At 41.2% G+C, this 72089-nt stretch overlaps 1 protein-coding gene across 1 annotated transcript; it reads right to left on the reverse strand.

The window, feature by feature from the left end:
* Positions 1 to 32568: 32568 nt before the first annotated feature.
* LOC132403452 (C-type lectin-like) lies at positions 32569 to 45584 on the reverse strand. Its single transcript, XM_059986856.1, has 5 exons — positions 45518 to 45584; positions 42693 to 42859; positions 39567 to 39707; positions 33914 to 34025; positions 32569 to 32705 (listed from the first exon to the last, which is right to left on the reverse strand). The coding sequence occupies exons 1-5, from the start codon at positions 45570 to 45572 to the stop codon at positions 32635 to 32637; spliced, it is 546 nt and encodes a 181-aa protein (XP_059842839.1). The 5' UTR covers positions 45573 to 45584; the 3' UTR covers positions 32569 to 32634.
* Between the last annotated feature and the right edge of the window lie 26505 nt (positions 45585 to 72089).

Consider the following 72089-nt stretch of genomic DNA (forward strand, 5'->3'; position numbering starts at 1 on the left):
GCAGTCACTACTTGACGAGGAAGGTTTCACTTCAGGACTTTATTCTATCAAACTGCTTGCAATTTGTTCCACAATCTCCATTCGATCAATCTGTGGAATACACTCAGAAACACAGTGACATGATACTGGCCTTGAGATTCCTCCTTGATGAAAGTTTCTCTTACAATCTTAACTGAACTAGCAGAGTCAGGGAGATGCCAGGCTGTGGGAAAATCTATGGCAGTAGACTACATTTGGCAGCAGGTTGCTCATCATCCACTGGGTGTCATGGATGCACCGTGTTGATCTGCCAGATCTGTTCTCAGTCCATCCTATAGAGCAGAATTATGCTCCATAACACAACAGGTGTTGTCCTTGGTGTGAAGACAGGACTTTGCCTCTACAAGAACTGGATGGTGGCCACTCCTGCTAACGCTGCCATGGATGCACGTATCTGCCATTCGGTAGGGTGGTGAGGACAAAGTCACACAGAGTTCTCCCTATGTTGGAGTTGTCACCACCTGTGATGGACACCACTGGCGGCTGTTTCCTTTCAGCCTCAGCTCAGTCATCGCTGGTGTTTCTGGTCTGTTGTTGATAATGAATATTGAAGCCCCCTCCCAGAGGGCATTCCATTCCCTCTTAGTGCTTCTTTTCTCTTTTACAATCTCGTCAAACTTTGAGGGAGGAGAATAGTTAATCATCAGGAGCAGAGGAACAACGGGAAATAACCAAATACAGCAACGGTATACAAATAATAATCTAACTGATAAGATTGTATCCAGGGAAGGAACAAAGTGTTATCACCATTGCACAGGAAAATGTTATGTAAATCAGTGATTACTACATTTCCAGTGTAACTGAAGTATCAGCTGCAATAATCCTTTTAACTCAGGAGGTGCTTTTCATCTGATTTTACTGTATATTTCCCATTCAAAACATTGGTCTATTAAAGATGCTTACTTGGACCTGTGAAAATGAGATGCAAGCCCAAAAGACTATAAGACAAAGGAACAGAATTAGGCCATTTAACTCATTAAGTTTGCTCCACCATTCCATCATGTCTGATTTATTATCCACCTCAACCTCTTTCTTGTGCCTTTTTTCAGTAACCTGGAGAAAATCCAGGAATCTGAGATGAAGAGGGACTTGAGAGTTCTTGTGCAGAACACCCTCAAGGTTCATTCGCAGGTTGAGTTGGTGGTGAGGAAGGCAAATGGCATGTTAGCATTCATTTCAAGAGCTCTGGAATATAAGAGCAAGGATGTGATGCTGAAGCTTTATAAGGTACTGGTGAGGCCTCACCTTGAGTATTGTGAACAGTTTTGAGCCCTTCATCTTAGAAAACATGTGCTGGCATTGGAGAAGTTCCAGATGAGATTCACAACGATGATTCCAGGAATGAAAGGGTTATCATACGAGGAATGTTTGATGAATCTGGGTCTGTACTCACTGGAATTCAGAAGTATGAAGGGGATCTCACTGAAACATTTTGAATGTTGAAAAACCTGGACAGAGTAGATGTGGAAAGGATGTTTCCCATAGTGGGAGAGGTAAGGGCAAGAGGGCTCATCCTCAGGATAGAGGGGCCACCTTTCAAAACAGAAATGCCACAAAATTTCATTAGCCAAAGGATGGTGAATTAGTGGAATTTGTTGCCACATGCAGCTGTGGAGGCCAGGGCATTGGGTCTATTTAAGGCTGAGGTCTCTGAGCTTCTTGTCAAGTCTGGAGGGAATTATGGTGTTGAATGCTGAACTGTAGTCCAAGAACAGCATTCTCACATAAGCATCCCTCTTCTCCAGATGTATAAGGACGGTGGCTATTGCATCATCTGTCAATCAGTTGTGTTGGTAGGTGAATTGTAGGGGGTCTAGTGTGGGTGGTAGCATGCTGCAGATGTAATCCTTGACCAGACTCTCAAAGCATTTGCTTATTATTGAGGTGAGTGTGACAGGATGCTAGTTATTCAGATATGTTACCTTGGTCTTTTTAGGTACCGGAACAATGGTGGATGTTTTGAAGCAGGAGGGCACTCTACACTGGGAGAGGGAGATATTAACAATGTCTATAAACACGTCTGCAGTTTTGCTGCACACGTCCTGAGTACCCATCCTGGGATGCTGTCCCATTCCACAGCCTTGTGACTGTCCAGTTGTTGGAAACACCTGCATACTTCAGCCTCAGAGATGACCAAGTTGCAGGTCACTTCTGCTGCTCTCCTCAAGGGCTCAGTGCTGGCAACATTGAACCAAGCATAAAAAAAGTTTTAGCACACCTGGGAGAAAGGCAGCAATGTTGGAAGCACCACTCTTCTTAGCTTTGAAGTCTGCAATGGAGTGCAGATTTTGCCATAACTGCCTGTGTTGTTGGTGGAGAGTTGTGTCTGGATCTTGTCCCTGTATTGTCATTTCACTGCCTCGATGACTTTGCATAGATCGTAGCTGCATTTCTTCAGTTCCTGTTGGTTACAGACAACATTAGCTCTGTCTCAAGCATTAAGTTCAGCATGCATGGAGCTGTTCTTCCAGGGTTTCTAGTTTGGATAAACTCTGACTGATATTTGGGAGACAATGTCCTCAATGTGCTTCTGAATGAAGCTTATGACCCCTTCCGTGATCTCAGAGACATACTCATCGTGAAGATCATGTAAAAAGTCGAAGTCCTGTAGCATGGAGACAGAATTGGTCGGACCAACAGAGGACCTATCTAATCTATCCAGGCCTTTTGGGCTCAAAAAATTTCTTTGAGATCCCCATTCATCCTCTAGACTCTATTAAGTGCAGGTCCAGGGGAATCAAATATTTCTCTTCTGTTAATCATTTCATTCCTGGGATTATTCTTGTGTACTTTGTTTTGACCCACTGTAGGGTCTACCCACAACCTTGGACACATGGCTGGGTTATAGTTCACCAAGTTGCTCTTCTTACTCCACTGAAACATTGTTGCATTTGAAGATTCAAGATTCAAAAACTTTATTGTCATTCTAACCGTACATCAGCTCTGCAGGGCAGAATGAGACAGCGTTTCCCAGGAGCAGTGCAATCATAACATAACAAATGCAACACTAAATAATAAACTTAACAATAAATAGTAAAACACAACAGCCACATGTCAGTTAAAATCAAGTTCTAAGTGTCCAGTGCAAGTTAAAAGTGTCCAAAGCAGAGTCAGGTAGAGCAGCGATTTAGCAGTCTGACTGCCTGTGGGAGGAAGCTGTTTAGTAGCCTTGTGGTTTTAGTTTTAATGTTCCTGTAATGTTTACCTGATGGCAGAAGAACAAACAGTTCATGGAGAGGGTGTGAGGGGTGTTAAATGAAGTACCGTGTCTTCTGGAGGCATCGACTCTGAAAGAGGTCTTGGTCAGAAGTAGGGAGACCCCAATAACCTTCTCTGCTCCCCTAACCACCCTCTGCAAGGCTTTCTTGTCAGCAGCACTGCAGCTGGAGTACCAGGTTGTGATGCAAAAGGTCAGCACACTCTCAACCACGCCTCTGTAGAATGTAGTTAAGATGTTAGTGGGGAGTGATGCTTGTTAAAGCTTCCTCAAAAAGTGCAATCTCTGCTGGGCACATTTCACAATCCCAGTGGTGTTCCTGGACCAGGTGAGATTGTCCGAGATCTGCACCCCTAGGAACTTGATGTTTTCCACTCTCTCCACAGTGGAGCCACTGATGCTGAGGGGTATGTGCTCAAGCTGAGACCGTCTGAAATCGACGATCATCTCCTTGGTTTTGGTGACATTAAGCATCAAGTTGTAGTCACTGCACCAGCTCTCTAGGTGTTTGACCTCCTCCCTGTACATTGTTTCATCATTTTTGCTGATGAGCCCCACCGCTGTGGTATCAGCAGCAAATTTAATGATCATTGATAATGATTAATGAAAATGTTGTTTGCAGGTAGAACAATGGAAATATCTCAGACAAGGTGAAATCAGAGGAGATTTCTGGAGATAATTATGAAAGAAAGAGATGTGTCTAGGTTCGGAGAGTTGGGAGGAAGATGGTTTGTGTGTCTGTGGGTAGTGAATGAATTTGGGTTACTTGCACAGAGTTGGTACAGACTTCACAGGGTGAATATCATCCTTTATAGCTGCAACCATTCTGTGAGTCTGCGACCAACATGAGTAGAACTGAGGAATCAGAAAGCCACAATCACCCAGACAGATTGGACTTCAGGTCCCCAAACACACTACAGTTTTGGGAGTTGGTCAGAATGGAATTTGGATGTGGTAAGACATTGAGTAAAGTGGTGTCTGTCCCAGTGTATCGATCCCATTCCAGTACAGTCTTTCAGTCCACTGAGAAACCTCAGTACGGTGGTGATGAAGGTGAATGTAAATATTTCAAAGTAAGTGTTTTACAAAATGTATTTGTCCAACAATCTTTACACAGTGTTCCATTGTAGATTTTTTTTCTGAAAAGAGTTGACTGATCGAAAGCTGAGACAGTTTAATAAAGCCAAGACTATTAAACACAAAATGTGTTAATTTCCATCTTCTGACGTGATATTGCTGATAAAGCCGGAAATTGCTAATCTCAAAGTATTGAAACATAACTGTTTACCTCCGAGGACAATTGATGAAGGTACAAGCATTTAGAGAAGTATGGAGTCACTCAGAGGTCAGAGGGTCAATGATCGATGTGTTCCATCTAAAAGGTGTTCACTCGAGAGCTGGGTGTTTACTTGCAGGCTGACCGATCCACTTCCTGAGATGTCCCATAATGTAATAATGGGAATTTGTACAGTCTGATCAATGAAGTGCTCTAAGACACAACTTTTAAAAAATTCTCAACTACATGTACAAGAGAAATTTTCCTTTCCAAATCTTAAAATGTTAATTGTACGCTAGTGCTAGATTCTCCACAGTGAGCAAATAGCATTTCATTTTCCATCCCTCAGTTCCTCTCAGAATCCAGCACTCTCAATGAGGTCATTTTCAGCTTTTTGTTCTAAATTCTAGTGAGTTTATTCAATGTCCCTCATTATCTCTTCAATGGACACTTCACTCATTCCAAACATCTGCTTGATGGATCAAAGCTGCACTGATCCAAGGCAGTATTTCCTGCCTTAGGAATGGTCCAAAACAACCCCTGATCAGGAGTCTCACTGTAACATTCCAGAATATCATCAAGACTTCTTTGAATTTGTTCTCCAAAGTTCTTACAATAGCAGACAATGTATTATTTCATTGTACCTGCAGATTAACATTGAGCATCAAATTCAGAATCAGCCCAATCTCTTGTCTTCCCCTTGTTAGAGGGATTTTGGGATTTACCACATTTAGAAGATTACTTTGGCTATCACTCTTCAGATTGGAATTGCCGAAAGAATTTAGTACAGTTCTGAACAGTAGTTTCACAGACCAGGCAGACCAGGATACAGACACTTGTCCGATCATCTACATGTGCATGAGTCCTATCAACGTTCCTTTGCATGGATGTGACAGCAATTAACACTTGTTTTGGGTGTGATAGTGAGAAGATTGTAAATATTGATTTGTCTGACTTCTCCTGAATTTTCTTTGCTCTTTAGCGCATAAAATGTGTGTAGTGCTGGGCATTGGCAGACTTTTCAACCAAAAGGGTCTCCATCTGATGCCTGCTATACCTTGTTTTGTTGAATAAAGAAGCTATTTTGTACCTTTGAGCCTCAGATTTCACGATCATAATTTCCCAACACTGATCTCCATCTCACAGTTCTTTACCCATTCTCCTAATCTGTCTAAGTCCTTCCATAGCCTTTATACTTCCTCAGAACTATCTGCCACTCCACATATCTGCATGTCCTCTGCAAACTTTGCAACAAAGCCATCATCTAAATCATTGATATATAGCATAAAAAGAATTTGTCCCAGTACAGACCCTGGTGGAACACCAGGAGTAAATGGGTGCCAAACAGAAAAGGCTCCCTTTATTCCCACTCTTTGTCTTCTGCAAATCAGCCACTGCTTTATCCAAGCTAGGATCTTTCCTGTAATGCCATGGGCTCATAGCTTGCTAACCACCCTCATGTGTCCACCTTAACAAAGACCTTCTGAAAATCTAAGTACACAACATCCACCGATTATCCTTCATCTATCCTGCTTGTTATTTCTTCAAAGAATTCCAACAAATTTTGCCAGGCAAAATTTTTCCTTTAGGAAGCCATAGTGACCACATCATATATTCTCATGTGCCCCCAAGTAGCCTGAAACCACATGCTCAACAATCAACTCCAACATCTTCCCAACCACTGAGGTCAAACTAATTGGCCTATGATTTCCTTTCTTCTGCCTCTCTCTCTTCTTGAAGAGTGTAGTGATATTTGCAGTTTTATAATAATCTGGAACCATTCCAGAATCTAGTGATTCTCAAAAAAAGATTATTACTAATGCCTCCACAATCTCTTGAGTCACCTGGGGTAAACCCATCTGGTCCAGGTGACTAATCTACATTCAGACCTTTCTGTTTCCTAAGAAGTTTCTCCCTAGTCATGGTAAGTTCACACACTTCATGATTCCTGACACCAGGAACTTCCACAGTGAAGACGATGCAAAGTATATATTCAGTTCATCCGCCATTTCATTGTCCCCCATTACAATCTCTCCGGCATCATTTTCCAGCAGTCTGATATCCACTCTTGCCTCTCTTTTACACTTTATGTATCTGCAGAAACTTTTGGTATCTTCTTTAATATTACTGGTTAGCTTACCTTTGTATTCCATCCTGACCTTCTTTATGACTTTAGTTGTCTCCTGTTGGTATTTAAAAGCTTCCCAATCCTCTAACTTTCTACCAATTTTTGCTCTATTATATACCCTTTCTTTGGCTTTTATGTTGGCTTTGACTTCTCTTGTTAGTCATGTTTGTGTCATTTTGCCTTTAGAATACTTTTTTCTCTCTGGGATTTATATATCCTGTGCCTTCTGATTTGCTTCCAAAAATTCCAGCCATTGCTGCTCTGCTGTCACCCTGTCGGTGTTCTTTCCCAATCAGTTCTGTTCCACTGCTCTCTCATGCTTCTGTAATTCCCTATACTCCACTGTAATACTGATACTTCTGATTTAACTTCTCCTTCTCAAATATCTGGGTGAATTTGATCACGTTATGATCACTTGCACCTAAGGGTTTTCTTTATTCCTTAAGCTAACTAATCAATTCTAGTTCATTGCACAACTCCCAATCTAGAATAGCTGATCCACTAGTGGGCTCAACCACGAGCTGCTCCAAGAAGCCATCTCATGGGCATTCTAGAAAGTCCCCCTCTTGGAATCCAGCACCAACCTGATTTTCCCAACCTGCTTGCGTATTGAAATCCTCCATGACTATTGTAACATTGCCCTTTTGCCATGCATTTTCTGTCTCCCTTTTAAATGTGTAGACCATATCCTTAGTTTGGGTGTCTGTATATAACTCCCATCATGGCCTTTTACCCTTGCCAGTTCCTTCATTTTATCCACAACGATTCAACACTTTTGACACCTCTTTCTAATGATCTGATTTCATTTTTCACCACCACAGCAATGCCACCCCCTCTGCTTTCTTGCTGGTCCTTTTGATACAATGTGCATCCTTGGACATTATGATCCCATCTGTAATCTTCTTTCATCCATGATTCAGCAATGTCTACAACATCATACATGCTGATCTGTAACTGTGCTACAAGTTCATTTACCTTGTGATGTGACCTAAACCTGAGATTTAAGAAAACATTGACATATGATAATGTTGTTGCTAGAAATGTTCTCCCTGTAATGATGCGCACATTTGTTATCCATGAGAAGACAATGGTCGTTACTGAACCAGTCACCTCGGGTCCTGGACTAATGGTCCAGGGAACAAAGTTTGAACCCATCACAACAGCAGAGAAGTAAATAGTCTGTAATGAAGAGCAGCTGTCAGCAATGACGACATCAAACATCCCAACAGCTTCCATAATATCCTTCAGTAAATAACATGTACAGAACTCATTCTGAATATCAACCATTGAACTCCACTTCATGGAGTACATTTCCTTTTTGACTTCCTCTTACAACCTTTTCCCTTTTCAGTATTGATGTTACGATCACTATTACCTAGAAGCTCCCCTCAATGATACCCCTGTAGGGTAATGTAATTGGTGGAAGTGTACATAATTAACAACCAAATGTGATTTGGGGTTCACATTATGCGGCTGGTCTTACATGATGATGTAATTACATGAAGTTTGGTTACTGCGCTTTGTGTTCAGGTTTTGGAGAACATTAATTGAATTGTTAGTTTTTTCTAAACATAAAATGCCTCACTTCATTTTATTTGTGAAAACCTACATTGGTGACTGCGACGCTATTGGACAATTCCTGAACATGTCGGCCAATGCAGCTGTTTTGAATTTGCTGGAGTTTTGGGAGAAAAACTCTGTCAGTTTTTTATACAAGCCGAGGCCCCCGCTTGGCGAGAAATCTCCAACAACATCAAATATTTCTACGTGGTAGTGGCACTCAGCAATTCCATGGCTGCGAGAATGGTGAGTCTACTTGAACACCCACCTGAACATGATAAATACCAATCGCTGAAAACTTACCTTTTACCAATTATTGGGCTAACGGAGTCTGAGCACGTCGAATAGTTGCTCTCCTTGCCCAGTCGCAGTGATGCTAAGTCATTGGAGTGAATAGACCACATGCCGTCTCTCCTGGGAAATCACCATCCTTCCTTTATTTTAAAGAACTCTTCATGTAGCAAATGCCTGATCACGCTTGCATAGTCCTTGCTAATGCAACCTTGAAGGGGTCAAGGGAGGCTTGTTAAAATGGTGGAGAGTCTACACTCAGCCATGCAGAGGTGCGTAATTCCTCCTCCTTTCCTTGCCTCAATAAAACCGGTCAGCAAGGCCTCCAAACAGACAGGTCCTGTCTGTGTTTTTACCACGCTCACTTTGGTATGAATACTTGGACATTCTGACAGCCGTGCAGCTTCAGCAGTGCCACCGCATCGGGACATCAGAGATCTGTAAACACAATGGGCTCCAGCTGCCAGGGACATCTATCATTCATTACTGACACCCTTTCAGGGTGACGCTTCTTGTGTGACGTGGGTGTTCAAGTGAGTGTGCTGCCTGCATCGCCTATTGACGAAACCTTGCTGGAGGCAGCCAACAGTAGCAGGATCCAGACTTATGGGATGCAATGGGTCAATGGGCAACATTACTCATGGGACCATCCTGGCTGAAGTGGCTAGGCCTCTGCTCAGTACAAATTTCCTGTGAGCCCTGTTGGACTGTTGGTGAATCTTGAGAGCTCCCAGCATGTGGATGTCAAGGATTTCGGGTCATTATCTTGTTCCTCCAGTAAGTTCCCCATAACTACTTTGTCAAGCACATGTATCACCACATGTGAGTTTACTAGACTGTTGGTTGAATTCCCAAATCTCACTAAGCCCACTTATCCACTGCAATCACAAAATATGGGATCGAGCGCCACATTTCCACAATTGCTCATCAGTCCAAGTGCATAGATTGGACCCAGTAAAGCTGGCAACTGCAAAGGCTGAAATTTCCAACAAGGAAAGACTTGATATTGTACGTCTGTTGAGTAGCCCTTGGCTTTCTCACAGTCATAGGCCTGCAGTTGGCTGACATTAAGTTCACAGAAACTGGGGTTTCTCTCCTGTGCAAAGTCTCAACTCTTGGAAAGTTGCAAGCATTTGGCTTTTGTGAGTAGAAGGAATCAGAATCTACCTTGTGTGCATTAAGGCTATTGACTTCAAGTGGGATACAAAAAATTGCTAGCAAATGTAGGTGAAAAGACCAAAGCCCACCCGGATGAATGGAAGGCCAAAAAGATATGAAAACAAAGACTTCATCAATAGACAATAGACAATAGACAATAGGTGCAGAAGTAGACCATTCGGCCCCTCGAGTCTGCACCGCCATTCTGAGATCATGGCTGATCATTCACTATCAATACCCAGTCCCTGCATTGTCCCCATATCCCTTGATTCCCCTATCCATCAGATATCTATCTAGCTCCTTCTTGAAAGCATCCAGAGAATTTACCCTCTATTTACCCTGTACCCTGTATCCAGATGATGTTGTGGATGTGGAAGCCAAAAGGAGAGATCAGATTATAAAGGGAGCAATAAAAGGATTAATAAAAGAATACTCCAGTGAATTAAATGCACCTTCCCAAGATCAAGATGATAAACTAGAAGAAGAAAACGGAGGGAAGAGATGGAGAAAACAAATGTGATTGAGAAAGAGAGAAGGAATGTGAGAAAGAAAAAAGAAGGGATTGAGGTAGATCCAGAGAGAGAAAAGGAGAAGAACATTGTCTAGAACTCTCAGAACCAGTTCCTGTACCTTCAGAATCAACACCTAAAACCACCATGGAGGAGCCCCAGAAAATGAGAGTCTTTTTCAGCCACACATCTCACCTGTTAAACAGAATGATCCCCCTTGTTGGGAAAGATGTTATCCCACAAGAGTAAGAAATCTTCTACCGCATTTAAATATTTAAGTTAGAATGAGACAATTTAAAATTTAGTTAGCTGTGGATATCTGTATATAATGGTTGTGTTGTGTAATAAACTGTGTGTGTGTGTATATATATTATATTGTGTATAATAGTTCAGTTGCATTCTATTTAGTTGTAATTTGTAACTAAGCAGGAAGGAGTGTTGTGTATTTGATATTTCAATAATATTTAGTAATCTTGTACATATTGGTTGATTAATCTTTCTTGTTCATTTTAAAAGTTATTCTTGGGTTATATGTAAAATATATTAATTACAAATTTCATCATGCTACCATTTGCTACCATTTGGAGTTTAATGCTGAGAAGTGTGAGGTTCTACATTTTGGCAGGCATAATCCAAATAGAACATACAGGGTAAATGGTAGGGCATTGAGGAATGCAGAGGAACAGAGAGATCTAGGAATAACAGTGCATAGTTCCCTGAAGGTGGAGTCTCGTGTAGATAGGGTGGTGAAGAAGGCTTTTGGAACGCTGGCCTTTATAAATCAAAGCATTGAGTACAGAAGTTGGGATGTAATGTTAAAATTGTACAAGGCATTGGTAAGGCCAAATTTAGAATATTGTGTGCAGTTCTGGTCACCGAATTATAGGAAAGATATCAATAAATTAGAGAGAGTGCAGAAATGATTTACTAGGATGTTACCTGGGTTTCAGCACTTAAGTTACAGAGAAAGGTTGAACAAGTTAGGTCTCTATTCATTGGAGCGTAGAAGGTTGAGGGGGGATTTGATTGAGGTATTTAAAATTTTGAGAGGGATAGATAGAGTTGACGTGAATAGGCTGTTTCCATTGAGAGTAGGGGAGATTCAAACGAGAGGACATGATTTGAGAGTTAGGGGGCAGAAGTTTAAGGGAAACACGAGGGGGGATTTCTTTACTCAAAGAGTGATAGCTGTGTGGAATAAGCTTCCTGTAGAAGTAGTAGAGGCCAGTTCAGTTGTGTCATTTAAGGTAAAATTGGATAGGTATATGGACAGGAAAAGAGTGGAGGGTTATGGGCTGAGTGTGGGTAGGTGGGACTAGGTGAGATTAAGAGTTTGGCACGGACTAGGAGGGCCGAGGTGGCCTGTTTCCGTGCTGTGATTGTTATATGGTTATATGATACAGGTACACCTTGTTTAAAGTAAACACGAGCTACCCCATGTTTCAGATTCCCATGAATTTCTTTGAATTAGTGTAATGTTTTGAAGTTACAAAACTTAACAGATGACACAATTATTTCAGTACAACAGTTAGTAACGGTTATGTTCATGTTTGATGAATGGTTATGAACTCCGTACTCTAATTTCATGAAGTTTAAGCCAAAGGGGAGAGGTGCAGTTTATTGAGTTGTGCTGGTTTATCAGCAGTTAACCAGCAGGGGGCATCTGGAGGAGCAAAACAACTGAGAACAGTACAGCTGCTCAGCATAATGCCAAATTAAAATAATTGTTACCACCAATTTATATCCCTCCATTCCCTGTTTATCCACTTTCCTCAAATAATTTTCTTCAGCTTGTTGACTATCCTAAATTAACCCATGTTCCTCTATGTGTGAGTAATTCCTATTTCAAAAATCTTCTCCAACAGCACTCAACAAAAACGTTCCCAGAACTCGGTGATTTATACACTTTAATGATCTCCAGAAAATGTAAACAGAGGCATGAAATGACAAGATAAAGAGTCCTTAAAGTGAGTTCATTGGTTGTGGGAACATCTCATTGATGAGTGTATCCTCTTTTCTTCAAGAGCCTGATGATTGAGGGGTAGTGATTGTTGCTGAATATACTGACACATCTGTACCTTCTATCTGATGGCAGCAGCAAGAAAACAGCATGGCCTGGGTGATGAGGATCTTTAATAATGAATTTAGCTTAGCCTCAAAATGTCCCAGTATATCAGAACACCCCACACTGATACACTATTCTCTATGTCCTACTCTTCAGACAAAACAGATGAAAAGTACCCATTTAGTACTTTCCCAATATCCCATGACTTCAAACATAAATTTCCTGTGTGGTCCTACTCTCGCCCTCATTATTGCCTTGTTTTTGATTTCAGTTAAACAAGAAGGCTTCACTCATTGGGCTGTCTCCAGTTCTGTATTGTTCCAATAGAGATTATTACTGAGCAAAAAAGAGCAAATTAGAGATAAGAAGACAATAGTGGAAGCAACAGAGAGAGGGAGTGCCCTGCTGGCAGCCAATGGGTTAACATCTTTTTAAATTTGCTCCTACCTTACACATCTCTTTATTTCCTACCAGTATTTTGAAACCTTACTATAAATCTTAATATTGATCTAATATGTCTTTGAGAAAGATGAAAGCCTCTGCAAGACAAAAAGAAGATGACTCTCCAACTATTTTGGAATCAATTGGAGATTTCCTTAAAAAGCAAAGAACAGAACCCTCTGAGGAATTTCAACATCTTAATGTCAAGTTGGACGCTACTCAACAAACTTTAATCGAACAAGAAAAACGAATTAAAGAGAATAAAGAAGCTTTGTCGTTACTGGAAGTGGACTTAGAATACATGACTAAGCTCTGCAAAAAATTATCATTATCTGATGAAAGATTAACAAAGAAGTTTACCAACCTGGAAAACAGAAGCAGGAGGAACAATATAAGTATTCTGGGTCTTGAATAATTAGTTGAAGGTGTGCACCCCACAGAGTTCTTTGCAAGCTTTTTGAAGCAGCTATTCCCAGATTTATCGCCATCTATGCCTAATTGGAGCACGCCCATTGATCACTGGTCCCCAAACCAAAGGCAGGAGAATGTCCCAGGTCAGTCATTTTAAGTTTTCATGAATTTCATACGAAGGAGCTTTTAAACGGACATACCCATTGAGTTGGAACGATTGATTTCAATGGGAAGATGATTAGATTCGTGGAAGATAATACACCGGAGATTATGGCTGAATATGTTAAGTATAAAGAGGTCATGTCGCTGCTTTCTAAGAAAGGATTTAAGCCCTCCTTTTGTTTCCCTACATGTCTTAGAATCTTTTTGAAAAATGGTAAGCAGAAATGGCTGGAATCGGTTGAACACGCACAGAAGTTTTTGACAGACAGACAGATAGACATACTTTATTGATCCCGAGGAAAATTGGGTTTCGTTACAGCTGCACCAACCAAGAATAGTGAAGAAATATAGCAATATAAAACCATAAATAATTAACTAATAAGTTAACCATGCCAAGTGGAAATAAGTCCAGGACCAGCCTATTGTCACAGGGTGTCTGACGCCCCAAGGGAGGAATTGTAATGTTTGATGGTCACAGGTAGGAATGACTTCCTATGATGCTCAGTGTTACATCTCGGTGGAATGAGTCTCTGGCTGAATGTACTCCTGTGCCTAACCAGTACGTTATGGAGTGGATGAGAGCCATTGTCCAAGATGGCATGCAACTTGGACAGCATCCTCTTTTCAGACACCACCGTCAGAGAGTCCAGTTCCACCCCCACAACATCACTGACCTTACGAATGAATTTGCTGATTCTGTTGGTGTTTGCTACCCGCAGCCTGCTGCCCCAGCACACAACTGCAAACATGATAGCACTGGCCACCACAGCCTTGCAAAACATCCTCAACATCATCCAGCAGATGTTAAAGGACCTCAGTCTCCTCAGGAAATAGAGACGGCACTGACCCTTCTTATAGACAGCCTCAGTGTTCTTTGAACATTCCAGTTTATTGTCCATTCGTATCCCCCAGTATTTGTAATCCTCCACCGTCCACACTGATCCCTTGGATGGAAACAGGGGTAACCGGTGCCTTCGCCCTCCTCAGGTCCACCACCAGCTCCTTAGTATTTTTCACATTAAGCTGCAGATGATTCTGCTCGCACCATGTGACAAAGTTTCCCACCGTTTTCCCATCTTGGAAGCAGAAGATTAATTGTGTTATATCTCTTACAAGAGCAATAATCTTTTAAATGTTGGACAGAATAAGGTTTTAATAATCTTGCATTTTGACCATTTATATATCTTGTTTTTTGATATTTTCTTTGATATTTTTTATAATTTTTTTCTTTTTTGTGAGGTTTTTTATATTCCTTTTGAAATTGTTAAAATGAATCATTTTATGTTTTGGATTTTTGATTTAAGTTTTTTCTCTGTTTTGTCTGGGTAGGAACATAACAACCTTGAATGTTTTGGAGTTTTGCCAGCAGGATACCTTGGGGAGGGTTGTCTTTAGGGTTAGCATGCTGGATGTCCTTTGGCCAGCCTTTTTGGATTTGGGAAGGGGATGGAGGTGGGGTTTCTTTTCTCTTTTTTTCTGGAAGCTAGTTAGGCTACCTCCTGTTTGAGTACCTTATTTCATGGTCTGTCCTTTGGATCTAATAATTTATGCTCAGAACTTTTAACTCTTTTAATTAGAATTTAAAATGGAGCAAAATATTAATTTATTTAGTTTTAATGTGAAAGGGTTAAATCATCCTGTGAAACGGAATAAGATCTTTGCTTATTTTAAAAAGTTAAGGACCCCCATTATTTTTCTACAAGAAACACATGTACATAGTTGTGATAATGCATGCCTCTTTAATTGGTAGAAGGGTCTACAATTTCATTCTTCATTCAGAGCAAAATCTCGAGGGGTCTCAATTTTTATTGATAACACAATTTCTTTTGTTCAACATAAAGTTGTCACTGACCCTAATGGACAAGTTGTTATAGTGTCAGGGAAATTAGATAATAAATTAATTGTATTTGCTAATGTGTATGCCCCAATGTGAATGACCCAGGATTTTTTGAGCGTTTCTTTCCATTCTTGCCAGATTTGAGTTTTTATTTTTTTGTGATGGGACGGGATTTTAATTGTTGTCTAGACCCAGTATTAGATCGTTCTTCTCTTAAATTAGCCACATCTAAAAAATCAGCTTTGTTTATTCAAACCTTTCTAATGAAACATGATATTGCTGATGTCTGGCATTTTCTTCACCCAGCAAAAAGGGAGTATTCATTCTTCTCTCATGTCCATCATTCCTATACTAGTATTGATTATTTTTATTGATAGTCAAATGATTCCATTAGTTTGATTCATTGAATATAAAGAAATAGCTGTGTCCAACCACTCCTGTATTCCTATCTTTAAATCTTCCTGGTTTCACTCATTTGAACAGATCCTGGCATTTTAATTCAACTCTGTTGTCTGACATGGACTTTCTAAAATTTCTGAAGAATCAAATTACTCTTTTCTTTGAAGGAAATGCATTGAAAGAGACTTCTAATCTTATCATTTGGGATGCTTTTAAGACATATATCAGAGGACAAATTATCTATTCTGCATATATATTGAGAAAAAAGCTAATAAAGAGAGAGTTGATTTACTTAATCAATTAAAACAATTAGACCAGAAATATGCTTTGGCATCAGACCCTGAACTACACAAAAGACATATTGAAATTAAAACTAAATAGGATCTTCTTATAACATATCCAATTGAAAGCCAACTTTTAAAAAATAGAAGCCAATTCTATATACATGGAGAAAAAGCCAGTAAACTATTGGCTAATCAATTGAAGACCTTTATAGCTAAACGACAAATTAAAGAAATTTGCAAAACCAATGGTGATAATACAATTGACCATTTTGAAATAAATGACACTTATAGAGAATTTTATTCTAAATTGTATAGTTGTGATTTTATTAAAGATAATACTGCAATGAACAATTATTAGATCAATTAAATATTCCTGGATCTTCAGTTGATAATTGAAAGCAGTTGGATCAACCTATTTCTCTGGAGGAAATCACTGAGGTTATATGTTCATTGCATTCTGGGAAACCTCCAGGACCCAACGGATTCGCTGGAGAATTTTATAAGGATTTTTCTTCATGGTTTATACCTTATTTATGTTCTACCCTTACTGAGTCCTTCAAGGTTGGTATGTTGCCACAGTATTTTTATGAAGCTTCCATTTCACTTATTCTGAAAAAGATTAAAAATCCCACTGAATGCTCTTCATATAGACCAATCTCTTTACTCAGCGTTGATGCTAAGATCCTATCTAAAGTTTTTGCCCATAGACTCAAAAATATTATACCTTCTATAATATCTGATGATCAGACAGGATTTCCATTGATATTCCCATTTTAATATACAGCGACTGTTAAATGATATGCATTCTCCATCCAAGGAAATATTGGAATGTGTGATTTCTCTGAATGCGGAGAAGCCTTTTGATCAAGTTGAATGGAATTACCTATTTAAAATCTTAGTAAAACTTAATTTTGGGCCCAATTTTATTTATTGGATTAAATTACTTTATTTATCTCTCTCTGCTCGGGTCCTAACTGATTTTCAGATTTCTAAACCAATTAAACTCCAATGTGGAACCAGACAAGGATGTCTGTTGAGTCCTTTGATTTTTGATTTGGAATTAGAACCTTTAGCAGTTGCCTTTCGAGAGTCTAAAGATATCACCAGTATCTTAAGGAAAGGTACTATTCATAAAGTCTCGCTTTATGCTGATGACCTATTGCTTTTTATATCTAATGCTACAACTTCTTTACCCTCTATGTTTCATTTACTGACTAATTTTAGTCAGTTTTCAGTATATAAATTGAATTTACGTAAGAGTGAATTATTTCCTTTAAATAATTTGATACTAACCGATATTAACCTTCCTTTTAAAATTGTAAGAAAACTATTTACATATTTGGGCATATCAATCATTAAGAACAACAAAGATCTATTCAAAGAAAATTTTTAAACTTAATGACTTATGTGAAAAAGACACTTTCTAATTAGTCACCTCCCTCTTTATCATTGATTGGTCGAATTAATTATATTAAAGTGAATATTTTACCAAAATTTAGATACCTCTTTCAAGCCATACCAGTTTTTATTCCTAAGTCTGTTTTATTGATTCTCTAGATTCAGTTCTTTCTTCCTATATATGGAAGAACAGAAAAACCCCAATTAAATAAAGCCCGTCTTCAAAAAAGCAAACAGAATGGTGGCCTTGCTTTACCCAATTTTAGGTTATATTATTAACATACAAAATCTTATGTTCTAGTTATATTATATTAATCATGATGATTGTCCATCAGAAGCCAATTCTGTTATGAAATGTTCTATTATTTCTCTTTTTGGATCCTCTCTTACTTTATATGTAAATAAATTAACTGATAGTTTGGTGGTTAAACACACTTTGAGGATCTGGCTACAGTTTAGAAAATGTTTCGGTTTATTGAGATTTTCTCTTTCCAGTCCTATTTTTTCTAATTTTTTTAAACTATCTATGATCGATCTGTTTTTTTTAGAGAATGGGATAGATTAGGCATTAAACGATTTCAGGATCAGTTTATTGGAGAGAATCTTTCTTCTTTTATAAACAATAGGTGCAGGAGCAGGCCATTCAGCCCTTAGAGCCAGCATGGACATTCACTGTGATCATGGCTGATCATCCACAAACAGTACCCCGTTCCTGCCTTCTCCCCTTTTGAGCAGTTTTCAGTGAAATATAACTTAACAAATACTCACTTTTTTGATATCTACAGATTAGAGATTTTTTAAGATCTAAACTACATATATTTCCTACTAGCCCAGATAAGAACATAATAGATGTAATTTTTAATTTGAAACCTTTTGAAAATATCTCAATATCGTATATTTATGGTCTGTTGTTGGGATTAAGAATGACTCCTTTAGATAAAATTAAAAAACATTGGGAAAATAATCTACGGACTTCATTATCTGATGAGACCTGGAGGGTTATTTTCAAAATGTTTAGTTTTTCATCATTATGTGCTCATCATTCCCTTCTATAATTTAAAGTAGTACATAGGGCTCATATGTCTAAAAACAAGCTCTCTCATTATATTGCAGATATATCTTCTTACTGTGACAAATGTAATAATGGAGAGGCTTCATTAATCCAAATGTTTTGGTTAACTTTGAGCCTTGAAAAATATTGGAAAAATGTATTCCAAACATTTTCTGTACTTTTTAAAGTTAGTTTTAAGCCCAATCCTTTGACTGCCTTATTTGGTATTGTTGAGAAAAGAGTTATAATTTTGGAGCCTTCTCGTTCGAGTGTACTGACTTCTATTTCTCTAATGGCTGGGACGGCAGTCTTGCTTAAGTGGAAGGAGGTTGCCCCCCCCCCTTCACATGCTCAATGGTTATGTGATGTTATGTCATGTTTAAATCTAGGGAAGATTCATTGTTCGATTTCTGATTCTAACCAAGATTTTCAAACGTTACAGGGATCTTTTCTGAAATATTTTAAAAATCTTTGAATTGTTATTAAAATATAGATCTGGGCTATTATTATAAAACACTATATGGTAAAGAACTCTTCCTTTTTCTCTTGTGTTTTTTTACCAACCAGTTTTGTCTTGGTAGGGAGTGTAGATTATTTTTATAATATAATTAATCATACTATTGTATTTCATCATTCAATTTACTGTATTTTATTTGATTGATCATCAATATGGGATGCCATGATTGTATCAGTGTGATTAATATATAGAGCATTTTGTGCTATCTTATTTTGATTTATAAAAAATATCTTTATGAATTCTGTAATTGTGTATATGAAATGTAATAAAAATATTGGAAAAGTTAAAGAAAAAGAAAGAAAGAAAGAAAGAAAGAAAGAAAGAAAGAAATCATGACTGAGAGACAAGAGAGTGGGAGAGAGCAAGACAAGGAAATAGGCATAAGGGGATGAATGGATATTAAGAAAGAGAGGGAGAGAAATTAATACATGGAGAGAATGAAAAAGGAGAAAAGAGTATTATATTGAGTCATGCACTTCACTGTGTTAACCTGCCTTTTAATGTCATGGTGCTGCCTCACCAGCAGGGGGAGCCTGGCTGCCTGCAGGCATCTTGCTCTTCTTCATGCTCAGTTTTAATAAAGGGTGATTACTGAGGGAAAAAATGGACAAGCTAAAGAGAGAAAGAGAGAGAGAGGGATGGTAAGGTAAAGACTCGTGGGATGGAAAAAAGGAGAACCATATATAATTGTGTTCCCTTTATGGCAGTTATTTAGTTTATAATATTTTTGCTTAGTAATTCATTTGTTAGTATTTTCTACTTAGAATTAGAATTGTTTAAAGTATATTCATTGCCTGAAAAATATATCGGCATGCGATGATGTCGCATCCGGTTTTGCCGCGTCTTGTGGGAAAATACCGGTTTGGGATCAACACAAGGGCGGGGGCTCGCACGAGGCAGACCCGAGCAAGAAGTTGTTTGTAAGCATTAGAAATCACAGTGAGAGCAACGCTGTAAGTTAATAGATAATCGATATGTTGAATTAAAATGTTAACCCCGATCCTGTTAAAAGTAACGATGGTCGATAATGTTTATGTTTTCGTTAGTTAAAGAGTTGCGGATAGTTTGCATTGAAGTGTATTTAAAGCAGTCAATGGCATAGGTAAATTCTGACTGTATGCTGCACTTTAATGTAATGTAGTTGTAGTTTACTTTTACAAGTATTTACAATGTAAATGTGATATCAAGAAGGGAACAAATACTGTATCAATCTTGTATTGTTTTATCAACAGTTTTCACCATATGTTAATGTGAAGAGTGAACAGTAAATGGTTAATCTTACTGCGACCTTGTTTCATTGACTACGGTTTATCTCGGCGTTTCATTACACCCAAGCGAGAACACTACAGTGAAAAAGTGGCATTATCAGGTGTTTCAAGTGCTGCAATGTCATCTCGATCCAGCATCAAGTCGATGCCACCCAGCGACAAGGGCAGTAGGGCATCATCAAGTAAGGCCGCCCAGGCAAGAGCTAAAGCAGATGCCACCCATGTGTGGGTGGACTACACCAAGCGAGTAGCAAAATTGAAAATGGAAGCGGCTGCCAAAGAAGCCAAAATCCAGAAGGAAAGGGCTGCCAGAGAAGCCAAAATCCAGAAGGAAGCAGCTGTCAGAGAAATGGAAGTGGCTGCCAGAGAAATGGAGGCGGCCACCAAAGAAGCCGAAATCCAGAAGAAAGCGGCTGCCAGAGAAGCTGAAATCCAGTTGGAAATGGCAAGGATATCGGCAGAGTTGGAAGTGCTGAAGCTAGAAGGAGAAGAAGAAGCTGTCAAGGTGGAAGCAGAGTACATAGAAGAAGCTGAAGGATTGCATAATCTGACCAACGTAAGATCTACTTCAGAAAGGACCAGATTGGAACGCACAAGCGACTATGTCCGATCTCAAATAGACAGGAAGGCTCGTCCTTCCTCTCCATACGTATTCGATAACATTCCATGTCATGAGGAACCTCAGGGTCAATTGCCCAATTGCATCACATCCATACGAGGAAGACAATTTACCCTCGCAACTCCGAGATGAAGTCAAGAATGAAAGAGTTGACAACAAATACTTCTCGACACCAAACTTACAACATTTGGGGAGAGGTCGAATTCAGGACAGCAAATTCCATAAGAAATGTACGCCCTCAGTCATATCCGCGCCAACGTATTTCCCCAGCCCGCAAGCCACTTACAGTTGATCCCATGATGCAGTATTTAGCAAGACAGGATCTCATCACTTCGGGACTGTACCAGTTTGACGATAAAACTGAAAATTACCGTGCATGGTACTCCACATTCACCAACGTTATCGACGGAGTCCAGCTCAGAGCAACCCAAGAGTTGGATCTTATGGCGAAGTGGCTGGGAAAAGGATCATGCGAACAGGTGAGACGCATACGTTCAGTGTACATCGACAAACCCGAGCTAGCCTTAAGCAAAGCATGGGAGAGACTTTGGGAGGGCTATGGGGCCCCTGAAATTATTGAAGCGTCGCTATATCGACATCTGGAAAACTTTCCTAAGGTGTCAGCCAAAGATCACATTAAGTTAAGAGAACTCGGAGATTTACTCAAGGAGATCCAAGGCGCCAAAGAAGATGGCTACTCTGCTGGTCTAATATACCTAGATACTCCATTCGGGATTAGACAAATCGTGGACAAACTTCCATTTGGGCTGCAGGACAGGTGGCTGTCTGTTGCCTCAGAGTACAAGGAAGACCACGATGGTCGATTTCCTCCCTTTAAGCACCTCACTAGGTTTGTGTACAAGGAGGCAAAGAAGCGAAACGACCCTAGCCTCATGGGTCCAGGAAGCAGTACAATTTACACCAAGCCAGGTAGATCCTCTTCGAATACTTTCAACATTGATAAACCCGTCTCAGTGCTTAAGACTGAAGTCTTTACAACTAACCATGACCCTAGCAAGAATTGCCCATTGCATAACAAACCCCACCCCCTCAGAAGATGCAGAATGTTTAGGGAAAAACCCTTTGAAGAGAGGATGGCCCTTCTCAAGGAGAAAAGAATATGTTTTAAATGCTGTTCCTCAACCTCTCACTTTGCTAGAGAGTGTACGATCGCCGTGAAGTGCCCGGAATATAATAGCACTAATCACGATGGGGCCATGCATCCCGGCCTGTCACCGCAAACCAACAACGCTCCTTCACCCCCACAACAGGACGGCGGGGAGGGAGAGGCTCACTCCAGGACAACAGTTGTCAGCTCGAGCTGTACAGAAGTTTGCGGTCAAGCTCAGTCAAGCCGTTCTTGTTCAAAGATCTGCCTCACTAAGGTGTACCCTAAAGGAGCCAAGGACAAGGCCATCAAAGCCTATGTAATTCTGGACGATCAGAGCAATCGCTCACTAGTCAGTCCAGAGTTCTTTAAATTGTTCAACATTGGGAGTGAGCAGTTCCCATACTACCTTAGAACTTGCTCAGGCAACACGGAAACTCATGGAAGGAAGGCAGAAGGCTTCCAGCTTGAGTCCCTGGATGGTGAAGTCGTCATCTGTCTCCCTACGCTCTTAGAGTGCAATGAATTCTTGAATAACCGCACTGAGATCCCGACGCCAAGTGCGGTGCTACACCAGCCACATCTCTGCCACATTGCCAAACACATCCCAGAACTGGAGCCAAAAGCAGAAATACTCCTGCTATTAAGAAGAGATGTTATCCGGGTGCACAAGGTTAGGCAGCAGGTCAATGGACCACACAACACCCCTTTTGCGCAATGCCTGGATCTAGGCTGGGTGGTGATAGGAGAGGTTGCCCTGGCAATGTACACAAATCGACGGTTAGCCCACTCAAGACCAATGTGCTACAGAGTGGCAGCCATTCAATTTTCCAACCCCGCACAAGTGTCCCGTGTATTAAGGAAGCACGACAAGGCCTTGACAAACGTAAAGTAACTGACGAGCCGCTGGGTCAGTCAGTCTTCGTTCAAACTGAGCATGGTAATAAACTTGCTCAATCAGCTCAAGATGCCATTTTCTTAAAAACAAAGGACCAAGGTCTTCAGAGATGAAGCAAATAATGGGGTTGCCCCATTGCCTTTCAGAGAACCACGCCAGCGCTTGCCAAATAACAAAGAGCAGGCGGTCAAGCGGTTCATGTCCTTACAAAAAACCCTGAAAAGGAAACCTGAGATGCAGCAATGCACCCGATTGACCCACAAGGTACTGTGCACCCTAATGGCAGAGGTCACAGCCATTTTAAATGCACGACCACTCCTACCTGTGTCTTCTGACCAAGAAAACCCCTTCATACTCTCACCATCAAGATCCTTACGCAGAAGGCAGGAGCTCCCCCTCCACCAGGAGACTTCTCAGACAAGGATTTGTACACAAAGCAATGGAGACAAGTCCAAGCTCTGGCAAATCGGTTCTGGTCTCGCTGGAGACAGGAATATCTACCTTTGTTGCAACACAGACAAAAGTGGACAGAACCTCGCAGAAATCTTCAAGTTGGAGACTTAGTCCTTCTCAGGGACAAGCAAATCGCCCGCAACAGCTGTCCAATGGCCAGAATCACTGCTACATTCCCTAGTGGGGATGGACATGTCAGGAAGGTCAAGTTGAAGACTACCGACCAAGGCGATGTGAAAAATTACCGAAGGCCAGTTACAGAAGTCATTCTACTTCTACCTAATGACTGATTTAGAGACTAAGTTTTGTATTCTGTTCATTGTGACCTTACAAAAGTCAAAGCGGGGAGTGTGTTGCCTTTATGGCAGTTATTTAGTTTATAATATTTTTGCTAAGTAATTCATTTGTTAGTATTTTCTAGTTAGAATTAGAATTGTTTAAAGTATATTCATTGCCTGTAAAATATATCGGCATGCGATGACTTCACATCCGGTTTTGCCGCATCTTGTGGGAAAATACCGGTTTGGGATTAACACAAGGGCAGGGGCTCGCACGAGGCAGACCGGAGCAAGAAGTTTTTTGTAAGCATTAGAAATCACAGGGAGAGAATCGCTGTAAGTTAATAGATAATCGATATGTTGAATTAAAATGTTAACCCCGATCCTGTTAAAAGTAACGATGGTCGATAATGTTTATGTTTTTGTTAGTTAAAGAGTTGCGGATAGTTTGCATTGAAGTGTATTTAAAGCAGTCAATGGCGTAGGTAAATTCTGACTGTATGCTGCACTTTAATGTAATGTAGTTGTAGTTTACTTTTACAAGTATTTACAATGTAAATGTGATATCAAGAAGGGAACAAATACTGTATCAATCTTGTATTGTTTTATCAACAGTTTTCACCATACGTTAATGTGAAGAGTGAACAGTAAATGGTTAATCTTACTGCGACCTTGTTTCATTGACTACGGTTTATCTCAGCATTTAATTCGGCGTTTCATTACACCCGAGCGAGAACTCTACAATAATAGCAATTGCTTTAGCTCCACCAACAGATTTCAAGGTAAATGTGTAAGCAGTGTGATCGAGCAGCAGGAGGGACCCACTGAGAGCAAAGTGAAAACAGAGGTGGGTTTGAACATTCCTGCACTGTCTTCACAGAAAGAGGAAGAAAATGATACTCAAACAGAACAGGCTTCCTCTGCAGCTTGGGAAGTAGAACAAGGCAAGTTAATTCCTGGATTCTGCCTTGGTGAGGAGCTGTGGCTTTCTGACCAGTGTTATTCTTGAGGTGGAGACAGAACAGAGGGCACAGATATTGAGTACTGCAGTGCAATAATGAAGGAACATAACTTTACTCAGAGAAAGAGGCTCCAAGTAAATCGTACACTCACTAACGTAGTTGCTCTGCAGAAGATGAAAGGTTAGTTGCTTGCTGAGGTGGTACAGAAGTTAGAAAAGTACATGAACTCACAGACATTAGAAATATCACCCATACAACCAGAGAGTGGCAAAATCCGTGAGTGAGGACATGGCCCTGCTGACAAAAGTATCAAAGTTCTACAATTGTGGAGAGTCGTAACTGGGAAGCTTACAACCAGCAGAGAGGATCTGAAGTCACAGCAATTCCTGTAATACAGGATCCCTCTGGCTCTGGACTGAATTGTCACCATTGTTTTTGTTGCTCTGGTTTCTGTCCTTTGACTTGAACACATAGTTTCATGACTCAGAGATGAGAATGGAGATCGGCAAAGAAGGTTGTCAGAAATTACAGGAGGATCTTGATCAGCTCAGTAATTGGGAGGACCATCATAAAATGGCTTTTAATTCATCTCAGTGTGGAGTGTTGTACCGTGGGTTCTGGTTAATTGGTTCACATCGGGACCAGTACATTTGGTTCAATTTAGCAGCTGCCCAATTAACCAAAGTTTCAATGAAGTCATTAAAAGTGTATAAAAAAGAAAAAGTGCTGTTTAACTGAGTAACAAATGACATTGGCAGTGGCAAGAATTGAACACCAGTCTTAGAGCTGCCACTGTAAAACTTTACACTATAGGTACTCATCTACACAACTTCTCCTTGTAACTGAAACCCCCAATCCAGGCAACATCCTGGTAAATCTTTTATACACTCATTCTAGTTTAATAACAACTTTACTGCAACAGAATTACCAAAACTGAACACAATATACCAAGGACCGCCCCACCCATCTGTTACACTGTATAACCTAACCTAGTCCCAACATATCAATGTAGCTATAAAGAAGGCAAGACACTGACTATACTTCATTAGGGATTTGGTATGTTAACAAAAGCACTGAAAAACTGCTCTTGATGTATGATGGAGAGCACTCTGACAGGTGACTTTACTGTCTGGTAGGTATGGCGGGGGGGGGGGTGAGGGGTGAAGTGTGGGCTACTGCTCAGGACCGAAAGAAGCTGCAGAGGATCATAAATTTAGTCAGCTCTATCTTGGGTACTAGCCTACAAAGTACCCACAACATCTTCAAGGAGCGGTATCTCATAAAGGCAGCGTCCATTAGTAAGAACCCCCAGCACCCAGGGCATGCCCTTTCTCACTGTTACCATCAGGCAGGAGGTACAGAAGCCTGAATGCACACACTCAGTGATTCAGAAACAGCTTCTTCCTCTCTGCCATCCAACTTCTAAAGGGACATTGAATCTGTGAACATGATCTCATTTTAATTTGCATGATTTTTTATCTTTTCAACATATGTATACTGTAATTGATTTACTTATTTTTTTATTATTATTTTTCTTTTTCTTCTATATTATGTATTGGATTGAACTGCTGCTGCTAAGTTAACAAATTTCACAACACATGCTGGTGATAATAAACCTAATTCTGATTCTGATTCTGAACAGAAACATAACTTCCCAGCTCCTGTACTCATTGCCCTGACTGATGAAGACCAACATGACAAATGCCTTCTTTCCCAATCAGTCTTCCTGTAAAGCTGTTTTCAGCAAACCATGCATTTGCATTCCTTGGTGTCCCTATACTGTAATGCTCCACAGTGACCTACATTTACTGTAAAAGTCCTACCCTTGTTTGATCTCCCAAGATGCAATATTTCACATTTACTTGGATTGACTCCATTGGCCAGTTCACAGCCCACATACCTCAGCTTCAGATCTAAGAAACAACCCTGAACAATCATTCCTCCTACATTGAAGCCAATTATGAATCCAATCCACTTCCGCCCCAATCCCATGCTAGTTAGTTCTCCTGATCAGCCTGCCATAAATGACCAGTCAAAGGCCTTGCGAAAGTCTATATAGATATCATCTACTACTTTACCCTCATCTACCCTCTTGTTTACCTCCTTAATCTCTCCACAAATTTCTCAAATATGGCTTTTCAGACATATTTAGTTTGAAATTTGAGATTTTGAGTTAGGTGGATTGATTCATATACACTCATTTTATTCGGTTACTGTCTAATGTGTCCACTGAGTGTATGTTTGTGGTCTTCTGATGCTGTAGCCCATCCACTTCAAGCTTCAACACGTCATGCATTCAGAATGCTGTCTGCACACCACTGTTCTAACACATGCTTATGTGAGTTACTGTGGCCTTCCTGTTAGTTTGAAACAGTCTGGCCATTCTTCTCTGACCTCTCTCATTAACAAGGCATTTATGTCCGAAGAACTTCTGCTTGGGGGATGTTTTCTTTTTGTGTTTTGCATCATTTTCTCTAAACACTAGAGGCTGTTGTGGGTGTAAATACCAGGAGATAAAAGTTTCTGAGACACACAAACCAGCCCATCTGGTGCCAACAATCATTCCATAGTCAAAGGCACATAGATCACATTTTTTCCCATTTTGATGTATGGTCTTAACAACAACTGAACCTCTTGACCATGCCTGCATGCTCATTTCCTTGAGTTACTGCCACATGATAGGCTGATTTTATACATATAAGGCAGGGTTATTGGGGATGTGGGGAAGCATTCACAAAGAGGAAAAGCAGCAATCAACAGGGCACAGATGGAGGAAAAGAGACTTATACCAAGGTGACTCAGGGAGTGAGTCTTTGAGATTTTGAGGAATGGACGTTGACTGCCATTTCTGCAACATGACATTTCCTTGTACTGGTTAAAACTTGTATAATAACTTTCAGACCTGTTCCCACAGTTGTGGTCACAGGCAATCTCCTGAACTAGCTTATATTGAAGATGAAATAGTAAATGCTACACTTGGACTATACCATAAGGAAATGGGAGATTGTGCTGTTTGATGGTAGAAATAGCAAAATAGAAGATTTTACATGGTGAGGAAACAGTAAATGATGGTGATTGAATGGGTCGTGGTGTGCTGATGTAGAAACATAATCAGCAGTTAGAATGAGAATTTATAAAGTCATATAGCAGGTGATCAGTCATTGGAAGGACTTTGGAGAATAAAAGCATGGATGTCTCGTTGATACTCTGGTGTTGCACTGAGAACTCATTTAGAGGTCAGTGGTTGTTTTGGTCACCAAATCTATGAAAGAAAATAATTGTCTTGTTAACAGTCCACCAGCAATTTATTAGATAGATTCTTGGAATGAGGGGAATATCCATTGAAGAGGGATGGAGAAAATTGGACTAAACTTACAGTAACTTCTCAAGAAATGCATGTGATCTCACTGAGGGTTCCAGGATTCTGAGAGGGACTGAGGATTGGATAACGAGAGGCTGTTTCCACATTCCAGAAAGTCTAAAACTAGGGTGGGGTCAACATTTTAGAATTTAAAGATCAAGAAATTTCCTTGTGCAGAGGGCTTGGAACGTTTCGAATATTCTACCTGAGAATGACTGGAAAGTGCACTCCGATTATATTATTGTGCTGACATTTCAGTAAGTAGCACAGTCGGTCTGCTGTAAACATCCACATCCTCTGGATGTGAACCTTCTATACAGTCTACTCTGATTCATTTTTTCATCACATCTATATTGAAACATACAGCAAGATGCGTCATTTGTATTAACAAACAAACTAAGGGTGTACTGGGGGCAGACCGCAGGTGTCGCGACGCATCCTGGTGCCGTGACCACAATGCTTGGCAGAAAAACACAGAACGCAACAAGCAAAGAAAAATCAACAGCAAAATAGCCCCCTTTCTTCCCTCCCACTTACTCAGACACATAGACAGTCCACCAACCCCAGGACTGAGTTCCAGGACTCTAGCCTCATGTAGACGCGTGGACTCACAGATAATGGGCCTCCAACTACCCCAGTGGACTCTCAGACAGGCTTTGGGCCACAGGCCTCAGCTTCTGGACTTTCAATTGATCTTCAGTCTTCAATCTTCCATCTTGCCATTGATGGAGCCCTGAACTCCAGCCTCACTGATGATGAGACCCTGAACACATTGCCTCAAACTCTAGACTCACCAGTGCATATACATCAGAGGTCAACAGTTCTCATGCCTTCTGCTTGCACGGACATTTGGTCCGAGGTCCCACTGACCTGGGAGGTCCCGCTGACCTGGTGGGCCACCAAGATTCTAGATCGTGTAATGTCAATTCCTGTTCACAAGTGTGAAGGAGAACAAAATGATTGTTACTCTGGATCTGATGAAGTACTTAAAAAAAACAAAAGATAAAGAATACTATAATAATTTATAAAACACAATTAATTTAAATATGTAAGAGAGCTTACATGGATAGAGTGACTATATGTCCATAAAGTGAAGCCTAGCTGTACATAAGTTGAGTGACGGGAAATAATAAAGTAGTTGTGCATTTAATATTTAGGAAATGCTTGAATAATCTTTTATATATATTGCTTGATTAAGCATTCTTGTTTGTTTATATAATTCATTACAGGTTATATGAATTGCATACATCATTACATTACCACGTGATATGTGTGCCTCACTTAAAGTAAACACAGAATAACACCTACATTTTGGAATTCCATGTCTTCCTTTGAATTAATATGATGTTTTGAAGTTACAACGCAGTTGTGGTGGAGTTAGTGGGTGGAGCTGTTGATCAGCCTTACTACTTGTGGAAAGTAACAGCTTTTGAACCTGGTGGTCTCGGCATGGATGTCATGTAGCCTCCTCGCTGATGGGAGTGTGACAAACAGTCCATGACCAGGGTGTGTGGGATCCTTTGTGATGTTGCAGACCCTCTTCCACAACTTTTCAGTAAATGCGTCCTTGATGGTGGGTAGTCTGGTGCCAATGATACGTTACTCAGTTTTGCACCAATGGTTCTGGAGCCTTCCAATCAGCTGCGGTGCAGTTTCCGTACCAAGTAGTGGTACAGCTTGTCAGGATGTTTTCTATGGTGCATCTGTAGAATGATGTCTGTAGGATGATCAGTCTTTGTCCACAGTGCTTACCAGCCTGACATCCACAGATGTCCTTTGTGATAAGTCTATATTACTGGACTTCAAGCTTGCAGTGGGGGAGGCCTAGACTCCAGAGATCCTTTGTCCCCATGTCCACATCACTGATCTTCAAGTGAGGAGTGGAGCACTAGATTCCAATGTCCTATGTTCCATGTCTACATTGATTGACTTTGAGCGAGGAATGGATGCCTAGTCTCTGGACGGCTTTTATCATCTATCCACATCGCTGGTCTTCAAATGCAGAGCAGGTGACTAGATTCTGGTCTGAACTCAATTCCTGTCCCTAAAGCTTAACTCGATCCCTAAATCCCCTCTCTGAACCAAACACCATCCCTATGAAATTAACAAACTTAGTCTGAGCCACGACCTCAATGGACACCACAACTCAGTGCCCTGTTGACCAGAAGAATCTTCATTCTATCCTACATGTGTCTCCAAAGCCTGATCAATAGAGTGAAGGTTTCCAAGGGATTCTGCTGCTGTCCGTCCATGTTCCCCTGTCCAAGCACTGTAATACTGACATATCTGACTTTAGTTTCTCCTTCTCAAATTTCCGGGTGAATCTAATTATATTGTGATCAATATCCCTTGAGGGTTGTTTTACCTTAAGCTGTCTAATCAATTCCGCTTCATTGCGCAACACCCAATTCAGAATAGCTGATCTCCTAGTGTACTCAACCACGAGCTGCTCTAAAAGAACATCTTGTAGGCATTTTAGAAATTCTCCCACTTGGAATCCCCACCAACCTACCTGCATATTGAAATCCCCCATTACTATCATAACATTGCCCTTTTGGCATGCATTTTCTGTCTCCCATTGTAATTTGTAGGCCACATCCTTATTACTGTTTCAGGGTTTGTATTCAACTCACATCAGGAAGTTTTTAACCTTGCAGTTCTTTAGCTTTATCCACAATTATTCAACTCCATTTGATCCTATGTCTCCCCTGACTAATAATTTGATCTCATTTTTTACCAACAGAGACCCTCTGCCTTCTTGCTCGTCCTTTCAATACAATGTGTATCATTGGACATTAAGCTCCCAGCTATCATCTTTCAGCCATGATTCAGTGATGCCTGCATCATACCCGCCAACCTGTAACTGTGCTATAGTTCATCAGACTTATTCTTATACTGCACACATTAAAATATAACACCTTTAGTCCTGTATTCACCCTTTTCAATTTTGTCCGCCTTTTACGTTGCAACTCATCCTGTCAACTGCAATTTTGCCCTTTCATCAGCCTCTCCTTGCTAGGAGTCTCACTGCACATTGCCTCCATTTGTAATCCAACTACTCATCTTCCATACTATCACTCCACTTCCCATCCCCCTGCCAAATTAGTTTCAACCCACCTAAACAACTCAAGCAAACCATTCCACAAGGGTATTGGACCTCCTCGGGTTGAGGTGTGACTGGTCCCTTTCGTACTCATCATACCTTCCTCAGATGAGATCCCAATGATCCACAAATCTGAACCCCTGCCCCCGAACTCATTCCACAGTCACACATTCACCTGACAAACCACCCGCTTCTTACCCTCACTGGTTCATGATATGGGCAGCAATCCAGAAATTACTACCCTGGAGATTCTGCTTCTCAGCTTTCTAGCTGGATCCTTAAAATCTCTCTTCAGGACCTTGTCTACCTATATCATTGGTGCCAATGTGTACCAAGACATCTGGCTGCTCACAACCCCCTGAGAATGCCATGGACACGATCCCAGACTTCCCACAAAACCACATATCGTACAAAATACTGCCCCTGGAGCTATTCTCACTATACTATGCTCTAATAGATGAGGAAAGAACAAAGATAACTTACAAGACAATTTACCTCACCCACTGCCTACCCTCACTTAAGCCTGATGAGCCAAAGCCACTCTAATGACTGGCACACTCCAAAAGAATGGCCACTCTGCTTGCACATGAATTATTCTTCTTGGCCCTTTCTAAATGAATCCCTCTTGCTGATTGGTCTCTCCTGAACTCAGACATACTGCTGTGAAACTCTGCCTTTAAAATCTCAATCACCACTCCAATTTAAAAAGTAGCTCTTTTTACTCACAAACAAAAAAATCTGCAGATGCTGAAAATCCAAGCAGCACACACAAGATGCTGGAGGAACTCAACAGGCCGGGCAGCATCTATGGAAAAGAGAATAGATGCCGTTTCGGGCCGAGACCCTTCATGAAGACCCCTGTCAAGGTTGATCCAGGTAGTAGGAGGTAGTATGCAGATGGAACATGGGAGGGTGTGAATGGGGCTGGAAGGAAATTCGTGGAATTGATAAAGGGATGACAGAGATTAAATCCAATAGGTGATGAAGGCAGAGCAGGGAATAAAGTGAGGAGGTGGAGAGAGCAAATGGGAGCAATGGGAGAAGGGATGCAGTTGGAAGAAAGTGAGGGTAATGGGCAGATGGAGAAGGTTAAGGAGGGGAATGGGACATGGTGATGGGACTCAGGCATATCTGGAGGGGAGAACTAATGGACAGAGGGAGAGGATTTGCCAAAAGGTAGAAAATTCAATGTTCATAGTACCAGGTTTCAGGATGTGATGCCCAGGCAGAATACGAACTGTTGTTTTTCATGCAAACTTGAGTACATGCTGTTTATTCTGTGAGTAAAGAATGACTGTTGTCCTTCAACATCTCTTGGCAGATGAGGTTTCCCTCCTGCAATGTGGTCGCGTCGCTTGGGGAAGTTTTAATCTGGAAACAGGGTGATCGGAAACAGGAAAATCTCGTTGGAAGGTCAGGAGTAGAATCCTGTGAGGGGTGTCACAGTTCCTAGAATTCTATGGGAAATCATCTCTTTCCCATTTCTGTCAATTATCTATTGAACAGAGATCCTTTATTTCACTCTCATGTGCTGTTGCCAGAACCCAGCACACCAATTGTGGCCAAAATGAATGAGTTAATTTTGCAAAGTCTGTGCTGAATTCCCCGCAGTTCAACACTCAGTGTCGAGGTGGGGAGGAAGCAACAGTGAGACAGGAAGGCTGCTGGAAACTGGACTCAAACAACAACAACACACACAGCTCGGGATGCAATTCTCTTTATTATTGGCTGAGAAACTAAGTGAGTACAGAGACCACAGACAATGAGAGCAGCTACAAAGAAATCAGGCACTGAATCCACTGTTTGAAATCATGAGAGGATGGTTCTGGAGTCTTCCAATCTCAGTGCAGTTTGTACGAACAAACAAAACCATGACTCCTGTCACAGGGAAAATCATTCCACTTTTCAGAACCTTGAAACAGAGAAAAGGAATCCAAATTGACCTGTTAGTCCATCAGCTTTTTATTGCAGAGGGTGAAAATCTGAAAATAATTCTTGAAATACTCAGTAGGTCAGGCAGCATGTATAGTGAGAGAAACAGGAAAGTCATTGAAGGAGATGTTATCTCTTTTCTCTTTCTGTAGATGCTGCCTCACCAGCTCAGTGTTAGAATCACAGGGTCACAGAACAATACATCATGGATAGAGGTGTTTCAGCTCAGTAAGTCCACGTCAAGCATGATTTCCACCTGTCTGGACTCAATTTCCTGCATTTGGCCTGTACCAATCTAAACCCATCCCTCTCTGTACTGTTCCGAGTCCTTTTAATATGAGAATACTAATCCAGCCTCAATCATTGAGGCTGGTAGCTCATTCCATATTCTCACCTCAGTCTGATTGAAGAAGTTGTCCTCTGTTCTCTTTAAAATCATTCCCCTCAAACCTAAATCTATGCCTCCTAATTTTCTCCTCCCCTAAACTGGGGAATAGACTTACCATCCATCTTTTCTATGCCTCTCATACTTCTAAACATCTTGTTCAGGTCATCTCAAGATGTTGGACTGGACTCAGATATGCTGAGGAATAGGGGCCCATTCTGGCCAATATCTCCCTTCAACCCCATCCCTCTACTCCTGGCAACATCCTTCTAAATACTTTCTCTGTCCTTTCTGATGAAGACTGGTGTGCTAAAAGCCTTTTTCAGCACTCTTTCTACCTGTGAAGCTGCTGTCAATGAACCATGCACATGTGCTCCTCTGTTCCTCTGTCCCACTGTAATCCAGAATGCCTGACCATACATAGACCAGATTGAATTTCCAAAATGAATCAGTTCTCCCTCCCTGGCCCAATTTCTGAACTGAAGAAGATCCCCCTGTAATCTATAATAACCTCTTTCACTATGATCAACACCTCCCTAGTTGCTGCCTGACCTGATGAGTGCTTTGTGAAAATACAGGTTTTATCTCAGATTCCCAGCACAGGAAGAGTCTTTTTTCATCTTCAGACACTGTCTGTTCCCCTGACCCCTGCAATACATCCCATTTATCCTCCTCTAACTGGGCAATGAGTCCAGTTCTGCTAAGCATGGGGTTGGTCAATTCCTTCTGTTGTGACAGGCCTCTTCAATACTGCGTCTGAAATGAACTTCAAAAAATAACATTTCTCTCACTGTTACACTTACCCGAAAAAAAATGAATGTGTGTACAGTCTTCATTGCCATGATTATTGGGTTCATTGGGACCCCATTTTCTATAATTGTAGCATGTTCCATCACTCCATGTGAAATCCCCTTCCTGTGGGACATAAATCAGTGATTATTCCTGTGGGATCGTTCAGTAACCTGTCACTTAATGGTACAAGGAGGAGCTGTACCCGAGTCAGAGTGAGACCAGAATATGAGCAAACAGGGCAGTGAATGAGATTTTAAATGACAGACTGTCAGGGTGGGGGAAATCTCATGGAAGTAACAGAATCCTTGGAACAAAAGAAACTGGATCTGAGAGTAAAAGTCAGGGAAAATGAATAATGACAACTCGGACAATGAGTCATTGAGCACAAATACACAGACTGATCTCATAAACACTAGAGGGAAAAAGGACAGAAGAACTGCACATGAATGGACACAAGCTACAAAACCAAATGTGAATTGGAGGCAGGAAAATTTGTGATACACTTAGATCCTGTGTACAGTTCAGGTCTCCAACGTATAGATAGGGTACGGAGACACCACTGAAGGTGAGAACATATTTGCAGGGAAAGGACCAGAAATGAGAGTTCATACTTATCAATAAAGTTTGAGAAAACTTGAATGTTGTCATCCTTCAATGACTGAGTTTGATTTCTCTGTCTCTGTCTCTGTCTCTCTCACTCTCTTTCTGAATAGCTACCTTCTCTAGCTGTAGAGCCAGAGCTACAATTAAAACTTGGATGTTGAAGCCAGATGATTGTGTGTGGAATGGCCAAGCAGCTCACTGGGATCCTCCTTCAAATGTGAAGATTCAACAAGTTCAGCATGGAGAAAAGTTTCCACTTGAGGTGCAGGATCATATATATAGGAGAGTCACTGATCAATCCATAGAAACATAAAAAACCTACAGCACAATACAGGTCCTTTGGCCCACAAAGCTGTGCCGAAGATGTCCCTACCTTAGAACTACCTAGGCTTTACCCATAGCCCTCTATCTTTCTAAGCTCAGTGTAGCCATCCAGGAGACCCTATCATTTCCGCCTCCACCACCGCCGCCAACAACCCAGTCTACGCATTCATCACTCTCTGCATAAAAAACTTACCACTGACATCTCCTCTGTTCCTAATTCCAAGCTCCTTAAAACTATGCCCTCTCGTACTAGCCATTTCAGCCCTGGGGTAAAGTCTTGGACTATTCGCACGATCAATGCCTCTCATCATCTTGTACACCTCTATCAGGTCACTTCTCATCCTCCGTCGCTCCAATGATGGTCCTCCATTGCTCATTGATCCCTTATAGAATCAGAGTGGACAGCTATGTGTGGAGTCAAAAGAGATGGGGGAGATTTTGAACAAATTTTTTTCTTTGATATTCACTCAGGAGAAGGATATTGAATTGTGTAAGGTAAGGGAAACAAGTCGGGAAGTTATGGAAACTATGACGATTAAACAGGAGGAAGTACTGGCGCTTTTAAGGAATATAAAAGTGGATAAATCTCTGGATCCTGACAGGATATTCCCTAGGACCTTGAGGGAGGTTAGTGTCGAAATAACATGGCTCTGACAGAAATGTTTCAAATGTCATTAGAAACAGGGATGGTGCCAGAGGATTGGCATATTGTTTTATTGTTTAGAAAGGGTTCTAAAAGTAAACCTAGCAATTATAGGCCTGTAAGTTTGAAGTCAGTGGTGGGTAAATTAATGGAAAGTATACTTAGAGATGGTATATATAATTATCTGGATAGCCAGGGTCTGATTAGGAACTGTCAATATGGATTTGTGCATGGAAGGTCATGTTTGACAAATCTTATTGAATTTTTTGAAGAGGTTACTAGGAAAGTTGACGAGGGTAAAGCAGTGAATGTTCTCTATTTGGAATTCAGTAAGGCCTTTGACAAGGTTCCACACGGAAGGTTAGTTAGGAAGGTTCAATCTTTCGGTATTAATATTGAAGTAGTAAAATGGATTCAACAGTGGCTGGATGGGAGATGTCAGAGAGAAGTAGTGGATAACTATTTATCAGGTTGGAGGCCAGTGACTAGTAGTGTGCCTCAAGGATTTGTACTGGGTCCAATGTTGTTTGTCATATACATTAATGATTTGGATGATGGGGTGGTAAATTGGATTAGTAAGTATGCAGATAATACTAAGATAGGTGGTGTTGTGGATAATGAAGTAGATTTTCAAAGCTTGCAGAGAGATTTAGGCCAGTTAGAAGAGTGGGCTGAAAGATGGCAGATGGAGTTTAATGCTGATAAGTGTGAGGTACTACATTTTGGTAGGACTAATCAAAATAGGATTAGTCCTACATGGTAAATGGTTGGGCATTGAGGAATGCAGTAGGACAGAGTGATCTAGGAATAATGATGCATAGTTCCCTGAAGGTGGAATCTCATTTGGATAGGGTGGTGAAGAAAGCTTTTGGTATGCTGGCCTTTATAAATCAGAGCATCGAGTATAGGATTTGGGATGTAATGTTAAAATTGTACAAGGCATTGGAGAGGCCAAATTTGGAGTATTGTGTACAGTTCTGGTCACCGAATTATGGGAAAGATGTCAATAAAATAAAGAGAGCACAGAGGAGATTTACTAGAATGTTATTTGGGTTTCAGCACCTAAGTTACAGAGAAAAGTTGAACAAGTTAGGTCTTTATTCTTCAGAGTGTAGAAGGTTGAGGGGGGACTTGATAGAGGTATTTAAAATTATGATAGATAGAGTTGATGCGGATAAGCTTTTTTCCATTGAGAGTAGGGGGATTCAAACAAGAGGACATGATTTGAGAGTTAGTGGGCAAAAGTTTAAGGGTAACATGAGGGGGAATTTCTTTACTCAGAGAGTGGTAGCTGTGCGGAATGATTTCACAGTAGAAGTGGTAGAGGCAGGTTTGGTATTGTCATTTAAAGTAAAATTGGATAGGTATATGGAGAGGAAAGGAATGGAGGGTTATGGGCTGAGTGCAGGTCAGTGGGACTGGGTAAGAGTAAGCGTTTGGCACAGACTGGAAGAGCCGAGTTGGCCTGTTTCCGTGCTGTAATTGTTATATGCTTATAAGGAGAAAAGGCTGAGTTCACTCAACCTGTTCTCATAAGACATGCTCCCCAATCCAGGCAACATCCTTATAAATCTCCTCTGCATCCTTTCTATGGTTTCCACGTCCTTCCTGTAGCGAGGCAACCAGAATTGAACACAATACTCAAAATGGGGTCTGACCAGGGTCCTCTATGGCTGCAACTTTACCTTTCAGCTCTTAAACTCAATTCACAGATTGATGAAGGCCAATGCATCGTATGCCTTCTTAACCACAGAGTCAACCCTGTGTAGCAGCTTTGAGTATACTATGGACTCGGATCCCAAGATCCCGCTTATCCTCCATGTTGCTCAGAGTCTTACAATAAATGTCTTATTCTGCCATCATATTTGACCTACCAAAATGAACCACCTCACACTTACCTGAATTGAACACCATATGCCACTTCGCATCCCAGTTTTGCATCCTATCAATGTCCAACTGTAACATCTGACAGCCCTTCACACTGTCCATGACACCCCCAACCTTTGTGTCATCAGCAAATTTACAAACCCAACCCTCCACTTCCTCATACAGGTCATTTATAAAAATCCCAAAGAGTATGGGTCCCAGAGCAGATCCCTGAGGCACGCCACTGGTCACCGGCCTCCATGCAGAGTATGACTGGTCTACAACCACACTTTCCCTTCTGCGGGCAAGCGAGTTTTGGATCCACAAAGCAATGTCCTCATGGATCCCATGCCTCCTTATTTTCTTAGTAAGCCTTGCATGGGGTACCTTATCAAATGTCTTGCTAAAATCCATATACACTACATCTATGGCTCTACCTTCATTAATGTGATAAATCACATCCTCAAAAAAAATCAATCAGGCTTATATGGCATCACCTGCCTTTGACAATGCCATTCTGACTATTCCTAATCATGTTATGTCTCTCCAAATGTTCATAAATCCTGCCTCTCAGGATCATTTCCATCAACTTACCAACCACTGAAGTAAGACTCACTGGCATATAATTTCCTGGGCTATCCCTACGCCCTTTCTTGAATAAGGGAACAACATCCACAACCCTCCAATCTACTGGAACCTCTCCCATCCTCATTGATGATGCAAAGATCATTGCCAGAGGCTCAGCAATCTCCTCCCTCACTTCCCACAGTAGGCTGGGGTACATCCTGTCCGACCCTGGTGACTTATCCATCTTGATGCTTTCCATAAGCTCCAGCACATCTTCTTCCTTAATATCTACATGCTTAAGCTTTTCACTCTACTGCAAGTCATCCCTACAATCACCAGAATCCTTTTCCGCAGTGAATAGTGAAGCACAGTATTCATTCAGTACCTCCTCTATTTCCTCTGGTTACATACACACTTTTCCACTATCGCACTTGATTGGTCCTATTCTCTCACATCTTATCCTCTTGCTCTTCACATACTTGTAGAGTGTCTCGGGGTTTTTCTTAATCCTTTCCGCCAAGGCCTTTCCATGGCCCCTTCTGGCTCTCCTAATTTCATTCTTAAGCTCCTTCCTGCTAGCCTTATAGTCTTATAGTTTCCTAGTTTTTTGAACCTTTTATAAGCTCTTCTTTTCTTCTTGACTAGATTTACAACAGCCTTTGTGCACCACGGATCTTGCACCCTACTATCCTTTCCATGTCTCATTGGAATTTACCTACTCAGAACCCCACACAAATATCCCCTGAACAGTTGCCACTTTTCTTCCATATATTTCCCTGAGAACATCTGTTTCCAATTCCACACCCCACCTCTTTTGCCTCCCTCCCTGTCCTTTCTGAAACAAATAAAGCCTGACACTTGAAGTAGTCATTCCTGCCCCTGCACCATCCAAGTCTCTGTAATGGCCACAACATCATAGCTCCAAATGCTGATCCACACTCTAAGCTCATCCGCTTTATTCATAATACTTCTCGCATTAAAATAGACCCATCTCAAACTATCGTTCTGAGCACGTCCCTTCTGTATCATCTGCCTATCCTCCCTTTCACTCTGTGTCCAAGCTTCCTCTATTTGAAAGCCAACCACCCTTTCCTCCATCAATTCAGTTTGGTTCCCACTAACAGGCTGCTCGAGAGAAACCCTTTTCTCCAGACTGTTTAGGATGTGACTCACAGGGGTCAATGTTCGGTGAGGAAAAGATGGAGAAAGGAAAGCCATATAGATCATGTCAAATGAAGGAGAGGGAGAGAGAAAGCTCATGTGGAGATAAAGAGGGACATAAACATTTGGAATTTATTTGTTCCCAGGACACAGTGACTTTGTGAATAACCAGCATTTATTGTCCTTCCCTGATCATTGTCTGACTATTTCATACAGCAGCTAAGATTCTACACACTGGAGTCACAGTGAGGCCACACTGGGGAATTATTGGATTTACTGCATTTTATTCACTTGGATGTATTTACATATATATTTATATATGTATTATACTTTATTTACAAGTTCCCTGGATGCTGGAATGGGATTCAAACTCATGTCCCTGGATCATTCGGATACACCCAGTAACTTCACGCTCGCACTGCCACATCCGAGTTACTCAGCATGTTGTCCAGTGTAATTCTATCTGTGGTAACAGTGTAACACGTCATCATGAACTTTACCTGCCATATGTCATTCAGGCCAATCCACGCCCATGGGTTCCCACTATTCACAGCACTGATCACCCTAGAAATGAAAGCGTTGTGTTCATCTGAGGTCACGGTTGCCAGATTTCCATAATGAGGGAGTTGATTGCAGAACTCCTATAAATAAAAGAGTATCATTATCTTTAATCCTCACACTGGGCCCTCAGCAAATCATCTGACCTGTTGTTAGGAATTTCCTTAAACAGACATATTTTTCTTCACAGTGTTTGGTGTCAAAAGAAACACTGTGTTAACTCCACTGGTTGTGGAGTTTCTCCTAAATTATCCTGTGTCTGATCCCCTATAATAAGTAGATTGATTTGTTTACTCTCGGGGCTGGGGCATGGGGTAGGATAAACTATCAAGTGGAAGCTGCAGCAACCAGGTCTCTGGCACTGAGTCTGTCTCTGTGGTTCAGAAGGGATGGGGGTCAAGAGGAGTGCAGTAGTGATAGGGGATTCCATTTTAGAAGAGCTGAAAGCAGATTCTGTGGACCTGAAAAAAACACCCAGACAGTACGTTGCCTCCCAGTTGCCAGGGTTAGAGGTGTCTCAGACTGGGTCATGGCATTCTAAAGGGGGAGGGTGAACAGCCAGAAGTTGTGCAACATATTGGTACCAAAGACAGAGATAAGAAAAATGAGGAGTTCCTGAAAAGAGAATATAGGGGGTTAGGCAGAAATCTAAAAAACAGAACCTCCAGGGTAGTGATCTCTGGATTGCTGCCAGTGCCACATGACGGTGGGGGTGGGGTGGTAAGTATAGGATGAATTGGCACATGAATGTGTGGCTTGAGAATTGGTACTGCGGATATTATCCTGAACAGTGGTTGGAAAGATATTGGAGTCTCTCATTAAAAACGAGCTTCTGAGGTACTTAAAAGCACATAATAAAATAGGCCAAAGTCAGTCTGGTTTTCTAAAGGGGAAGTATTGTCTGACAAATCTGTTGGAATTCTTTTAGGAAATAACAGGCTGGATACTCAAAGGAGACTCAGTGCATGTTGTTTCTTTGGATTTTCAGAAGGATATTCTGCACATGAGGCTGCCTAACATGATAAGTGTCTGTGGTAATAGAAGAAATGTTCTAGCATGGATAGAAGATTGACTGACAGGAGGCATAACAGGGGCCGTTTCTGGTTGGCTGCTGGTGACCAGTGGTGTGCACAGAGGTGGAATTCATGGATATGTAGCCAAGTTTGTGGATGATATGAAAATAGGTGGAGGGGCTGATAGTGCTCAGGAAGCTGGATGTGTACAGAAGGACTTAGATGGGTTGGGGCAAGGGCATAGAAGTGGCAGATAGAATACAGAGGAGGACAGGCATGATCATGCACTTTGGCAGAAGGAATAAAGATGTGGACTGTAGTCTAACTGGGGAGAACATTCAAACATCAGAGCTGCAAGGGAGGAGGGAGTAGTCATGCAGGATTCCCTAAAGGTTAACTCGCAGATTGAGTCAGTGGTAAGCAAGGCAAATGCAATGATAACATTCATTTAAAGAGGACTGGAATACAAAAGCAAGGATGAAATACTGAGGACTTACAAGACATTGGTCAGACTGAACTTTGAGTATTGAACAGTTTAGGTCAGGCATGGGCAAACTACGGCCCGTGGGCCATATGCAGCCCGTTAAACTTTTTAATCCGGCCCGCAGAACTTGATGAAATTATATTAATAAACCTTGTTAAGGTTTCTTCCCCGCAATTCTGGCATTTTCCCAATAGATGACGCACTCTATATACATTGACCTTTGTTGAGGTGCAGCGTATTACTCCACATTTGCGCTTTACTTTGTGACCTTGTGGCGACCCATTTCCTGGCACATCCGAACCGGCTCACAATTAGCCAGCGTTCTGGCTAAGGGAGATAGCCTGCGGGGATTTGCGAGCACAGAGCTCCGCATACCGGCGCGCTCTCACTGTTCTGTCATTGTGCGTGTCATTGTTGAGTTTTGGCACAGGGGACAATTGAATAAGAAGGAGAAGGACAAGTAGACCTGCATCTCCTACCGTTTTTGAAATAAAGACAGTCAGGAGGAGAGTGATGATGATAATATCTTGAAGGATAACAGAATTTTCAGTGCTTTAAAATAATAACAGTTACTATTAAAAAAGCTGTATTTTATTCATTTAATTTTCAGTGTTTTAAAAGTCATTTCAATAAATAGCTAAATACCATGGGACTTCAAAGACAGATATTTTGTTGTAATGCATTTGTTCATTTTCAATTGAAATTAAAGCACATGCTTTCTACATATCCCATGATATTTTATTTTCTCTTATGAGGTGTATTACCAAAACACTCTGTCCATCTGCTCCTGGTCCGGCCCCTCTGTTAAATTTTAGAACTCTTTGTGGCCCTCAAGTCAAAAAGTTTGCCCACCCCTGGTTTAGGTCCTCCTTTCTTAGAAAAGATGCACTGTGATTTGAGAGCATCCAAAGGAGGTTCATGAGAATGATGCCAGAAATGAAGGAGTAACATTTGATTTTTTGGGCCGTTATTCACTGGAGTTCAGAAGAAAGAAAGGAGGTCTCATTGAATCCTATCAAGTCTTGAAGTGCCGAGATGCAATTGATGTAGAGAGGATGTATCCAGTAGTGAAGGAGTTGAGGACTAGAGGGCACTACTTCACGGTTGTGGGACAGGGATTTGGAACAGAGATGAGGACAAATTTCTTTAGCCAGAGGGTGGTGAATCTGGAATTCAGACAGCTTTCCAGACAAAGTAACCTGGCATATTTAAGGTGAGGGTTGATAGTTCATTGATTAATCAGGGTTTTGAGGGTTACAGGGAGAAGGCAGGAGAATGGGTTTGAGAGGGATGACAAATCAGCCAACGATGGAATAGTGGAGCGGATTTGATGGGCTGAATGGCCTGACTTATGATCTTATGGTTTTATGGTCTTTATTTCCCAGTTTTTCACTCATTGATCTGACTGATAGGAACCGGAGCCCACAACCACAGTGAAGCTCACCCTGTAACTCAAGAACCCATCATTGACAATTCAGCTAGAGGCTGTGCTGTGAGTTAATGGGAATAAACCAGCAGAGCCCAACATTCTCCAGGGCTTGCTGCACAATTGCTGGGTTTCAGGGGCTTACCTCAGCTTCTTTCCATGTCTTTTGGTGACTGTAATACCGATAACAGGAGTCTACATCAGGATAATAATACCAGTTTTCATCACAACGTCCTTGGGTTAGTTGAGGTAAGCTCCATCGATCGAGCAACTCCAAGGGGTCATTCTCATTGTGTTCGGTAGGAATTGAGCCTTAAAACAGATAGAATAATGAAACAATTTCCATTAGTCACAACACCAGACACACTGTGGATTTGCAGAAGATGGCCAGTGCTCTTTACCCACATCATGGCCCCAGGGGACTGAGGGCTTTCTGGACGGACACCATTCTTTGTAACAGGGACACTGGTTAAACCTGACAACAACAAATGACTGTCGGACACTGGTGGTGGGAAATGTTTACAAACAGTTCTGAGGGATGGAACAAATCCATATTTCATGTTTCGCAGGTTAATCTAGGATAAAACATTTTGTAAAGAGATGGTTTTACCTGACGAGAAATTGAATTTTTGGAGGCTATAATTAAGTATCAGTAAGGATAGAAGGTTTCATGTGGTAAACATGGATTTTAACAAAATGTTTGAGAAAGTCTCATTCAGTTGATTCAAGTCGATCTAAGAGAAACAAATTTATGAAACATTTTGTTCAGTTCACACCTGGAGTTTATTATTGCACAGGAGAGAGTGCAGAGGAGAGTCACTGGGACATGCGAGGTGGAGTGTTTCAGATTCGAGAAGGGACTGGATGGAATTGGTTTGTTTCCCTGGAGTAGAGGAGGCTGAATGAAGACTTGATAGAGATCCACAGTATAATGAGGGGCATCATTTGGGTGGTGGTGAGAAAATATTCACCAGTACAGAGACTTCTAAAATGAGAGGACATGGTTTAAGGTGAGGGATAAGAATTTCAAAGGGGATCTAAAGATTTTCTTCACCAAAAGTATGAATGCCATTTAGGATTCACTTCCTGAGATGGTGGGAGAGGTGGGTACTCTCACAGCAATTGCAAACATTGGAAAAACACTTCAATCACAATGGCACGATGGATGGCTACAGGCCAAGTGAGGTGAAGGGGGTGAGGAGAATTGTACTTGATGGTTGACATGGATATGATGGCCAATGGCTTTCTTGTTGTACAACCTGTTGACTTCAATGTAAAATTATAGATTGGCTCAGGATTAGTATTGGAAGAATGTGTGATACATGACAGGACCTCTACTTTCTTAGAATTTTGCATAGATTTGGTCTGTCAGCTAGACTTTGACAAACTGTTATAGATGCATACAGGAGAGGATCCTGACTGGTTTTCTAAAAAACTACAGAAAGTTGTGGATACAGCTCAGTTCATCACAGGAAAAGCCCACCTGAAAATCTAGCACATTAACCAGGATTGCTGCCATAAGAAATATGAATCCATTTTCAAGACCCCACCACCCACTATCCAGGTCATGCTCTCTTCTTGCTTCAACCTTCACACAAACAGCACCACACCACCAGGTTTATGAACAGTTATTACCCTGCAAACCTCAGGCTCCTGAACTAGCATGGATAATGTAAAACACCTCAACTCTGAACTCATTCCACAACCTACCGACCTCGAAAGGGTGTCTGCACAAGTGTGATTCTACAATTCATGTTCTCAGTATTCTACACAGTTTCTCTTCTTTTGCAACTTTGTTGTTCATCTGACTTAAAATACATAAAATTTGTCATAAATTCAATTGTGTTTTTATTGACTGCAAGAAAATGATAATCAGGGTAGCAATCGCTGACCTATGCATAATTTGAGAATAACGTTTCTTTGACTTTGACAATGAAGATGTTTGCTGATGATTCTAAAGCTGACATTTTTGTAGACAAAAGAGACCAATGATTAGGTTACAGGAAGACATCTGTTGATTGGTCAGGTAGGAACAAAAGTGGAAGTGGAAATCAATCCTGAGAGAATGTGGCCATGCACTTGTTGGGATCTAACAATACATGGGTACTTATGGGGAATGGTGGGATAGTAAGCAGTGGGAGCATGGACTTCCAAGACAAGCTCTGCAGAGGGTCAAAAGCCAAAGGGATGGATACAACTAGTTGTTCACAGGATTTATGGTGATGGAGAGAAATATTTTCAGCACATCTGCTCTGTATCTTTCTGATTCTCTGCCTAGTCCTACCTACTTGCATCTAAACTACAACCCTCCATATCAATCTCATCTAAATACCAATCCAAACTTCTCTAAAATGTTGCAATTGAATCCAAATCTGCCACTTCAGCTGACAGCTCAATCCGCACATGTACCACCCTCAGAAATAGTTACCCTTCAGATTTCCCATAAATATTTCATCCTTCACCCTAAACCTCTGACCTCTGGTTCTACTCTCACCCACCCCCAGGGTAACAAGCCTGCAGGCACTCACCCCATCTATGGTCATTATCGTTTGGTATTCTTCTCTGACATTTCCCCTCATTCTCCTGTGCTCCAGGGCATGATGTCCTAGCCAATTGAACCTATTCCTGTAACTCAGATCCTCCCAAAGTACAACACCTCACACTTGTCTACCGTAAATCTACCTGCTATTTTTCAGTCTAGTTTCCCAGCTGGTTCAGATCATGCTGCAAGATTTGATAACATTCCTCACTGTCCACTATGCATCAGTCTTGATGTAATCTGATGTCTTTGTCTCCTGATCTCTAGGAGAGTCTCTGACTCATCTTCCATCTCAATAGCTCAAAGTTGAATGTCCCAAACAAGACATTTCCTACCATACCCCAACCGGACCCAATGCCCACAGATTCCCATGTCCCACAGTCCCAACACAGATATATATCTGTAAAGTTCCTTGAATCAATGGGCCTTACCTGCCACATCACTGACAAGCAGTGTGATCACCACCAAAACCTGCACCAGCATCATGTTTCTTCCCTCAGACCTGAAACACAAGAAAATAATTCATCATTAGTGTCAGGTTTCTCAGTGAAGGTAGGGATATCCTGCTGCCACTCCCACCTCTCTCTCTTCCAGCTCTCTGTGTCGAATAGATTTCCAATCCTGAGACACCCCTATTTATGTGCAGGTCTTAGATATTGGAGGTTTCAAGAACCATTGAAGTCAAACCCAATTGGCTGGACCCACCTGCATAAAAAATTCTGCAAACCAATCACTGACAGATTTGAATATGATGATTGGGAAACCACAGGAATGTCTTGTGAGCTTTAAGTGTGACTGTGGAATGTTCCTCTGTAACTGAACACTGAGAAACAGAGGCTGCCTAAAACATTTATGTTCCCATGAAGTTTTTCATGAAATCAGATCTCAATAAATATTAACAATAACAACAATTACAATGTAATTTTCAGGTGAATACTTCATCAGCTACAGCTTATGATGAACGCACTCATACATACAATTGTCCTGGTCTTTTTCTCATCCATTTCCCATCGTGGGGGAAGATCTTTCTCTGTCACTGACTCTGGAAAGTTTGCAATCCATTTGTAAGGATTGGGTTCAATTTAGAATCATGGTCACTGTCCAAAAAAAGGTTGCAGTGAACTCTACTCAGAAGGAGCATGGAAGGATGTGGAGATAATAGATTGCTTGATACTTGATGTTTTTCCAGGGACAGTTCTGGAAGGTGTATGAACTAACCTAATGTGGGAATGAATCTATTGATCTCCAGTGGAGTGAGACTGATGGGCCAAACAGATCTTCCTTTCCCTGGATCTTCTCTTGTTCCCCAATCATGTTCTATCAGTAGATTTCAGATCCTGACAACTCCTTGATCAAAAGTGATTCCTCCTTTCACCTCTGATCACCACTTACCAATTATCTAAGATCTCTACCCTCTAGTTAATGTCCCCACTGCCAAGCAGTAGGCTGTAGGAAGTTATTAATAAATCAGCTGATGATCATTGTGTCTGAGACACTGACCTAAGCAATTCATGCAGTGATGTTCCGGGCTGGAATACTCTACCACAGCTAACTTACATTGAATGAGTAATGAATCCAACCATTGAAATATTCTCTCCATGATGTCCCTTGTCTTAGAATGACCAGGTCGCCTCAATGCTGCATTCAGTCAAATGCTGCCATGTTTTAAATGAGTGACGCTGTGACTTCAGCACTTCACCAGTGGAATCCGGCTGTTTGTTCTGCATTTGGAGCAAGGCTGTGAAAGGCTTCATCTTCATGAAACTGACAAGAAGAAGACATTAACAATTTCCTGAGATTTTGTTCAAAAGAACACAAAACTAACCCTTATTCAGAAGAAAAAATGTATAAATGTTATAAATCTGATATAAAAAGGCTGCAAATATTGCTCATTATAGAGCATTTGCAGAGGAAGATGTGGGAAAGTAAAGATAAATATGCACTGTAACTGTGTAGAACAAGGGTTAATGGAAAGTTGGTGGATTGTTGATTGGAGAGTAACTGAACAAGTTTAACAAAACTGAAGCATATGTAAGATTGTGAGAGAAGGTTAACAGAGAATGTTATTATTTAACTCATGTTCTTCTTTGTTCTACACAGGTCCATTGTTTTTTCTCACTCTGTGATAGTTGAGATGTAATGTTAAAATTGTACAAGGCATTGGTAAGGCCAAATTTGGAATATTGTGTACAGTTCTGGTCACCGAATTCTCGGAAAGATATCAATAAATTAGAGAGTGCAGAGACGATTTACTAGGACGTTACCTGGGTTTCAGCACTTAAGTTACAGAGAAAGGTTGAACAAGTTAGGTCTCTATTCATTGGAGCGTAGAAGGTTGAGGGGGGATTTGATCGAGGTATTTAAAATTTTGAGAGGGATAGATAGAGTTGACGTGAATAGGCTGTTTCCATTGAGAGTAGGGGAGATTCAAATGAGAGGACATGATTTCAGAGTTAGGGGGCAGAAGTTTAACGGAAACACGAGGGTGTATTTCTTTACTCAGAGAGTGATAGCTGTGTGGAATGAGCTTCATGTAGAAGTAGTAGAGGCCAGTTCAGTTGTGTCATTTAAGGTAAAATTGGATAGGTATATGGACAGGAAAGGAGTGGAGGGTTATGGGCTGAGTGCGGGTAGGTGGGACTAGGTGAGATTAAGAGTTCGGCACGGACTAGGAGGGCCGAGATGGCCTGTTTCCGTGCTGTGATTGTTATATGTTATATGGTTATATGTATTAATAGGATCTTGTTAATAAACTAGTATTTCTGTACTACCTAGTTGCTGGAAAGTGCAGATAATGCAAAGCTTTAAAATACTATTGTTGACATTTGTCACACCAGTGGAATTAAACTGATACAACAAAAATATATCAGACATATGCACAAAATGTACAGAAGCTAGAGGTACATTGTTTCATTGTATGTGGCAATGTAGAGAGACTGGATCATTCTGGGAAGAGGTACGAGCTATAATCGAGAAAATTATTTCAAAACTAGGTTCACTGGACCCTAAACTCTTTCTGTTGTGTTTGTACCTAGAGAAACATAATTACAATAAAAATGAACAAGCATATATAGATCTCAGCTTACTTCATGCTAAAAATGTATTGCACAATTATGGCAAAGTACTCATAGATCAAACGCTACTCAATGGATAAGGCAGATGTTATCAAAGGGAAGTCAAAGCTATTGTAAAAGCAAAAGAAAAGGCATACAACAAAGCAAAAATTATATTAGGAAGTTTTTAAAAACCTACAGAGAGCAACTAAAATATCATCAGAAGGGAAAAGATAAAATGTGAAAGCAAGCTAGCAAATAATATCATAGTGGATAGTAAAAGTACTTTTCAGGTATGTTAAAAATAAAAGAGTGGATATAAGACTGCTAGAAAATGAGGCAGGAGAATTAATAATGGGGAGAAGGAGATGGCTGATGAACTAATTGAGTACTTTGCATCAGTCTTCACCGTGGAAGACACGAGCAGCATGCCTGATGTTGTAGTGTCTGAAGGGAGAGATGTGGGTGCAGTTTCTTTTACAAGAGAGAAGGTACTCAAAAAGCTGAAAGACCTAAAGGTACATAGGTCACGCAGACCAAATGAACTGCATCCTAGGGTACTGAAAGAGGTTGTGTTAGAGTTTGTGGTGGCATTAGAAATAATCGTTCAAAAATCATTGGACTCTGGTGTGGTGCCAGAGGACTGGAAAATTGCATATGTCACTCCACTCTTTAAGAAAGGAGGAAGGCAGCAGAAATGAAATTATAGAATAGTTAGCCTGACCTTTTGACTCATAGATTAGAAACTGTTATACCCTCTATTATTTCTGATGATCAAACTGGTTTTATTAAAAATCATCTTCCTTTTTTTAATATACGGCATTTATTCAATATTTTATATTCACCTTCAACCGGGACTCCTGAATGCGTTATCTCTCTCGATGTGGAGAAAGCATTTGGTCGTATAGAGTGGAACTACCTCTTTGCAGTTTTAGAAAAATTTGATATCGGTCAAAGTTTTATCTCTTGGATCAAATTGCTATATATTTATGTCCTACCGCCTCTGTTATGACTAATTCTCAGCAATCCCAGTTATTTAACCTTAAACGTGGTACCCGTCAAGGATGCCCCTAAGTCCCTTTCTTTTTGATTTGGCTTTTTGATTTCGAAGCTGTCCTGAATTGACGGGGATCTGAAGGGGGGGTGTTGAGCATAAAGTTTCTCTTTATGCTGATGATCTATTACTCTTTCTTTCAAATCCTTACCTCCAATGTTTTCACTTCTTGATCAATTTAGCCAGTTCTCTGGCTATAAACTTAATTTACATAACAGTGAACTTTTCCCAATTAATAAAGAAGCACAAGTATTAGCATTTCGAGACCTCCCCTTTAAAGTAGTTGATAATCAATTTACCTACCTTAGTATTACAGTTGCAAGGAAGTTTAAAGATCTTTTTCGTGAAAAATTTCCCAATCTTTTGTACTCTACAAAACAGAGTTTGTCACAATGGTCACCTCTATCTATGTCCTTGGTAGGTTGTATTAATGTTATTAAAATGTATGTTCTCCCTAAATTTTTATATTTATTTCAATCTATTCCAATTTTCATTTCTAAAAACTTTTTTGATTCCTTAGACTCTATTATTTTGTCCTATCTGTAGAAGAGTAAGCATTCTAGAATTAATAAAGTTTATCTTCAAAAATCTAAAAAAGAGGGTGGCATGGCCTTACCTAGTTTCCGTCTATACTACTGGGCAGCTAACATTCGTTGTCTTATCTTCTGGTCTTTTTTTCATAGGCAGTCTGATCGCCCTAATTCAGTAGCAATGGAGCTGCATTCCACTAAAGATCTATCTATTTCTGCACTTCTTGGTTCTGCATTCCCTAGTAGTTTGTCTAGACTAATTGTTAATCCTCTTGTTAGACATACTTTACGAATATGGGCCCAGATTAGGAAATTTTATGGTTTTTATGATTTTTCCCTTTCTAGTCCTATTTTACATAATCATCTTTTTCTACCTACTATGTATGATTCAACATTTTATGAATGGTATAGAAAGGGCATTAGGTAATTTGAAGATCTTTTTATCGATAATCGCTTCGCATCCTTTCAACAGCTCTCTGCTCTACCTAATGCCCATTTCTTTAGATATCTCCAAATTGGACATTTTATCAATCCTTTATTTCCCAACTTCCCTGAAATCCCCGATAAAAATGCTATGGACTTATTTCTTTCTATTAATCCATTGGGTAAAGGCTTAATATCTTTTATTCGTGATAAATCAGTATCCTTACGGCATGCCCCTGTGGATAAAATCAGAATGGCTTGGGAGCAGGACTTAAATATCTTTTTATCTGATGAGGTTTGGGACTCGGTTCTCAAATCGGTTAATTCAACTTCTCTTTGTGCTCGCCACTGTCTTTTACAGTTTAAGATTGTTCATAGGGCTCATATGTCCAAATCTAAACTATCTTGGTTTTATCCTAATATTAGTCCTCTTTGTGATAAATGCAAAAGTGGTGAGGCTTCTCTTATTAATATGTATTGGACTTGTCTTAATCTAGAGAAATTTTGGAGAGATGTTTTTATAACCTTATCCTGTATTCTGAATTGCCACTTAGAACCTAACCCTTTAATTGGTCTGTTTGGTTTCTTGGGTGAGACAGATATACGCTTGAGTTTGACTAAATGTCGAATATTATCTTTTGCTTCTCTCCTGGCTAGATGTCTAATTCTCCTTAGATGGAGAGATGTTGCCCCACCCATGCATGCTCAGTGGCTTAACAATATCATGTCCCGTTTAGACCTTGAAAAAATTCATTATTCTATTCTTAATTCGGATATAAAGTTTCATAAGGTCTGGGGACCTTTTATTGAATATTTTTATAACTTTCCTTTTAATTAAGTTTTTTTTCAGTCCCTTGCTTTCAGCCTTTTTTTTGGTAGTAGGCATTATTATCTTCTGTTTTCAATTGTATTTACAGTTTTGGGGGTTTGAATGTTCTGATTTATATTTTCTAGATTTTGTTTTGGTTGGTCTGGAGTTTTTTTTGTGGGGTTGGGGGTGGATACTAACTTCACACAACTTCAACTTGGGTGCTTTTTCAAGTATTTTATTTTGTATTATACTACTATTGTATGCTTATCTTGCACTGTACTAATTTCCTACTTTGTTTTTGGTTTTTTTTTGTTTGTAGTGTTGTAGAAAATGTATAAAAAAATCAACTAAAAAAAAGAAGATCATGAGAATAGCACCAAAAGTGGCGCTATTGGTGGGTTGGTTTAAAGTGATCTACATAAATACATTTGGATTTACCCCTCTTAATTATAATAACATTCTTTTCTCTCCATTCCAAAACACAGAACTAGTCTATCATAAGGGGGTGTAAGGGGATATTGGTTTGCATCATGGCAGGCAAAAACAAAGGAGATGGAACATAGGTCAACAAGAACCCAAGACTGTTGTATGTCATGATGAGAGGAATAGAGGCAAAGGAATTGAATTTACTGAGGAGGGAGGAATGCTGTTGAGAGTCCAACCAGGTCATTGTGCCATCCAGAATAACATCACCTGGCACTCGTAATGGCTGTCCCTATAATAACTCAGCCGCCAATGACAACTTTTGGAGCAGTTATGAGCCTCAGTACGACCACTGGGAGACAATTATGCCAACACTTATCCATTGGGAAAGCCCTCAAAGCAGCCTTTGGGGAGCAGTGAAAGTGCTCGCAGAGACCATTGGACTATGGATGATATACTGTAATGTGATTTAGCCTAACACCAAGGTTCGGAGACATCATAGCCCAGAGGTCTGAGATGAGCTGGGGACTGTGGTCAGAGGAAATATCAGATGGGGTGACGAAGTGACCAACCCAGGTGCTGATAAAAGCCTGAGTCACTTCTGCAGCCTTCCTCGATGCCAGTGGGACTGCCCCGGTTACTTGGTTTTCCAGTCCACCAAGGTAAGAATGTGCATGAAACTGTGGAAAGTGGAAATAGGACCAACAAGGTCCACATTGACATGGTCAAACTGTCGCTCAGGGAGCTTAAAAGGTGTCAGTGGTGCCTGAAGATGACAGTTAATTTTTGCACTCTGACACTTCACAAAGGCTGCAGTCTGATTGTGAATGTACTCTCTAAGGCCGTGCCACACAGACTTTAGTGCAACCAGTTTCTGAGAGACCTTCCGGCCCCGATGCCAAAGGCCATTTGTGGAGTCAAAAACAGTCCCTCTCCAGTTATCCGGAAAGTAAGCGTTTGGCATGGACGAGAAGGGCTGAGATGGCCTGTTTCCATGCTGTAATTGTTATATGGTTTTTATGGTTTGTGGACACAATGGGATGAGGGCAACCAATTGAGACATTGCACAAGAGAAAAACTCCAGCTTTCTTGAACTTAATATCAGGCCCATGACTGCTGATCAGTACGCCTGGACCTCTGGGTCAGTAGCTCGCTCGGCTGCCATGCCAGCATAATCAACCCCCATGTGTATGGCCTCAACAGCTTGCAATGAGAGGCAATCAGTTTCAGCATTGTTTTTCCCTTCATATGTTGTGTCCCAGTTGTGAACCGATATGTAGGCTTGTTGACATTGCTGCATACAGACCAGTCTACGCATGTGGCCATGGATTACTGGGCTGTGCTCGACTCCATGTTTTGTGACTGTAGTGTTGAATGTGGGCTTGGTGAGGTCTGGGAATTCATCTAGCAGTGGAGTAAACTCACATGCAGTGTTGCATGTGCTTGATAGAGTCTTTGTGGGGAACATCCTGCGGTGCAGGATAATAACCCAAAGACCTTGACATCCACAAGCCAGCAGTTCTTAAGAACAACAAACAGTCCTTGGGCACACAGGAAATCTAGAGGTCTGGCCACTTTACCCAGGATGAAGTCCCATATGTAATGTTACTCACTGAAGAAGAGTGTCTCCCATCGTGTCCTGTAAGTCTGTATCCTGCTGTCATTGGCAGCCTCCAGCGAGGTTTTGTCGCTCTTTGTTTCTCATCGATAGGCGATACAGGCAGCACACTCACTTGAGCACTCACATCACACAGGAAGCGTTGCCATGAAAGGGTGTTTGTAATGAGCAATAGATGTCCCTGGCAGCTGGAGCCCGCAGTGTTCACAGATCTCTGATGTTCCAGTGCACTGGCACTAGCGTTCGTACCTAAGTGAGCATGGCAAAAACACAGGTCCAGTGTCATCTGTTTCACAGCTGTGGGCATCCTTATTTTGGGGGCCTTGCAGATGGGCTTATTGAGGTATCTAAATGAAGAATGATGCACCACTGCCTGGCTGACTGTGGACTGTCAGCCATTGTAGCAAGCTCCCTGTCGTCCTTCACGGGTGCATTAGTGAGGGCTACGCCAATTTGATCAGACATTTGCTAGATGGATTTCTTTAAGAAGAAAACAAGGATAGTGATTCCCCAAGTGAGACAGCATGTGGTATATTAGATCCAACAGCTGAGCATTGCTGAGGCCAAGCAAGCAGAGCAGCTGTTTTGTGAGCTCAGAATCCAGTTGTCCAAAATTCTGTGAAAGGTGAGTTTTCAGTGATCAGTATTTATTGTGTTCAGGGAGATACTCAAGCAGACTCACCATCTCTCAGTCACAGAGAGAATAGAAATAGAAATAATTGGTGTTGTCTGCATCGATTACTGGCAAGGTGAATTGGGTCTCAGCTTGTACAATTCAAGTAATGGCATATTGCTCCCAGAACACCAACAGTTTCAAAGCAACTGCAGTGACCAATATATTCAAGAGCTCTGCAATTGTCCAAGAGCATCAGGGTCACAAATGCAGGTTTTCACAAATAAAAAGAGTGGAGATGTTTTATGTTCAAGAAAAAACAGAACAATTCATTTATTGGACTATACTCCAAACACTGAACACAAATCATAGTAAAACTTCTTTATGTAATTACACCATCATGTCAGACCAGCCTCTTAAAGTGAACCCCAACTTAATGCTGGTGGCTGTGAATTAAGTATGTTTCCACCAATTACATTACCATCCATTTCCACTTCCTCTCTGTACTGCAACTTGAAGTTGTTGGTAAGGCCAACCACTGTGGTGCCATCTGCAAACTTGATGACATAGTCTGCGGAGAGGTCCTGACGTATTGGTTCTCCAGATGCAGAAGCTTAATCTGTGGTTGGAACAAGCAATTTATGATGTCAAATAGCGTTTTGTCTGTTACTGTAGGAGCTTTGGAGAAAAAAAGCAATTGGGTTGGAGGAGCAATAACTCATATCCTGTCTGGGTAGCTTCCAACCTGATAGCATGAAAATGGATTTCTGTAAATTCCAGTAGTTTCTTCCCCTCTCTCATTCGCCCTTTTTGCATTCCTCTTTCTGGTACCCTCCCACCCTTTCTTTTCCCCACAACTGCCTATTACGTCCCTGTGATTTCTTTCCTCCTTCCCTTTTTTTGATGGTCCACTATTCCCTCCTATTAGACTCCTTCCTCTTCAGCCCTTTACCTCAGCCACCCAACATCTCCCAGCTTCTTAGTTCCCATCACTCTTCCATCACCCAAATACCTTCCCCTGGTAACCTGCCTACTTGTGCTTTTTCCCCTCATCTCTCCTTCTTAATCTGGCTTCTACCCACTTCCTCTCCAGTCCTGATGAAGGGTCTCTGCCCAAAATGTTAACTGTTTATTCCCCTCCATAGATGCTGCGAGACTTGCTGAATTTCTCCAGCATTTTGTGTGTGGTGCTCAAGGAAGTCTCCCTGATACTCTGCAGTGTGACTGTAAAGCATCACCTAGAAGATAGAATGTAGAACACTGAAATTTACAGCACATTACAGGCCCTTTGGCCCACAATTTTATGCCGACCATGTAACCTACTCTAGAGGCTGCCTAAAATACCCCTAGCACTTAGCCCTCTATTTTTCGAAGCTCCATGTTCCTATCTCAGAGGCTCTTAGAAGACCCTATTGTATCTGCCCCCACCACTGCTGACAGCAGTGTATTTCATACACCTACCACTCTCTGTGTGAAAATCTTACCCCTGACATCCCCTTGGTACCCATTTCCAAGCACCTTAAAATTATGACCCCTCATGTTAGTCATTTCAGCCCTGGGAAAAAACCTCTGGTTATCCACACAATCGGTGCACCTCGTGATATTATACTCCCCTATCAGGTCACCTCTCACACCTCTCATCCTCCATCACTCAAGTTATTCTCATAAGGTACACCATCTAATCCAGGCAACATTCTTGTAAATCTCCTCTGCACTCTCTCTATAGTATCCACACCCTTCCTGTAGTGAGGTGACCAGAATTGTACACAGTACTCCAAGTGGGGTCTGACCAAGGTCTTCTATAGCTTGAGCTCAATCCCACGGTTGATGGAAGCCATCACACTATGTACTTTCTTAACAACTCTGTCAACCTGTGCAGCAGCTTTGAGTGTCCTATAGGCATGGACATGAACCCCAAGATCTCTAAAATCCTCCACACTGTCAAGAAACTTATCATTTTTATTATAGTCTGTCTTCAAATTTGATCTGACAAAATGAACCACTTCACACTTATCTTCTCAGCCCAGTTCTACATCCTATCAATGTTCTGCTGTAATCTCTGACAACCCTCCAGTCTATCCACAACACCTCCAACCATTGTGTCATCAGCAGACTTACTTACTCACCCTTCTACTTCTTCATCCAGGTCATTTATAAAAATCACAAAGAGGAGAAGTCCCAGAACAGATCCCTGTGGAACACATTTGGTGACTGACCTCCATGCAGAATATCTACAACCACCCTTTGGCTTCTGTGGGCAAGCCAATTCTGGATCCACAAAGCAAGGTCTCCTTGGATCCCATGCCTAATTACTTTCTGAAGGAGGCTTGCATGGGGAACCGTATCAAATGCCTTACTGAAATCCACATACACTACATCCACTGCTCTACCTTCATCAATGCGTCTTGTTACATTCTGAAAGAATTCAATCTGGCATGTAAGGCATGACCTGCCCTTGACAAAGCCATGCTGACTATCCCTAATCAGATTATGTCTCTCCAAATGCTCATAAATCCTGCCTGTCATGATCTTCTCCAAAAACTTAACCACCACTGAAGTCAGACTCTCTTGTCTATAATTTCTTGGGTTATCTCTACTCCCTTTCTTGAACAAAGGAACAACATTAGCAACGCTCTAATCCTCTGGTACTTCTCATGTTCCTATTTGAGAAGCAATGATCATTGCAACAGTCTCAGCAATCTCCTCCGTCGCTTCCCACAGTAGCCTGTGGTATATCTCATCCGGTCCCGGTGATCTATCTAACTTAATGCTTTTCAAAAGTTCTAGCGCATCCTTTTTCTTAATGTCTTTATGCTCAAGTGTTTCAGTCCACTGTAAGTCATCCCCACAATTGCCAAGGTCTTTTTCCCTGGTGAATACTGAAGCAAAGTATTCATTAAGTACTTCCGCTACATCCTCTGGCTCCATGCACATATTTCCACTATTAGACCTGATTTGTCCTATTCTCACTCGGCTCATTCTCTTGCTCTAGAAGGGGTTTTCCTTAATCCTGCTCAACGAGGCACTTCTCATGGCTGGTTCTGGCTCTCCTAATTCCGTTCTTAAGCTCCTTCCCAGCAAACTTGTAATTTTCTAGAGCTCTAACAGTGCCTAGTTTCTTGAAACTTTCATAAGCTTTTCTTTTCTTCTTAACAAGATTTTCTACATAATTTGTACACCATGATTCTTTAACTCTACCATCCTTTCCCTGCCTCAATGGAACATGCCTATTCAGAACTCCATGCAAATGTTCCCTGAACATTTGCCACATTCCAGCTGTGCATTTCCCTGAGAACATCTGCTCCCAATTTATGCTGCCCAATAGCATCATATTTCCCCCTACCCTAATTAAATGTTTTCCTAGATTGCTCCTAACCCTCTCCAGTGCTATGGTCATTGCCTCCAAAATGCTCTCCTACTGAGAGGTCTGACACTTGACGAGGTTTGTCTCCCAATACTTGATCAAGTACAGCCTCTCCTCTTGTAGGCTTATCTACATATTGCCTTAGGAAACCTTCCTGAACACAGCACCACTTTGATGTGTGTCTCAACACATACAAATTCAATTCTGAGCGAGGTCCAAAATCACTGAGGAATCAAGAGCCTGAAGTTCAGTTTCTCTAGAATCAGATATTGGTTTTTGGTTCCATGGTTTTGGGATCTGTAACTTACAGAATGGTTGCAGCAGCTTAGGAGATGTTCAGCCTGTCCAATCTGTACTAGCACTGGTTAAAAGTGATCCAGATACTTCAACTCCTCCATGCAGTACCCACAGGCCTGCACATTCCTTTCTCCCTCGTCACTCTGCAAACCAATGACATCTCTTTCCATGGCAAATGTCTCTATTTCTCTGACTTGTTCCCACACCATCATACATATTTCCATTGCTCCACATGCCCCTCACACACCTTCTCTGGTACAGAAACTAACTCATAATTTTTGTCAAAAGATCTTTCACATGAATGACCTATATTTGAAGATTCATCTCCACTGTAGTGCAAGCAATGCAGAACTTCATGTCCTCATAGTATTTTCCCACAAGGCTATACTTGACCAATGTTACATGTTAAATGTCAAGGATCAACAATATCGACAATGGGACCTTTACAATCAAATGACTGGATGTTGAGTGATCTTGACCAAGTGCATGTTTAGAATATTTCCATTCAGACATATCTACACCATGGGAACGTGAGTTCAGAGTAAGTGTTTCCCTTATCATCCATACTACACCACAGAGTGTGCATTTCCGTAAACAGGGCCCTTTCTTTAATTGTCCACAATCTGGCAACAGATGTTCAGATACAGATTCATTTTTTCTCACATGTTCTTCTAAACATGCTCTGAAATGTGTTGTTTGTGTTAACAAAGAAAATGAATTTGCCCAGAAGTTTTGCATTCTAACACCAACAAATTATGCCCAAAGTGCTCAGCAGAACAACACAAGCAACAACAAACAGAAGCAACAAGCAACAAGTTAACAACAGCAAAATAAGCCCCTTTTCTCCCACCCACCCATCCACTCACACAAACACTCACAAACATCCACATCACTCCTGATTGTTTCATCTTTCACTTTGTTCTCTTCAGCTCTCAATCAGTCTGTTGAGCTGAGTTTACTTCTTTCCATTTGCGTTCCTCATCAGTATATCCCTCATCGAATTAATGTAGTTGTTCTGACCCAAGGTCCAACAGAAAATTACTGACCAAACCAATTGTCTAGTTTTCACTGCTGGTCAGTGTGAAACAAAATTTAGTTTCTGCAAATATTTTATCAACACTATCATTTTGCCACCTCGCATTGTTCTCCAGAATGCCTGTCGCCACATTGAGTCATCCCTGACTCTTGTGTCTAGATGGCAAGACACCAACAACTCAGAGTCTGGGAGCAAACAATCTGATGGCATCATCATTAATTTCTCTCATTTTTTTTTGCCATTTTTGACCCTCTCCCTTCTCTCTTTTTCTGTTTCATGTTTTAACACACTTTTCAGCCCTTGATTTCTCTGCATCTGCCCATTGCTTCCCTCCAGTGCCTTTTCTCCCACAGTCCACTATCCTCTCCTATCAGATTCCTTCTTGTTCAGCCCTATACCTCTTCCAACTATCATCTCCCAGCTCCTAACTTCATCCCCTCTCCCTTTCTGTACTTTTTGTCCTGCTGATCTCTGACCTTCTCGTATTTTCTGTACTGTGAACTTTCTCTTCAGTGATCTAAATACTGACATGGTGGAGACAGTGTGTAACATCATTGACTGGATGGTCTGACATGGATTTCCCTTCACCAATCCATGTTGATTCTCCCTCATCATGCCCTGATTTTCCATCCAGCTGGCACCCATTTCCCCATAGGTGGATTCCAGTGTTTACTGGACAGCTTCTATCAACACAAGTCATTTATAGTTCCTCATATTTCTCTCTCTTTACTCCATAGAAACATGCTGACAAAGAAGACAAGACATGAATAAAAGCCAACACGGAACTTACTGTGAAAAAATAAACAAACTGATAACCATGTGTTGACAGGGGGAGGTGAATTACACAGAAAAATGCTTTGCAATTTTGTGCATAATGATATGTCTCAGTGGATCATAAAGAATGAACTGGAATGGCAACAATGCACAGGACAGACACGATTTTGCTCAATGTCTCACCACATACAATTTCAATTTGGATCAAGGCCTAAAATCACCGCATGTTTGAGAGTATGAAGTGCAATTGCTACAGATGAGAGTGGTTTCTGGTTCCATAGTTTTGGGATTTCAGACATACAGAATAGTTGCAGCAGCTAAGGAGATGTTCAGCCTGTCAAATCTGTACTAGCACTGGTTAAGAGTGATCCAGATCCTTCAACTCCACCACACACTGCCCACAGCCCTGCACATTCCTTTCTCCCTCATCACTCCACAAACCAATGACATCTCTTTCCATGGCAAATGTCTCCACTCCTCTGATTTGTTCTCTCATCATCAGTCATATTTCCATTGTCCTACACACTCCTCACACACTTTCTCTGATGACAAAAAACAATTTATCATTTCTGTGAAAAGGGTTTTCACGTCAAACATTAACTTAATTTCCAGCACCTGGGACTTTTTTCATTTTCAGCCCCTCAACTCCCACGTGCTACTCCCTCATTTGTCAAGTAGCGGCTTCTCCAACAGATGGTAGACGTGTTGTTGCTTATTCACCTGCATATGGAAATCTAATGTCAATGGTGAGTGTTAGAGGAATGAAGGATCAGTCCATACCTCACACACCTCTGAGCAGTCCTGACTAATCCTTCCACTTGCTTCCCAGCCAATTAACTATATTTTAAGCGTGATCTCCGCTGTAGAGCAGGTAATGCAGAATTGCATGTTCCCATAGTTTTCTCCCACAAGGGCATTCTTCACCAATGTTGTGGCTTAAATATCAGAAATAAACGCTGAAAACAATGGGAAACTTGCAACGGACTGACTAGATCTTGAGTGCATATTGAGAGTACTTGCTTTCAGACATACGTAGATGAAGGGCAGAAACAGGATGATTTGGCTGATAAATACGTGGCTGAGAAGCTGCTGCAGGGGGAAGGCTTCAGGTTCCTGGATAATTGTGATCTCTTCTCGGGGAAGTATTACCTGCTCAACAGTGATGGATTTCACCTGAACCTGAGCGGGACCAATATTCTCTGAGGCAGGTTGGTTAGAGCTGTTGGGGACAGTCTGAACGAACTTGGCAGGGGGGTGGGAACCGAAATGAAGGGACTCAGGAAAGGACAGATGGTAAAAAAGTAAAGATAGCATGCAGACAGATTGTAAGGAAGGGCAGACAGGTGATGGAACGTAGTTGCAGCCAACATATAAACATCAAATCATTAGGGGCACAGAATCATAAAGGATAACAAATACTGTACTCAAGGTGTCGTATCTAAATGCACGTTGTATAAGAAATAATGTGGATGATCTTGTTGCAATATTAAAGATTGACAAATATGACGTTGTGGCCATCACTGAATTGTAGCTGAAGGATGGTTGTAGTTGGGATCTGAATGTCCAAGGTTACACATTCTATCAGAGGGATAGGAAGATAGGCAGAGGGGATGGTGTGGCTTTACTGGTTAAGAATGGCATTAAATCAGTAAAAAGAGGTGACATAGGATAGGAAAATGTTGAAAACTTGTTGGTTGAGTTTAGAAACTACAAGGGTAAAAAGATGTTGATAGCAGATGTATATAGGCCTCCCAACAGTGGCTAGGAGGTAGACCACAGATTACAACAGGAAATAGGTAAGACAAGTCAAAAGGGCATTTTTATGGTAGTCATGGGAGATTTTGACATGCAGGGTGGTAGTGGATCTGAAGAGAGAGTGTTTGTTAATGCCTAAGAGATAGTTTTTCAGAGCAGTTTGTCATTGAGCCTAATAGGGGATCAGCTATACTGGATTGGGTGTTATGTAATGAACAGGAGATGATTAAGAAGCTGAATGTAAAAGAACCTTTAGGAACCAGCAATCACAGTGTGATTGTATTCAACCTGAAATTTGATAAGGAGAAAGTACAGTCTGATGTAGCAGTGTTTTAGTGGAGTAAAGGAAATTACAGTGGCATGAGAGAGGAGATGGTCAAAGTAAATTGTAAATTGGCAGAGTGTCAGCAGAACAGCTATGGTATGTGTTTCTGGGAAAAATGAGGGAGTGCAGGACATGTGTATTTCAAAAATAAAGAAATACTCAAATAGTAAAATAGTACCACCATGAATGACAAGGAAAGTCAAAGCTATTGTAAAAGCAAAAGAAAGGGCATACAACAAAGCAAAAATCAATGATGATTGGGAAGCTTCAAAAATGCTACAGAAAGCAACTAAAAAATCATTAAAAGGGAAAAGATGGAATATGAAAGCAAGCTAGCAAATAATATCAAAGTGGATAGTAAAAGTATTTTCAAGTATATTAAAAATAAAAGAGAAACGAGGGTGGATATAGGACTGATAGGTAATGAAGCAGGAGAAATAATAACAGGGGACAAGGAGATGGCTGATGAACTAAATCAGTATTTTGTGTCAGTCTTCCCTGCAGAAGACACTAGCAGTATGCCTGTTGTTGTAGTGCTTGAAGGAAGAGAAGTGGGTGCAGTTACTGTTAGCAGAGAGAAGGTACTCAAAAAGCTGAAAGACCTAAAAGTACATAGGTCACCCAGATCAGAGGAACTGCCCCCTAGGGTGCTGAAAGAGGTAGCGTTAGAGGTTGTGGTGGCATTAGAAATAATCTTTCAAAAATCATTGGACATTGACATAGTGCCAGAGGACTGGAAAATTGCAAATGTTACTCCACTCTGAGGTGATGAGGTGATGGAGTGATGGAGTACTTGGTGACACAGGGCAAAAGAGGACAAAGTCGGCATGGTTTCCTTCAGAGAAAATCTTGCCTGAGAAACTTGTTGGAAGTCTTTGAGGAGATTACAAGTAAGATAGATAAAAGAGATGCAGTGGATGTGGACTTTCAGATGACCTTTGACAAGGTGCCACACATGAGGCTGCTTACCAAGTTAAGAGCTGATAGTATCACAGGAATGTTACTAACATGGTTAGAGCATTGGCTGATTGGTAGGAGGCAGTGAGTGGGCATAAAAGGACACTTTTCTGTTTGGTTGCCAGTGACTAGTTGTGTTCTGCAGGGGTTGGTGTTGGGACCACTTGCTTTTGTGCTGTATATAAATGATTTAGATGATGGAATAGATGGCTTTGGTATCAAGTTTGCAGATGATACAAAGATTGGTGGAGACACAGGTAATGTGGAGGAAACAGGTAGGATGCAGAAGGACATACAGATTAGGAGAATGGGCAAGGAAGTGGCAAATGAAATACAATGTTGTATAATGCATGGACATGCACTTTGATAGTAGAAATAAATGTGCGGACTATTTTCTAAATGGGGAGAAAATCCAAAATTCTGAGATGTAAAGGGACTTGGGAGTCTTTGTGCAGAACACCCTAAAGGTTAACTTGCAGGTAGAGTTGGTGGTGAAGAAGGCAAATGCCATGTTAGCATTCATTTCAAGAGGTCTCAGATAGAAAATCAAGGATGTGATGCTGAGGCTTTCTATGGCACTGGTGAGATCTCACCTTGAATATTCTGAACAGCTTTGGCCCAATCATCTTTAAAAAGATGTGCTTGTATCAGAGAGGGTCCAGAGAGTTCACAAGAATGATTCTAGGAATGAAAGTGTTATCATACGAAGGATGTTTGATGGCTCTGGGTCTGTACTCGCTGGAATTCAAAAGAATGAGGGAGGATCTCATTGAACCCTTTGAAATGCTGAAAGGCCTAGACAGAGTATCTGTGGAAAGGACAAGATTTATTAAGTTAATTGCATCAAGGAAAGAAAAACAATATGTGGAAAAGATGGTAGTTGCAACCTTTTCCAAGACTTGTCGATTCTTTTTTCACCCACCACATACATTGATTACAGTTTCTCTACTTTTCTGTTTCAATCTCTCTCCCTTTCCTTCCCTCTCCATGTTTCATTCACCTTCCCAGTTTAATCTTATCTTCTGCCTACCAGGATCTAGAGCTACCTTACCCTGCTACTGTCAAAGATGAAAGTTAATGTTTGATTTATGTCCTGCCCTGCCTCATCCCCCACACAATGGACTGATCCTCATCATCCTGACTTACTGCACCACAGACTGAGCAATTCCTCAAACAGGACCCTCACACTAATTGTGCACAATCTGGTGACAAATGTTCAGATCCAGATACATTTTTGTTAAATATTTATTTATTTTTTACATGTAGTTCTAAACAGGCACTTAAATGTGTCATTTGCATTAACAAAGCAACTGGACTTGCTGGGTGCAGCCCACAGGTGTCACCAAATATTCCAGCATGTACCATGCGTTCCCACAATCCTCAGATGAAAAACATAAACAATAACAAATAGCATGGACAAACACCAAAACAACAACAACAAAATAAGCCCCTTTCCTCCCACCCACCTATACACCCATACACGCACTCACACACACAGAGAGGCCGGTTCATCTTGATCTCTCCTGAGTGTTTCATCTTTCAGTTTGTTCTCCCCATCTCTCAATCAGTCTGTTGACCTGAATTTACTTATTTCCATTTGCCTTACTTCATTAGTACACTCCAGGTCAAATTAATGTCGTTGTTCTGGTCCAGACGGTTCAAGGTCCAACAGAAAATCACTGACTAAATCAGTGCTCCAGTTTTCACATCTGGTCGGTGTGAAACAAAATGCTGTTTTAGTAAATATTTTATCATCAGTGTTATTCGGTGACTTTGCTTTGCTTTCTCGAATGCCCTACTACCACTGTGAGACATCCCTAACTCTTTCATCCAGGAGGTGACACACCATCTCGTTTTGGCCATAGAAGCTCCTGTTTACACAATCTGCCATTCCCTTTCCATCTTGTTGTTCCTTTGCCTCCTCTGCTGTGATGATGAGGCCACTCTCAAGTAGGAGTAGCAGCACCTCCGATTCCATCTGATGGCCTTGAACCTGATGGCTTGAACATTGATTTCTGTAACTTCTGGTAACTTCACTCCCTTGCTCCTTCTCCCATTTTCTTTCCCCATTCAGTCTCCCCTCTTACCCCTTCTCTTCTCTTCTCCTCACCTGCTCATTAGCCCCCACTGGTGCTGCTCCTCCCTCACTTTCCCCCACAGTCCACTCTCCTCTCCTGTCAGATTCCTTCTTCAGCCTTTCACCTCTTCCACCTGTCACCTCCCAGATTCTCTATTCATTCCCTTTCACCCTCATTTCATTTCACTTATCACTTGCCAGTTTGCACTTTGTCACCCAAAATTAGTATCCTGGCTTCTCCTGCCTCCCTTTCCAGTCCTCATGGAGGGTCTATAGAAAACTAGCTTCCCTGTTTTTTTTGTGTAAACCTGCCCATCAATCTCTCCCTATCTCTCTCTCTCCATCTCCATCTCTATGTCTACCTCTTCATCAATCTCCAACTCGACTCTTTCTGTCTCCATCTCCATCGTCACCTTTACGTCTACCTCCATCTTGACCTCCACCTTTACTTCTATCACCATCTCTAGCTCCTCCTCTATTACCATCACCTTCTCAATACCTATCTCTGTATTTCTATCTCTATCTTCTCTGTTTTTTTCTGTGTCACTTGTGACTTGGCTTGTCTGCACATGACCAAACAATATGGATATTTGAATGTTTCATGCTTCGGTTTGTTCTCTGTATCTCATTTTGGTGTTGCCTTGATTTCTTTGTACACTTTCTCTGGAGAGAATCTGCCATAATGAAGCTTCACCATGTTCTCTCCCATCAACAGCAGCATCATCTGTGCAATTCAGACTGACCTGCTCATCTCTGTCCCACTGACATTCTCTTTGTTCCTTTACCCTGCTCCCTCCCTGCACAATGAAGTACATTTGTTTTCCAAATACTGATGAAAAGTTTTGATCTGCTGCCTGAACTTTCTGTCCTAATTTTAATGCCATCTGATATGTTGAGTATTTTGTGTAGTTATGAATTTTCAGTTTAGTGATCTAAGTGCTGACATATTGGAAACAATATTCCCATTGTACTTCACTGCCGGTGGCATCCTCAAAAACACGATTGACGCTCAGACATTGATTTCTCTTCACAAATCCAAGTTGCTTCATGGTCCACCCCTTCACAGTAAAGCTCTCCCCACCTTTGACCACATCTACATAGATAACTGTCACAAGAAAGCACCATTCATTATGACACACCCCCACCATTCAGGCCATGCTCTCTTCTTACTGCTGCCATCAGGAAGAAGAAGCAAGAGCCTTGGGATCTACACTATCAGATTCAGGAACAGCCCTCAACCATCAGAATGTTGAATCAGAGGGGATAACTTCACTCATCACCATTCACCCCATCAGTGCAATGGTCCCATAACATATGGACACATTAAGGACTCTTCATCTCATTTTCTTGATATTTATTGCTTACATATTATTATATATCTTTATGATTTTTTCATTTTTTTCTCAGCTAAATATGGAAAATCTGAGGGATGGTGCAGGCTCACTCATTTCTGAATTGCCAGGAACTTTTGAATGAGTCTAGTGGTGTTTAGTATTGTTGCTTTTAAATGTTTGAAAGGTATGTTTAATGTCAGAGAAATGCGTATAATAGACATCCTGAAATTCTTTTTCTTTGCAAGCATCCATATAAACAGAGTTGTGCCACAAAGAATGAATAACAGTTAAATGTTAGAACCCCAAAGCCCCCCAGCTCCCCACCCACACATAAGCAGCAGCAAAGCAACGATCCTCCCCCCACCAGCAAAAAAACATTGGCACCCCCACTGAGCACTCCAGCGTGCAGCAAAGCCTCAATTAAGACACAGACTTTACTCCAAACACTATTCACAGGCTCTCTCTCTCCTAAGAATTTTTTCACCCAAAGGTGTGGTAGGAAAATGGGAAGTTGTACTGTTTGAAGTAAGAATTAGTAACAGAACATCTTACATGGTGAGTCTCGTTGGTGTGTGGATGTGTCCTGGTATGCTAGTTCACATGATGCAGAAACTTAATCTACAGGTGTATTGCACAATTATAAAGTCAATTAACACAGTAAATGTTAGCGCAAAGAGTTTAAAGAACAAACGCAAGGATGTCTCGTCGAAAGCTTACAATGAGCCCTCATTTGGCGTTCAGGAATTGTTTTTGATCTCTATAAAAAGACAGGAAATACTTGTCTTGGAGTCAGTGCAGAATTGATTCACTAGATGGATTTTTGGAATGACAGAAGTGTTTATTGAAAAGAAGTTGAGAAAAGTTACACTTACCTTACTGGAATTTAGAAAGAATAAACTGCAAGTGATCTCACTATGTGTTCCAGGATTCAGAGAGGGAGCAAGGAAGGACAATAGGACCCTATTTTCTCAGTCTGAAGAGTCCAGAACTAGCATGGTGTTAATATTTTGGGATTTAGAAAAGGAAACTTGTTGGGAATCTTTGCAATGTTCTGTCTCAGAGGGTCCTGGATGGTCTAAATGTATGGAGTCAGATTATTAACTGATGGGTAACCTCAATCAATGTTACTGTCAATCTGCAGTGAGCACTGAACATCTTAGTGAACCTTCTCGTCACCCCCACATCAAACCTTAACCAAGGATCATCTCCCTTTACTGAGTGCTCTCAGAAAGTACCTATAAAGATACAGTGACATCTCAAAACTTTGCAACAACACCAACTTTCAAGAACAGTTTTTATGGTAAATTCCTGCTTTATCAAAAATCTCATGTCACAACATCAATATTATCACATCAGAAATGCAAAAGAGAAAAACACAGTGTACATGCCTTCAGAATGAAGTGAGTTACACTTTTTAAAAGTTGTTATAGTTGTTTCTATTGTAGAAATGGTTTTGGGGGCGGGGGGGAGTTAGGGATCACCATAGCATTTAGGGACAAGGATGAAGGGAAATTAGAGGTCAGACTGGAATCTAAGCTCTGTTCCACATTCAAAGACCAGCAACATTGATGAAGAACACCCATAGTCAGATGTTGGACGTTGGTCTGGCAGACCAGTGTGAACGAGGACCGGTGGTCACTTCTCACCCACCCAGAATCTGCAAGTTGTCAGCAGGTTCCCGAGTCTGGGGTTCCATGCAGGCAGGAACAATGAGGTCGATGAACACCCTCACCCCTCCGGGTAAACAAATCAATGAAAATAGTGTTTGAGGCCTAGTGTCCTGTGTCCCATCATTGGGGAATTCAGAGTTCAAGACCCTATGTTTGGTGATCAGCAGTTCCTGGGGTTGATGCAGCAGATCAAGAGCCAAAGGTCAATTGGAGGTCTGAAAATCAAAGCCCAACGGCTAGAGCTCTAAGTCTGTGAATCTCTGTGAATCCACTGGGGAAGTTGATGGCCCAATGTTTGTGAATCTGAGTCTGCTGGAGGCTGAAGACAGCCTGTCCTAGTGTTGGAGGATAGTGTATGTGCATGGGAGGGTGGATGGCTAGCAGTATATGAATAAGTGAGATGATCTGTGTAAATACTCGATTGTTTTTGAAGTATTCAATTGAATATTACATCCTAACTGTTCATGTTCCTAATTGTCAATGAGGCCAAGTCATTGGGTATGCTTAAGGCAGAGGTTGATAGATTCTTGATTAGTCTGGGCATAGAGGGATACAGGAAGAAGACAGGAGATTGGGGCTGAAAGGGAAAATGGCTTTGGTACCATCACCAAGCCCAAGTGTTTGCTAAGCAAAGACACAGACCAAAGTTACACAAGAGGCTTTTCATTTCATCCGACATTCAATAAACCACAGGTTCTCTCTCTCCTTGGCAAGCGAGAAGAAGGTGTCCCCTATTTTCACAGTGAGAGGGAGACATAACAACAACCCGTTGGTTTACAATGTTAACAGTTTGTTTCGTCACTTTTATCAAGCTCTGCATCTGAAGATCGCAAAGTTCTTAGGTCTTTGGGCCCACAGTGAAATATTTTCCGACCTCCCCACCGACCCTCGATCCACCGGTCTCCAGAGCCCCAAGATCTTAGGCTTCTGAACAGAATTGAGACTCTCAAGCCAAACCCTTGATGTGTCGAATAACAGCCAGTCATGGAACCCTGAGAACAGGTCTGATCCCCGCAAAGAACTGAAGCCTGCATATAACTCCAGGTAAGGTTCTTCAAAAGAACGCTGAAAGGGAATAATACAGATATTAAAGGTAGAAATAGAGCTGTTTCTGAAGATGAGAGCAAAGAAGTCACTGTTAGGTGCCATTATCCCTCCTAAGCAAATACAGTATAGATCTCATGTTGATAATATTCATTGAGTTCTAAAACCACAAACATACCACAGGATCATAAATGCTTACTGCAGCCTCCATTTATCAGTGTTCATTTACAGAGCAACATTCTACAGTCACATTTGCAGTTCACAAGTTGTTTCTGTGGTTTCCTGGTCACCTTGTTCAAATCAAATCTAATAATCTGACCTTCGTCTTCTGTCAGTCAATGATTGGTTGGCAAGAAACTTCTACAATGATTGAGCAGTTCAGTTGGGTTAAAATGCAATGGTTTCTGAAGCCTCCAAGATTTAAGACCTATACATATATAGGGATGCAAGGCACTAGAAACCTCATTGACACAGACAGCTGGGAGGGAGAGAGAGAGGGGTGGGAATTGCAGCAGAATAGCCCTACCATGGCAAATCTTGACATTAATGATGCTTAGTTTTCTTCTGTTTAGGTCTGAGGAAAGAAATAACATGCTGGTGTGGGCTCTGATGGTGATCACAACTGTTTGACAGTGATGTGGCCATTGATTCTAGGAACTTCAGAAATATATTGCTGTGATAATGATTGTACAAGCCCTGTACTGAGGGAAATGAGAATTTTTGAGCATTGGGTCTGGTCAGAGTGTGGTAGGGAATGTTTTCTGTTCGGAATATTCATCTCTGAGCTATTGTGATATAAGCCAGAGACTCTCCTACAGATCAGGTGACAGATTTCTCCAAAGAGATGCTTTATAGGAAAACAAAGCTGCAGGAAGAGTCAGATGTGATATTCTGTCAGGAACCCAGGGGATACAGAGAAGAGGATTTTACAGGCACTGGTCCAATGCACTGGGTGCAGTGTACTTGTACCCGTGACAGTCAGGATGAAGGCATGAGGGAAGATATCCACAATGCTGGCAATGATAAACTATCCAAGATGGCGGCATGATGCAGCTTGCAGCGGCCACTCCAGAGCTGATTTTCTGTTATTTGTGAAGCGGGGTGCCGTGCACAATCATAATTGGATGAAAAATGGATGTGGGAGCACGGATGAACACCTGCAAATCTCCAAGAAGACCTTTTTCATTGCTACTGCTGCTGTGAGGTCCGGGTCTCTGCTGGGAAGAACAGGCCCCCAGTCCATGGGGTCGTGTTGCCGATGGCCATTGCCGGGGGCATCTTAATACGCTCAGCAGAGGATGATGCTTGGAGAAGCTGTGCCGGAGGGGATGGTCGGAGGCTCGGAGGTTCAACGGACTCGGAGTCCACTGCAATCAGGTCGCTTTCAGTATGTGCTGCGGCTGCGAGGCTGAGTTGGGCAGCGCCATGGAAGTCCATAACGGGGGTATTCCCTTCTGCTGCCTGCATGGGATGATGAGTCTATCGGGACCCTGAGGGCTTGTAGAAACTGTGTGGTGCTTTCTTTTGAACTTATAGTCTCTTAACATTTTTGGACTACTTTTACTGTGCCCATGGTCTGGTTTTTATCAATTATGCTATTGTTTGCACTGTTGTAACTACGTGGTTTTGTGCAGGTCTTGTAGCTTTAGTTTTTGGTCTTGTTTTGTCAGGTAGATTGGAGCTCCTTTCCGGGGAACACACTAAGATGGTAGCGCGATATTAATACGCAGCAGCCTCTCCGGACCCTGGATTGGTGATTGCCAAACATTATGTGGATTTTCTGGTGTAGTCTGTTTTGTCATGTGCTTTTGTGACATCATTCTGGAGGAACGTTGTCTCATTTTTTAACTGCATTGCATTTGTGGTTTTTAAATGACAATAGACTGAATCTGAACGGTACAGTGGGATGTGAGGCAGTCCTGGAAAGGGGAGAGAAATAGAAAAGTTGTTGTTGTGCCTCCTGAATTGTTAATTTAAATGACACGCAACATTTCTTCAAAAATGAAAATGCTGCAGATGCTAGCATTTAATCATTATGTGGATGCCCCAAGTAGATAGAGTGAGATACTGGACCTCCTCTTTGGGAATGAGACAGTAGAGTTGTCAAAAGTGAGTGTAGGGAAGCACTTTGGATTGATTGATCATGATTTCATTAGTGTCAAGAAATTATGCAGAAGAATAGGGCTGGTCCTCGGATGATTTTCTAAACTGAAGGAAGGCCAATTTTAATGGATCTGGCAGGTCTAGATTGGGATTGGTTATTTTCCAGCAAAGAGATGCTTGGCAAATGCGGTCCCTATAAAGGGAAATATTGAGTGTACTTAAGCTGTATGTCTTTGTGAAAAGGAAAAGCAAGGCAAACAGTTTTAACGAGCCTTGGTTATCAAGGATCAAAGATCAAGGAACAACTTTATTTTTCCATTTGCATTTTTATTTGATTTTCAGTGCTCCTTTGGATTTTTAAAGATATAAAAACTTCCTTTATCTTTTCCACTATTATCACTGTTGGAGCATATACTACCATTGTTAAAATGTTCATATGTTGCCCTCAGAGTTTCACCAGTAGTAATCTGTCCCATAATGCCCAGTATCACATCAGGATTTTGCTTCTTTCAGCATTTGGTGTTATTCCACACCTCATTCCTTTTTATCATCACCTGAATAGATCTTTTTGTATTCATCAGAATCCAAACAACCACGCCCTTTCTATCTTGTCTCACCCATTCCTATGACAAGCATTTAAATCCCGGAATCATTTTTGTGAACCTTCTTTTAACCCTCTCCAATGCCAGCACGTCTTTTCTAGATAATGGGCCCAAAACATCGATCAGAGTGGAGGAGGTACGTGTGTGGAATGAGCTGTCAGCTGAAGGGGCAGATATGGATTTAATTGCAACATTTAAGAGATGTTTGGATTGGTATATAGATGAGATTGACATGGAGGTCTGTGGTTTAGATGCAGTTAGATGGCACCAGGCAGAGAACCAGAATGATACAGAGCAGATGGGCTGAAGTTATTTCTCCATATCACCCATGAATCCTGTGAACAACTACTTGTGTCCATCCCCTTGGTTTTCGACCCTCTGCAGAGCCTGGTCTCCAGATGTCTTGGACATCCGTGTTCCCTCTGCCTACTATCCTGCCATTCTCCATGTTTACCCTTGACTTGTTTTCTCCCTGTAAATACATTACTACACTTTCTCAGGACTGAATTCCACTTCCACTGTTATGTCTACCTGACCAATCCACAGATAACATCCTGTAACCTAATCGTTGTTCTATACTGGCTACAAGACTGTCACCTTTAGAATCATCAGCAAACACCGTCATTGTTAATGTTAAAGAAAATTTATTCTCAAAGTATACCACCCTGAGATTCATTTTCTAGCAGGCATTTACAGTAAATAAAAACACAATAGAATTTATGACAAATTCTACATAAGTAAAGGCTGATGAACAAAAAGTGTTGCATAAGAAGGGAAATTGTGCAAAAATACTGATAACATGAGTTGTAGAGACACACTTTTAATGTCTGTAGGCTGTAGAATGAGCTCTGAGTTACATTATCAATGCTAGTTCAGGAGCTTGAGGGTTGCAGGGTAATAACTGTCTGGAATGTGCCGGTGTGGTGCCTAAGGCTCCTGTATCTCTTGTCCCATAGTAGAAGCAAGAAGAGAGCATGACCTGGCTAGTCGGGGTGGGGGGGTGGGGGTGGTGTCCTTGATTATAGATGCAGATTTCTGTGGCAGTATTCCTTGTAAGTGTGCTCAGTTCTCACAAAGGCTTTGCTTGTGAAGGACTGGGGTGTATCCACCACTTTCTGCAGACTTTTCATCCCTGGGGTT

Source organism: Hypanus sabinus, chromosome 13, assembly GCF_030144855.1.
Source record: "Hypanus sabinus isolate sHypSab1 chromosome 13, sHypSab1.hap1, whole genome shotgun sequence".
Lineage (NCBI taxonomy): Eukaryota > Metazoa > Chordata > Chondrichthyes > Myliobatiformes > Dasyatidae > Hypanus > Hypanus sabinus.

What these genes read in the sequence shown, in the direction of transcription:
- LOC132403452 (XM_059986856.1), bottom strand. Translation starts at nt 45,572, where the DNA reads ATGATGCTGGTGCAGGTTTTGGTGGTGATCACACTGCTTGTCAGTGAT. An exon ending in AGACATGGAAAGAAGCTGAG is followed by an intron (nt 39,708 to 42,692) that starts GTAAGCCCCTGA and finishes TTTTATTTATAG; the next exon opens with GAGTTCTGCAATCAACTCCC. An exon ending in GCCTGAATGACATATGGCAG is followed by an intron (nt 34,026 to 39,566) that starts GTAAAGTTCATG and finishes TATGTCCCACAG; the next exon opens with GAAGGGGATTTCACATGGAG.